We start from the raw sequence: 53,463 nt of genomic DNA, 5'->3' as shown, positions 1-53,463 counted from the left end.
AATAAAAATAACAATTATTTCTTCTGCTAGCAAATACTGGAAACAGCTCATCTGACCAGGGGAGTTTCGGCAAATCAGAATGATATTTTAGCAAACACAAAAATATAGGCAAGTGTAAAAGACAAAATATCTTGTATATCTCCAAACCTGAAAAGGTTTATTTTACATACTGTGCTCATCACAAAGTGTTTACAGTAGACAGAAAAGTAGGCATATGCAAGGCAGATATGCATATACAAAAGAATGGTTTAATGCCTATGATTTACATTTGTAATAGAATATTCATTTTATATATGACATGTACTTGAAATATTTATTTTGGTCTTTTCAGAAGTTGTTTTTTTAATTCCCTGGGCCTGAAGAGGGTGCTATAAGACATTTAATAAAGCCATTATTTGCTTCTCATAAATCATTGGACTAGTCAAATTCAGATTATTTTAAATACAGAGTAAAAGTTTTGATGACAGAGTAACTATACAGGATTTTTAATTAGATTTAAATTTCTAAAATGCAAGAGGGGCTATAGCTGCAATAAAAAACAATGCTGGTTGGTACTCTTCACTTTTTTTCAAATCAAATACCTCCCTCAGAGATTAGCTCCTCCCCTGGAGAATGGGCTTCCTCCAGTGTCCTTCTGTTGCCTGGTGTTGGTGGGTTCTTGATGATTTCCAACACTCCTCCGGCAACTTCGGCTTGAGCCTCTTGCTTACTTCTGCTGGCTCCACTTACCTGTGTAGATGACATGGTTAGGGATGGACACCAGAACAAAGCAGTTCAAGCTGATGATCAGCTTCTCCTTTGCCCTTAAAGGCTCTCTGACATCAGGTGCTTGATGTAAGGAATCTAAAACACAGTCTTGCCTATCTATTTATTAAATTATCTCTGCTCTGTTAAAAGAAAGGGGCATGGAATCTCCAATTAAAATGGATTAGTGAGCAAATAAAACTGTCAAAATAGATTCGTGTTTAGACTTTTATAATGCCAGTGAGAAAAAGTTACGCAGACTATTTCTATCTGTCTACCTAACAGAAAGAATACAATAGAGAAAGCCTCCTGTAATACAGATAACAGGGGTGATGGCATCAGAACAAGGGCTAGATTTTTACCTCTGAGGTTTATTATATGTTTGCTCATTTTTAAGCTTATTAACAATCCCTTTACAGTGTGTTTTTTCCAAGGCATTCCCTATTTAAGATTTAATAATAAAAGAAATCAGGCAAAATAGGAAGTTATTTACTTATCGTGGGATTTAGCACGATTTTTGTAAGATGTTCTTTATTTCATGCCTTGGGGTGTAGAAGAACAGTCTGTAGTGTTAATGAGTAAATACGACCTAAAGCCTTTTTAAGGCCATAATGTTAACCACACTGTTAATACAGCTAATTAAGACCATACCCAAGGCAAGACTCTCAGGAGCATGAAAGCACTTTGGAACTGACAGAGATTATGTAGAAGGAGGTCACTGTAATCAGCCACGACAGGACTTGTACTGTGCGTGATATTCTCCAGTACCAATGTTTATTAAGGAAAAACAAACAAATCCAAAACAAATGAACTTCAGGATCATTCCCATGCCATTAGTCAATGTGCAATTTATTAACACCAAGCTTACTCCCACAAGTTGCCTTCAGACAGTAATGATGTCTCCAGATGTCTTCTTAAACAGATTATTTCAGAGGAAACTACAATGGAACGGAATAATTACCACAGGGAACATCAACGGACCTGGTGAGGATGCATATTTGCAGTATTCTCAAGACATAATACAGCAAAACGGCAAACTAATTCTTGAATATTGTAATAACAACCACACAAAGAATAGTTCTGGACTGGCAGAGCTAAAAAATGTTATGATAGAATTTAAGATTTGGAATGTTTAGTGTATCTCATTATTAAACTGTAAACTAACCTCCATAGGTAAATTTACATGGCCTGCGCAGAAATTCTGAAGTGAATCGGGTTTATAAGCTAGACATATAACATCCTCTGGGAGTCTGTTACAACTATAAAAATAGGGTCTCACAAGAATTCGCACTAGAATACATGGAAAAATAAATGTCATAAACACAATGAAAATAAAACAAAGGTCACATAAGGAAAAGGAAGATAGACAAAAGACAAGAAATAATTTCAAAACTACCAGATTTATGGAAACATAATGACCATGTATTATGAAGGAAAGATTACCTGACCTGAACTCAGAGTAAAAACCTCTATCCACTACAACGTAAAAATCAATATTTGAAGGCAATTTGGTGTCCTAATCAGTGGAAAGAGGCCATCAAGGACTCAATGTGTAACTAGCCAGTTCTCAGGTAGTTTAAAGGTTTGATTTAATCTTGGCTATTTTGCCTGTGTTTGTATTTAGACTTTTTAGAAATAAATTGTCCGATTAAACCCGAGTATGACTCTGATACAATACTATTAGTCCTAGAGCTTTCTGATGGTACTGTTGCAGAGAATCTTTCCGAGATGATCCCAGATGAACTATAGTCACCCTTCTGCCCAGACACCAGCCTTTACAAAAGGTCAAAGGTTGAGACTTAAAATACTACAGAAGCCGATGGAAAGTCAGTTGTTTAAACACATTTTGCCAATGTGTGAAGATGTGTTAAACTAGAGTTCTTTTAGCAGATGGGAACAGTGAGTTACTGTCCTTGTAATCCCTGTAACCTACAGTTCAGGTATTAATGTACAATATTGAATGAATGGATAGTGTGTCTGTGCAACAGTTATGTAACTGTTCAGAAAGCAGCAAACCCCACAGGAAGGTGTTTTATTCTTAATTGGTCTAGACAGCCAAACAGCCTCCTCTCATTTCTAACCTGTCTTATGTTCTTAATTGCCCTTAGGTTTATAGATGAATTATTCTGCATATCACTGTTTAATTCATAAAGTATAAAAAAGGAGTTATATTTCATTGTGTAGAATGACAAATGCTTCCTCTGAGAGCTGGTTTGGGTTAAATTGCATTCTTTACTGCACCACATACAGTTCAATATCAAATGCCTTTTCCACATGCTTCATTTTCACTGAAAACTCTGGCAAAAATACTAAATACTATTTTTGTGTTGGCAATAAGATCCCTGTTTTTGGGATGTCTTGCTTGTCATGGCCTGCTTCAGATCACGCCACAGCATTTCAGTGGGACTGAGATCAGATCTCTGACTTGGGCATTCTAAAACACGGAATTTATTCTGTTCGAGCCCTTCTGTTGTTGATTTACTCCTGTTTTGGATCATTGTCATGTTGCATGAACAAACTTCTTTTGAGTTTTAGATCACAGACAGACGCCCTGACATTCTGCTTTAGAATTTCCTGATGCAACTTGGAATTCATTGGTCCCTCAATGGTTGCAAGCCGTGCAGGCCCTAAGGCAGGAAAGTAGCCCCACACCATTATACTCCCTCCACCATGCTTCATGGTTGGGATGAGATTTTGTTGTTGGTATGCAGTGTTTTTCTCCAAACATAATGCTGTGCACATTTACCAAAAAGTTCAACTTTTGTCTCATCTGTCCAACGAACATTGTTCCAGGAGTGCTGTGGAACATCCAGGAGTTCATTAGCAAACTTGAGACAGGAAGCAATGTTTTTTTTGGAGAGCAGTGGTTTCCTTCATGGTAACCTCCCATGACCACCACTCTTGTTCAGAGATCCTTAGCTGTCACCCTAGCGTTCTTTGTCACCTGTTTGAAGATTGTACGACGTGTCCTTGCACTGATCTTTGTAGGACACCCACTCCTAGGATAGAGAGATACTTTATTGATCCCATGAGGGAAATTGCATTGCAACAGCAGCTTAACACAGTTAACATAAAACAGTGTAATGAATGGTAGTAGTTCAGGTGGGTAGCTGCGTCAGCATGCGTAGGCTGCAAAGGAACAAGTTATAGGTTTATTCCATGCTGAAAAAAAGAAGAAAGAGAACACAACGTTTCGGCTGTGGAGCCTTCTTCAGGTGTGAGAGAGACAGGGCAGTAGGCAAAGGTAAAGTAGCGGGAGAACAAAGGTTGGGAGGGAGGAGGAGTGAGAGGCGGGAGCAGGGGACAGAAAGAGAGGGCAATCAAGAGGTGTGAAGTCAGAATGGGTGCAGAGAGGTGTGAAATGAAACTTCCAATGAATGGAGAAAATTTAAAAGAACAGTAGTCTGTCGTTAAGGGAAGGGAGAATGTGTGATCCTAGCTGCAGAATAATTTTAGTTTCGGTGGTCTTTCTGATGTATGAGTTCGGAAAACCGTCTTTGAGAACACAGACGGAGAGATTAGAGTGGTCGTGGCTGTCAGAGGTGAAATGAGAAACAATGGGCTTGGAGAGATCTTTAATCTTCACAGCCCTGACGTGTTCTCTGAAGCGGTCTCCGAGTCTCCTTCCTGTTTCTCCAATGTAGATGGCTGGGCATTTACTGCAAGAGATACAGTAAATAAGGTTGCTGGAGGTACAAGATGCTGTCTGGGTGATCCGGAATTGTCCTGAGGGGCCTTGAATGAGTGTGGTGGTGGCTGTGTACTTGCAGGTGATACAGCGAGCTGTGTTGCAAGGGAAAGTGCCTGGTGTGGATGGTTGTTGACGGCGGTCAAGGGAGCTGTGAACAAGGAGGTTACGCAGATTAGGTGGTCGGCGATATGAGATGATAGGGCGATCAGAAAAGAGGGCCCCAATGGAGGGATCATCCTGTAGGATGGAAAAGTTGTGGTTAATGGTCCTGGGGATAGGAAGTGTGTTAGGGTGGTAAGGAAGCACCAAAGGAATGCGGTTGTTACGGCGGGAGTTCCTGATCGGGTTGATGGTCCGGGGGGTGTTTTTGGCTCGGGCAAGGGCCCTGTCAATCACACTGCTGGGGTATCCTCTGTTGATGAAAAATGAGTACATTTCGAGGGCTTGGTTCTCGAAGTCAATGTCGTCGCTGCATAATCGTCGTAACCTAAGGAACTGTGAAAAAGGAAGAGAGTTTTTAGTGTGGTTGGGGTGAAATGAGCTGTACAGGAGGTAGCTGTGTGAATCCGTGGGTTTGTAATAAACTGAAGTGGACAGTCGGGGGTGGTTGATAGACAAGTGGATGTCTAGAAACGGAAGAGTGGTGGAAGATATGTTAACCATATATTTGAGGGACGGGTGGAAGTTGGTGAAATGGTGCAGGAAGAACTCAAGCTGATCGTTGGAGCATGTGGCGGCACCGACGCAGTCATCAATATATCGTTTGTAGAGGTCAGGAACATAGCCAGTGTAGGAAGCGAAGAAGCGTTCTTCTACCCAGCCGACAAAAATGTTGGCATAGCTGGGTCCCATTCTGGTGCCCATGGCAACTCAACTGACCTGTTGGTAAAAAAGATTATTGAAAGAGAATGCGTTCAGTGTGAGGACCAATTCTGCAAGGCGTACCAGGGTGTGGGTGGGTGGATCAAGCACTGTGCGTTTGTCCAGCGTGTGCTTGAGGGCTGTAAGGCCGTCATTATGGGGAATGACGGTGTACAGAGATGTGATGTCCATGGTAAAAATGTAGCATTCGGTACCCTGAAATTGGAAATCATTAAAAAGTTGGAGCGCGTGGTTGGTGTCTTTGATGTATGAGGGAAGATCTTCAACCAGCGGTCTCATGAGGCTGTCGAGAAAGGCTGAGATGTAAGTAGTTGGACAGTTACATGCTGATACGATGGGGCGTCGAGGGGTGTCTGGTTTGTGGATTTTGGGGAGGAGGTAAAATTGAGATACCTGTGGATGTTCCATGATGAGCCGGTTTGCCTCCTGGGGGAGCTCATTACTGCTGATAAGAAGAGAAATGGTGGATACCACTTCCTTTTGGTAGTCAGTGGTAGGGTCCTGTTGGAGAGGGAGGTAGGCAGAAGTGTCAGTTAGTTGTCTAGAGGCTTCAAAGATATATAGATCCTTACGCCACACCACAACAGCACCTCCTTTGTCCGCTGGTCCCTCAAATATACGGTTAACATATCTTCCACCACTCTTCCGTTTCTAGACATCCACTTGTCTATCAACCACCCACGACTGTCCACTTCAGTTTATTACAAACCCACGGATTCACACAGCTACCTCCTGTACAGCTCATTTCACCCCAACCACACTAAAAGCTCTCTTCCTTTTTCACAGTTCCTTAGGTTACGATGATTATGCAGCGACGACATTGACTTCGAGAACCAAGCCCTTGAAATGTACTCATTTTTCATCAACAGAGGATACCCCAGCAGTGTGATTGACAGGGCCCTTGCCCGAGCCAAAAACACCCCCCGGACCATCAACCCGATCAGGAACTCCCGCCGTAACAACCGCATTCCTTTGGTGCTTCCTTACCACCCTAACACACTTCCTATCCCCAGGACCATTAACCACAACTTTTCCATCCTACAGGATGATCCCTCCATTGGGGCCCTCTTTTCTGATCGCCCTATCATCTCATATCGGCGTAATCTGCGTAACCTCCTTGTTCACAGCTCCCTTGACCGCCGTCAACAACCATCCACACCAGGCACTTTCCCTTGCAACACAGCTCGCTGTATCACCTGCAAGTACACAGCCACCACCACACTCATTCAAGGCCCCTCAGGACAATTCCGGATCACCCAGACAGCATCTTGTACCTCCAGCAACCTTATTTACTGTATCTCTTGCAGTAAATGCCCAGCCATCTACATTGGAGAAACAGGAAGGAGACTCGGAGACCGCTTCAGAGAACACGTCAGGGCTGTGAAGATTAAAGATCTCTCCAAGCCCATTGTTTCTCATTTCACCTCTGACGGCCACGACCACTCTAATCTCTCCGTCTGTGTTCTCAAAGACGGTTTTCCGAACTCATACATCAGAAAGACCACCGAAACTAAAATTATTCTGCAGCTAGGATCACAGATTCTCCCTTCCCTTAACGACAGACTACTGTTCTTTTAAATTTTCTCCATTCATTGGAAGTTTCATTTCACACCTCTCTGCACCCATTCTGACTTCACACCTCTTGATTGCCCTCTCTTTCTGTCCCCTGCTCCCACCTCTCACTCCTCCTCCCTCCCAACCTTTGTTCTCCCGCTACTTTACCTTTGCCTACTGCCCTGTCTCTCTCACACCTGAAGAAGGCTCCACAGCCGAAACGTTGTGTTCTCTTTCTTCTTTTTTTCAGCATGGAATAAACCTATAACTTGTTCCTTTGCAGTGTAATGAATGATACAATAATAATAATACAATACAGTACATAACAGTACAGTGAGAAGTGCAGTAAGAAGAGTTACTCACAGTCCAGAACATACAAAGAACAAACCAGAACAGTACACAAAAAGTTGTATTGCACAATATAAGTATAAATATAAATGTATTGCACAAGTCCCTGGCATTTATTGCACAAAAACAGTTGTAAATGGAAAGCCAGATGTAGCACTTTACTGTTCAGTCCAAAAACAGGTCAATGTCAATGTTGCCCCTGCCCAGACACAAAGTGGATGCGTTGTACAGTCTTATGGCAGAAGGCAAGTAGGGAGAGTAGCAATGGTGCTGAATTTCTTACATTCGTAAACTATCTGCCTGACGGTGGACTGATGGAGGCCCAAGTCTTTAAAAATCCTTTTGTAAACCTTTCCAGTCTTATGAGCTTCAACAACCGTTCCTCTGAAGTCCTCTGAACTCTCTTTTGATCAGGCCATATAACACTTCAACAGAATTATGTTGTGAAGTGCGTGTAATCAATAGTGAGGCAGGTCAAACCCACACCTGAATTGATTGGAACACCTGACTCCAGTTACCCTATTTTCAAGATGTCATTATCCTAGGTTCACGTACTTTTTCAATTACCTTGATTGTTTAAACAATTTGTTCAATAAAGATATGACAATGTAAAATGTTGTGTGTTGTTTGTTAAATAAGACTGTCTTTATTTATTATTATAACTTAGATCACATTTTTGGAGCCATTCATGCAGAACCCCAGATAATTCCAAAGGGTTCACAAACTATTTTTCACAACTGTAGCTGCTGGCTATTTGACTATTTTGTCATCATAGATCTCAGATGGAATTAAAACCAAAAATAGTGATGTATAGGGGTCAGATTAAAGAATGCTGGCCCACGTTTATCTTCAAACAAATGTTATTTTTTAATTAAAACTTGAATCATATTCTATGCTGCTATAACATGCAATGAACAAACATTCATATCAAGAATGATCCCTAAAATAATTTTCCACTGATTAATATTACAAAAACATTTTCATACATTTTTTATCCCTTCAGTTTACTGAATTAGTTGTTTTACTAGTAGTCATTTAAACTTCTAATTTAATTATTAGATTTAAATTATTGTTTTAAAGGCTCCAAGTTTTCTCCAGTTACTTATGAAGATTGAAGAGCTGTGGTTGATACATAACTCATGTACTTGTTACTGTCCTTCTCTGGACCCTTTCCAAGGCATCAGTACCTCTCTGATGATCTGAGAACAGAACTGAACACTATTTAATTTGCTATCCAACTATGGTATTGTACCATCAGACGTACTTCAGATATAATTAATTTTGGGGATATATAGTGATGTCAAAAAGTACGCCCCCTAACGATCCTATGGTTTTACATATTAAGACATATCTGACTTTCATCTTGTTCTCATGACATCCTAAAGTAGATAAATCTAAGGTCTTGTGACAGATAATATGCTCACATCTTTCAACATTATTCATTCAACAAAAAAACAAACAGCCAACATTCAGTAGCCATGTGTGCACCCTTACTGTTTCCATATCAATTAAAAAGGTAATTAGAATCAGGCGCTGCTAAACAAGTGCACAGGATTAGGTTATCATCAGGAAGTGCTTCCACCTGTGTATAAAATCAGAAACTTCATCAGCATAGACTGGAGCATTCAGGTTTGTGGTAACACATCACACCTAGGTCAAAAGATATTTGTGACACTCCTGATATGTAAAACCACTATCTTAGAGGGTGTATTTTCTTTTTCACATCACTCACATGTGTATATATATATATTCCTTTTGCCTTTAGACACAAGAATGATAGAATAACATCAGATTGCTCAAGAAGAATCAGGATTAAATAATTAGTGAAGAACAACAGACAAGTCAGGTTTGGATAAACTTAATAGACCGAAGATTATTTCATCTGTGCTTCAGTTCCTGAGGCACTCATCACTCTGTTCTATGTGGTTCCGTAAGGTCACTGTAGATTTGTTATATTTCTGTGGTAGAAGGAGATGAGAGCTTCAAGCAGAATGATAGCAGCCATGTAAAATCATCAGCTCACTCTCAGAACATCTAAAATGAATCACCTTTACAGTAACTGATTCTCAATGTTCAGCTACATGCTTGTGTAGAACTGCGAACATGTTCACACAATCAGACTGAAATGTCACTGTGCCTGTTACTGGGTAAAAACAAAAGGAAAAAAAAACATTACAGACTCCTAGACCAAAATTAGTTAATTTAATTAAATCCCACAGAGGTGTTTGACTCTTGGGTTGATAAAGTGAGCTTTTTCTAAAGGTCATAGACTTAAGCTTTAACTGCAACCAATCACACATTAAGTATTGCTATAAAATAGACCAAACTGCAGTGCTTAAAAAGAAAGTTATGTTGTACATAAGGCTTAAATGATTAAAATCTCTTGTTTTGGTACATATTGAACAAAAGTCCTACAGTAACAGTGTATTTGTTTCTATAAAGCTAGAGCACCTTTGCTGTAAGAGATGGCTTATGGCAAAGATGTCTGCATTGCAGAGGGAGAATGAAGCCCTGCGACCATGTTCTGTTGACATGCCCACCTGTCCGATCCATCATCTTTTGCAAAACACTTGTGTCCAAAGGCAAAAGGAATATATATACATATGGCGGGCGGAGCAATGGCACTGTGGCTAAGGATCTGCGCCTGTGGCTGGAAGGTTGGCGATTCAAATCCCACGGCTGGCAGAGGAATCCGACTCCGTTGGGCCTCTGAGCAAGGCCCTTAACCCCAACTGCTCCAGGGGCGCTGTACAATGGCAGATCCTGCGCTCTGACCCCAAGCTTCCCTCCCTGTCTGTCTGTGTGTCTCATGGAGAGCAAGCTGGGGTATGTGAAAAGTATATTATAAATTCCTGAAAATTAATATTAGCAGGAGATATGCTTTTTATTTTGATGTTATGTATTTGTAAATTCTAATAAAGTAAATGCAGTGATGAGCATTTTTAAGAATGTCTCTTAAGAAAATGAAAAACATTTGAAAACCTGTCTGCACGGAGAGGCTTTTGCAATTCTGAGTACTTGCAAAAGAAAATACCACAGAATCCAAAATACCAGCATGTCAAGTCGAGACTGGATACAGGACGCAGTTTGACAAAGTACATGGAAAGACTGAATGCCTCTAAGTCAGAATCCTGCCTAAACGCAATGATACCCTTGCGCCACAGAACTCCGGTTGGGCTCGAATAGCCAGCTGCCTGGCAGGCAAGGAGCGCTGTTCGCGTTGAGGCTGGGATGCGGACAGACGAGCAGCCGTCCCTCTCCCATCGCCGCACGTTCGTGGGGAACTCGGTGCTAAATCATTCGCAGACGACCGAATTCTGGGTCAGGGTGTCATACTTAGCAGAGCAGCCACCTCGCTGTGATCTATTGAAAGTCAGCCCTCGATCCAAGCTTTTGTTTGGGTCCTACAGGTTTGCGGGAGAAACCATTTTGCTGTTGAGAAATCCAAACAGCTTATTTATTTGAAACACATGAGTTGATCCCCAATTTGGTTCATTTCACATCTAAAACAAAGGCAAACAGGTGTTTGGTTAGAGTTAATGTTTAATTTTGATAATACGGGAACAATCTTACTTTACTCTGTGTGTGCACCCACAGAGCAAGCAAAGCTATCCCCGGAATTCCAGACTAGTTTGTTTATGTTGGAAACCAGAGTTATCGCCTTTGTTTAGATAGTGAAATGTTTAGGTACTGTATGTGTTCAAGTGGATACCTCACGAGCGCCAGGTGATCTGGAAATTGAGTCTCCGGTCACAACGTACAACCTCTTTAGCATAAAGGCAGAAAAAAGATCTGCAGACAGGCTCCTCCAACATGTCCACCAGTCATGAGAAGGTCCATGGTGCCTTACAGGAGGTCTTAGTGCAGACTGGAGGAGTGCTGCTGCACCCAGTGATGTCACCAGAAATGGGCAGATGCTGACCAATCCCAGGAGTGGAATAAAGCTTACCCGACTTCAGCAGCCCAGAGAGTCCTGATCAGTGTCAGTGAGTGAATGGCCCATCTCACTAAATTGGCAAAATCTGGACCACAGACGTCATAGATGAATAATGCTTTATCACAGAGAAAGACTTAGCTCCAAAGAACCAACTGTCTTTTAAAAAAAACACCCCAGAGATAAGAAAAGGAATCAAGCCAAGGACTTTATTATGTGTAAAAAAAAAACTAAAGTCTATTTGACAATGCAACGGGTTTAACAATGCTCATACACTCTGTGTCTTTGCTTAACATTTAACAAAAAAGGCAGACTGCTGTAATCAGCAACACGATTACAATTAGAACAGCTCTGCAGCAGTCTTTAGAAAGATGCAGAAGAAAAAATAACATACAAGTGCAGCCTACTTGTATGAACTCCCCATGAATATACTAGAAGTTTAAGACTTCCAGTTTCCAATACCTCTATTCTTAAGAATAAGTCAGTTTATCATCCTTACTAGTGTTCCTAGTAAATGCTTTTTAAGGGTAAATATTATTAGAAATAATCATTTTTTCATTAATGGTGATTTCTGGAATGTGCACAAGTGTTTTGAATCTCACTTTTATCGTCAAAAACGTAAAGAATATGTCGAAAATATTTGAAGGGGAATACTGATCACAATTTGGATTCTTACAAAGGTTCAGTCAACTTTTTTGATGACATGTATAGTTAATATGATGGATCCAATTTTTTCAAATCAGAAATAGCACCTGCAGCGACTAATGACTTTCCTGCTTAAAATAATACAGATTAATCTGCATTGTCCTTTAATGGCATGTTACATTGAGTGTCTGAGAAGACTAAAACAGCAGAACAAGCAAAATTGCCAACAATGCTAAAACGGCTTGATTTACATTATTGTTCCACCTCCCTCCCTATTTAACTAATAAAACTGAAGAACCATTAACGCAAATCAAACACTGTGATTAATACATTTCAGACTTTGTATACTATTATCCTTTAAACTCTACTTGTCAAACACGTGATGAATGTTGCTTGTGCACTGTAATGTGCTGTGCACAGCTGAAAAGACAAAAAAAAAGTATAACAGATATCTGTGCTTCCAAAATAAATGCTTTCGGCATTCGGGGATGAGAGTTTGAAGCCAAAGCAAACTGACAGCGCTGGATGGAACTTCTGCCCATAAAGTAACATCCTCACCACAGAGAGCTCTGGTAGTTAAACTTGATCTTTAACAGGTACTTCAGATTCACCTGTGCCACATCATACACAATGTATCTGAAAAGCAAGATGTTAAGGAAAAAGAACAAATCATTGGTTTATATGGGAGAATAAAACAAGCTACCCAGCCATGCTTCTGAAGCCAATAACTGGATTCCTTTCAATGGCTGGATAAAATTTGTATCAACTAACTGCAAAGAACTAAACAGGCTAGGTGTGCTGAATAGCTTCCTCGTGTTTGTAGTCTTTCTTAGGCTCTTATCTTTGGGTATACATGCAATTGAGCACAATCCAACTTTATTTACTGCTTTGTTATTTTCTGTGGAATGGATTGTTCCCTCTCCCCTTATACCAACCATTTTGAAACATATAGCCAGTTATTATTAACTACAAAAAACCTACAGTACACATCAGCAGAGGTGACATGTCAAGCCAGCCCAAGTCCTTGCCTTACAAGCCAAGAACACAAACAGCAAAACATTCCGGTGTTTTGGGACAGAGATGCACAGCTTTGACTGATTAAACTACATTGAGATATACGACCCCCACTAAATGATAATTGACTCCTATCCAGGTTGCTAGCGACATGGGCTATTGATCTCCAGGAACATCCTTCTTGCCAGCTGAGCCATAATTAGAGCACTCTGAACATTTCTCCTCGCTCCCTGGAAACATTTCCAATGAGTGTCAATTCTTTTTTCTCAACGACTGCCGACATGGATGTGTTTGCTAAATTGCTTATGCACAGTTTCAGTTTTTTATGAAATCCCAGTCCCAGTCTGCTAGTAAAGTGACACGGGCTTGAACCCGCAACACCTGAACCAGAGCTGAACCTGCATTCGGAGAGATAGCACCTTTAACGCTTGAACCACTGGGGGGGGGGCTTTTTCACACCCCTTACTAGCTCATATTTGACGCTTTTACAATAAGTAATAAGCTTCCTCCATCGTAAAACATTTGTGTATATATATACTACAAACATTGCCAACAATAACGGCACTGTACACATCACTTTTCCACCTTGTCTGCAATCCTGTTAAGACATATGTCCCATGGCCACATTAATGTTTGCTGCATTAGGCATAATGCAACCAGAACTGCCTGCTCTGTTCGTGATCTGTTTCATATTGTATGTAAAAGAGGCACTGCTTTAAGGGATGGAAATCTCTGGGTGCCATGTTAGGGAGATGGAAAGGCTGGTCCAGCACCTGCCACCTGTGGCGCTTTAAACTCACCAGCGTAGCTGGCAGCGTGTGGTCTGGTATTATCATATGGCACAAATGCTCAGGTCGTTTTTAAATGGGCGGCCTCCTCCAACTGGACCAAGGTGAGAACAGTGCTCAGTGAGTGACCACTTTTATCCAAGCTCCAACAGGCTTAGGACAAAGCAGAACATGGTGTTACAGAATTTAAACGGTTTTACTTCCTATTCAAACCACAGGAGCAACAAATTTTAATTGTAGTCTTACTACCTTATTAAATAAATACCCTTGTAAAGTCTTGCTTCTGTCTGAAAAAGCTGAATTACCCAAGCAAAACTCAAGCATAGTATGCTCTGCTGTCAGAAAAGGATACTCATTGTACAGCAGGCTGGTGTCCTGAATATTAGTGTTGATGCCTTTCCCCAGTGGAACTTGCATGCCATCCAAAGTCACAGTGCTACTTGGATCTGGAGCAGTTTTACCCACACCTACAAAGAAATAAACATCAGTTAAAATGATTCAATAACCAATAATCGACACCTAGGTATACCAAGGATACCTTTACCACAATATTGGGTGACTTCCCAATATTTCCAAGTTTGGACAGATGGAATATTTCTGTTTTGCATCTTATTTTATACAACTTTTGCTTTAATGGGTATGGTTGGAAATTCATCCTCTGTGCCTAGATTAAGTTGATGTCACAGAAGGGCATTTGGTTAATCTATATGGGACTTGTAATGTGAATATGAAGTATTAAAAAATAAATGAAAATTCAGTTAAGAAGTTGCTGGATTTGAAGGATCTAAAATTGGAATCCTACTGAATTCCAAATCTGATCTTACTGCCATGGACGGTCATGAGTTTTTCAACAATATGTTCCTTTTGAAAACAACCTGGTGCACGTGTGATTGTATTCAGGGGTTGTGCTGGTACTTTTTAGGAACTCCAGTCTGAAATGCAATTATTCAGCACTTGGCAAAGTCCATAAATTTAATAACTTTCAGATTTAAGTGTGATTTAATTTATCAAATGCAAGTGCACATTATCTGGGATCACAAATGATCCATTTAGAACTTCTCTTTAATTTGTATCTATAAACTGTATTGAATACAGTATCATAATCAATCTTTGGCTGTTCAGGGCAAGTAAGTGGATCTTAATCATGGCCTCAGAGATGTAGCCTCAGAATCCTGAAATCTGAGGATTTGAATATGGGAGTTGTAAAGAACTTCTGGCCAAGCAGAACCGCCCACTAATACTTTAGCAACCCAACACACCAAAAAAAACAAACAAACAACTCGGCCTTGTTGCTGCATTTCTTTGGAAAAAAGAGCTGCCTGTTAAATCAATTATGCTCAGTACGTCTGTTCTGCCTGAATCTACATACAACCAAAACTGCTAGTTTGTACTGATGCGATCCCCAGTTTGTGAATGACGTGTCAGTTTAATTTGGCCCATTTGACAGTGGTCCTGCCATCATCATTACTGAACTGCGGCATTTGAATGTTGCCAGGGACACAAAGGATAGACCACTGTCAGTGTTCCTTTCTGTTCTGGTAATTTGCTTTAGAACATTTTTCTAATTTGTTTTACTCAATCCTCACTTCTGTGCAAGTGTGAGCAGAAGACTCCTAAGAAATCTGTGGCATGAAATCCATCATCTCATTATCTCCATCTACTTAATGGCATGTCAATGCAAGGATTGATACAAAAATAATCTAAATGTATTTTTGAAGAGTTGTAAAGAAATATTGTTCAATGTTTTTTAGTTTAAATCAAGTGATTGGTTCAGTGTGAATTATGTATTTAAGTAAAAAAATCAACTAGCCACACAACGATTACTGACAGAATTAAAAGTAAAATTTCCATTTTACTATTGTCTTCAATGATCAGTACATACATGATCAGGTCATCTATGAGCTTCTAGAACGACAATCTCTTGGAAAGAACAGTTCAGACATAAAATATTAACACCGAACCTTTCCTCTGGACAGATTGCTCCTCTGCTTCACTGGGACCATTAGAATTTTATCGTAATTAGTCAACAAGGGCAATTTTTTAAAGTTTTTTTTTCTCAATGACAAAGTGAAGAGTGAACTGCGCAAAAAAGTTTCTGAGACAAGGGTAATCTTTATGGAATATTTAAAGTGGAACAGACTTTGAAAAACATTTCCCATTCATCTTCTGTACTCTGAAACATATATGACAATATAACCTTGTTTATTAATTTTTGAGAATGGTCCAGCACAAACAACCTACTGTTCACTAAATCTCTAAAAGTATTTTAATCTGTTAGCTACTCAATGCTGAAAGTACAGAGCAGAATTTGAATTCAGAAGAAAATGAATAAATACAAAGCCTGCAAGCACACCACAGGAGAACAAAATTAATAAAAATGGAAAGTACAGAAGACATTTTCAGGAAAAACATGAGTTAAAATAGTGTAAAACAGTAAGACACACTTGTCTTTTTCCTGGTTAGTTAAAAGTTTCAAGAATCTTAAAAGAATATAATCACTAAATCAAAAACATTTCAGTATGGTCCTTACCTTTAACACTATGTTTACCCTTAGGTAATTTTGTAATATGCGAAGCCCTCTTCAATTCATGCCTGCACATAGGAAAAACACATCAAGTGTTGATTTTAAAGGAAGATCAAGCTACAAACCATTACATTTCCTAGTCCATGCAAGTCTAAAATAGTATGTCCTGTTTGTTACAAACAAGACACTTGCAGCTGTGTAAATAAATTCCCAGAGAACAGCTGGATCAAAGCTCCCCCAGGATAAAAAAGCTACGGCACTGCCAACTTCTTTACAGAAGTCTAATAGGCTTTTCTTTTCAGGACACTGTTACTTTACAGGCAGTCATCCTGGTTAAATAACCTTGCTCTGGTCTCTCATACCGATAAAAGCACATTATACTTGCGATTTTTCAGTCAGCCAGGACAAAACGCTTACAAACACTTAAGAATGCTTGTCCCCGATCTTTAAAAAGCTTACTCCCATCTTTGGTTTTCAGCCTTAAGGGCTGCTGCCCTTCAGTCCTTTGCTCAGAAAACAAGAAACATGGAGCTCATCCATGCTGTCAAACCAATTACAAAGCACAATGAAAATCTGGAGCAGTCACACAAGAGCCTTGTAGCCAGAAATACAGGAAGGACAATTCCAGTTGACATTCCCATGTTCGGCAGGTAACATACTAATTCATTTATTTAATGCTGTAATCCACAGAGACTGACATTTGCACTCATTTAACAGTGGGGTACCCCAACAGTGGGGTATTTTACTGGATCAACTTGAGTGATGTACCTTGTTCAAGGGTACAACACTTGGGTCTCACCTGGGGCTTGAACACACAACCTTCCGGTTCCAGTCCAGAACCCTAACCACTTTTCCACAATGCTGGCAGTGAAATTGGCCAGGTACCCAGCCAGTCGAAAAGTCTAGCTTTTAGGGTCAGGACCTCAATATTAAATCTTCATGATGTGGAGCTTGGCCAAGGGACATTGGCCACAGTTCCTGAACACAACTATGAAATTACCAATATGTGAACATCAGGTCACAAGACATAGGTAACACTGAGGCTTTTCACTTGTCAGTCATGCAGTACCTACTCTCCTGAACACTAGAATTACTTGTAACCCACAAGCTTGTCATTGGATCTGTTTCTGGACTGCTGTTGCTTTCCAGGTCCAGTACAGCATAGTGTTGGTTTTATACATTAAAAGCCTTCTTGTTGAGGCAAAATGCCCTTGCAGAGTGCTATTGAATCAGAAAAGATTTTAGAAAATAACTTGCCAAAAATCAGACAAAATGTTTTTTAAAGTTTCTAGACTTTTGAATGTTTTGTTGGCTTTACTGCAAGGGAGTCTGGAGTGTAAAATGAAAGACGTTTCCTCTCCATTAATGATATTTGGTATTTAAAACCATTGCAGAATAGCACTGGCTGAAGACTAAAGATGTCCGGAATATGATATGAAGTACTTTGTAACCTTATCCTGGATTCTGACAATGCAGTTCAAGACAAGGTAATTAACATTTTATGTTGACCTGTACTAAGTGAACGTAATTCTTGATTTTTTATTTAAAAAAATGTTAGGTACATTTTTCCTTTGCCAACAGTTGGGGATGCATTCTTAAAGAAAGCCCTGCAGTTGGTAATAGAGTGCTGAAATCACACATGCAAGCTAATGTGAAAAATACACAGCTGAAACACCTAGCTGGGTGGAGAGACTAAATGTCAGGGAGGAAAGACAACAGTCAGGAGAAGGTGGAGAGGCTGAGATCTTTTTAAAAGTCCCCATGGGCAGAACCGCATGTGAGAAAGGGTTTCCTGCATTTGAGAAGAGAGGTACTCAGTATGGAAAACATGTAGAAGTGAGTTCTGTGGTCAGTGAGGGATACATATCTACATATCTACATGTTTTCCAATTATATCTGATCAAGGGCTCTGAAATACAGTTTTATTCAGTCACTTGTTTCTTTAAAAAACATGTATAGACAGATTCAACTGCTTTTGAAAATCTTTAAGACAAAATAATAAAAGGCATGGAGAGACAGGTGTCAGGGAAAGGATTCTAAATTACTCTGGTCGTCTTCTCTGCAGTAACCATACCATGTATTCTCTAAAAAATGTTGACTTTTTTGTTTTTAATATGCTAAAAATCTTTCCTAAGTTTATTTTTATGTGTCACAGACACTCACATTTTGCTCCAACATTTCAGGATACTTTCTTGAAAGAGGAAAACAGCAAGCAGAACTAGGAAATCTTATTCGAATAGAGTCTCCCAGTCTTGGTCCCAGAGGTCTCACACATCTGCTAGTTTACATTCCAGCTGAGCTTAATTGTCCAACTGAAGCATTACTTGAACTAACAATTTGCATGCAAGAAATATCTGTTTTATTCTACTCTGAAGTTTCAGATTTCATTGTTCTTAAATGCATTAGGGGAAAAGAAACATCCAACACGTTTAGGACCTGTAAACAATCAAACTGTTCAAATTAATCCTATTATTAAGTCAATTAAGGCTTCAGTTGTGTAGCAGCTTGGCAGGTACAAAACCCAGCAGGTGTGCTGGCCTCCAAAATTGGGAACACCTTTTTTAGAATACAGAAAGTTTCCTGTGTGCCCCCCATTTACTGAGGAAATGACTTACATATTTCCTAAAGCAACCTCTGCCAGCAGAATCAGACCTACTGGATCAGTTGTTGAGGTGTGGCAGTAATTAGCACTCTTCGACACCATGTCAGCAAAGTAGATACCTTTACCAAACATGTAACCTGTCTAAGTTGGGGGAAAAAAAGAAAACAGGTAAAGCAAATGTCCAATAAAAACAGTGATCACACAGGGAATCAAGTAACAGGAGTTATGTTGGAATAATTTACAGAACTGAAAAGAATCTTCAATTAGCCATCATGACAATCTGAAACAACTATATACACTACAACTTTGCCTGAACTGAAATGTGACAGATGCTGTCAATGCAGCTTTTGTATCACTACAGTTCATTGGCATAATTGTTCAAATAAAACACATTGCATCAATCAAGGCTCCAATTAAGTAAATAAGAGCTTGCCTGTAATGAAAACCAGCAGGCACTGGGTCATTAGGACCAAAAGGGTGGAGTCCTGAATTAAGGTTATGGTTTTTCAAAGCCTCTCCAGCATTTCAAAAGTGGATCTCTAGCAGACAATAGACAACTTTACTGCTGCTCACTCAAAAGCTGTTCATTTCTTACCAGCATTTAGCCTTTTGACTGTTAGTACGATCACCTGTTACTAACCTAGCATGCAGTACCTTACAGTACCACCATCTATTTTGGCAATATTTTCCAAATGTGTCTTGTTTTTCTCCATTTTGCCATTTCCAACACTACAAAATGCTGCAATTTCCTAAAATTTCCTTGAAACTGTTAGCTTATACCATATGCAATTGAATCACTGTATGAAATACTCAACACTCCAAACAAAACTGCCAACACTCATCGATTTACAGTTTCCAGCACGTAAAGTTGCCATTGAGCCTGTGGGCTAAAATTAAGATTTTCAAATTCTTTGAAAAAAGCGCTGTGTGTGGAATAACTTACCACAGGGGCCTCAGGAGGCGCAATGCGCAGGCCCTGAGACAGGATACCAGCGTAGTTTGTGGCACGAGAGCCATGCCACAGCAGCTGACGGTTGGGCAAGTCTTTGAAGGGCTTGTAGCGCTGGTACTCGCCCTCCCGGGCTATCTTGAAAACCTGATGCCACAGAAATTATTCAGGTTAATGATCCATCAAATCACTACACCATTCCCTGTGTTATGTACAGGTTCCATTCCGCAAGTCTTTATGTAACCTGAATGTTTCCAAACTGGAAGCAGCCTTATCTTAGCCTTTGTGTGAACACTTTCAATTACCATTCACAATACTGCAGAGATTCTCCCTTATTTTCCATATCTGTGTGAGGGACAAAGGAAAGAGGGACAGGAGAGCAGAACTGCAAGAGTCACCAGGGTTTACTGTCCATTAATGGTTAAAGGGTGTGTGTGCTGATCACAGAGGGGGTTAGAGAGCAAGAGAGAGAGAACATGGCAGCATTTAGCTATATGAGGAAATATATGAAATAATGAATAAAAAACATTTTAAAACTCTAGAATTAGAATAATTAAACACCAGATTTAACACACACTTAAAACCGTAGATGTGGGGAGAGGTACCATCAACACCGTGTCGCACAAGTGGAACAGTTTGGAGGTGGAGGCACAGAATGCAACGCAGTAAGGTTGGACAGCAATTTTTGCACATTAGCATATATAAGATAAGATCAAATTATTAGCCATATACAATTTCTTGCATTAAGAATTTGTCTTTTTGCATAACCAAGCTTGGTCTCAATGAGACACTCAGACACACAGATAGAATGACCATTGCACACCGCCCCTGGTGCAGTTGAGGTTATGGGCCTTGCTCAGGGGCCCAATGGAGTAGGATTCTTCTGGTGGCCGCTGGATTTTAACCGGCAACCTTCCAGCCACAGGTGCAGATCCTTAGCCACAGTGCCACTGCTCCGCCCATATCGATGGCTCCCTGATTGCACGATGCCATAGAAACAACACTCTCACTCTCGTCGCACGTATTGCTCCTTAGCTCGAAATTATGCTCTCACTTTTATTCGCCCATGTTTTTGCATTCGGCAGACTACAAGACCTCTGGGATGCACTGGATTAGCGATGCTGTCACCACCTCACCCCTGGCCAATCAGAAACACGACCGCAAGTTTAAAAACAGAAGTGTTCTCAACCATGTGTGCAGATTGTCTCCTCAAGAGGAACATAACATAACTCCATTGGAATTACACTGCCTTTGTTTTGGTAAGGTGTTTGAACAGTTGCTTGTCATAAGTTGTCAGAAACAGTTAGTTGCTGTCCTATTTTTTAAATTTTTATTTCATTCCTGTTAAGCAAAACTTGGCAATAAACTCACCGGTTACATTTTAATGCCTCTCAGTATACTAGATCATGATTACAGCGGTGGAAGGTCTCTTACCTCCTCCACCTCAAGCGTGTAGGTATTATGTGTAGCAGCATGAGTGTTCTTGACGTACTCCAGAATGACCTCAGCTTCCTTTGATGTCAGATCAACAACCTGTGATGCAAAAACAACTAGTTGTGCTATCCAGAACACTGTCCTGCACATATCCAGAAATCTGACCTTTTGTTATTCCTAAAAATATAGTATATGAATTATTTATACATATATTTTATTATTTATGAGTATTTAACCACAGTTTAGGCCAAGGAAAAAAATGGTCAGAACATTACTACTGGCCAGAAAGGACATCATTATTTTTTTAAGTGAATAATTACCCATACATTGGAGAAACAGATCTAAGTACATATTTATTTGGGAAAACCAATCATTTCAAAATCAAACAACAGCTGAAGAATTATTAGCTCCCAAATGCTATGTTTATTAAAAATGTTTGCCTGCAGTGACAAAATACAAATTTAATTGACAAATTATCAAGGGGACCTTGTTATTGTTCTTTAGTGGTAGCTCAAGGTAATCTGAAACTTCAATAAATCAGGTGAAACTGACTAACCCACAGCTGAATGAGAGAGACTATTGTGCTGCTTAAACATTCCACTTCATTTTACACACATTGCTAATGCATTAGCCTTGGAACTGTGTTATATTTCTTTTCAACCCATTTCAGTTGGGTTAATGAAATGGCACTGAAGGCTGTGGTAACATTTTACGAGAACAGCTCAGGGACCTTTTCCCTAAATAACGTTTTACTCCAACACGGTCTACATGCCTTCAAAGTCATTACCTGAATCTCAGTTTTGAGTTTCTCATAGTTGATGTCAATGGGATCTTTTTTATCATCTTCTGTTCCACCACAGAGAAGGCTGTATGCCACCTCAATATCCAGAAGATTATCCAACATCTGGACTTTGGCCTGGAAACATTTACAAATGGAAAGAACCAGAAGCTTTCAGAGTTTGCCACATTAACTTGTACTTGTTTTACTAACACAACATACTTAGCTTTAAGACTTCCAGAATTTAGGAATTAATTAATATATAGCACACGTGTGTGAACAATAAAGACAATAGAAAAACTAAAAATCACACTGTTATGGAATAAACACATGGTTCTTCAAATATGTCTATCATGCAGTGTTACAGTACAAAGAAAGATGGCCATATCATTCACGAAAAAGAAAACGTCCATCTAGGGATAAGATAGTTTCAAATGACTTATTAAACCTAAAATATTTAGGAAAAAATAGGTCTACATCTATTGTACTTTTTAAACATATCTTTGAAACCATTCTGCACTAGAATGTTATCATACAGGAGTTGTGTCTAAGAATTAAAGCAAAACAATAGAATTTATTCAATAATTTCACTGTTTTAAAAACTCTTTGTTAAAAGGCCAGTTAGTTCAAACCATACCTGAACATAATCCAGATTATTCAAGAGGGGTGGTTTCTTCATCCCAAAGTCATGCGGTATAAGTGTATAAAACCGATTGGACAGATCCAATATATGTGAATCAGAGGCATTGTCAGACACAGCCTGGAGAAGACAAGCAGGGCGACATTTTCATACTGAGAAGACCAAGAGCTGATTCTGAGTTGGAATTCTATATACTACATACAAATTTTTCTAACACAGTCCTTTACAAAAAGTATGAAAATGATATCCAACACTTTATTTTGTCATTCTTTTTCAACCTTAGATATCTCTTTCTACAGCTTTTGAATGATTATATGAAAGAATTATTCTTTTTGTAGTCTTGCAATAGTCTCCAGTATACTGCATTTCTTTAATCTGTGCAATGCTACTGAAGACAAGAAAGCCATGCATACTAAAATAGTGCCAACTTATCAGGTGGAAATACCAGTATAGATACTTTATTTACAGTAGCTTGAACCAGAAAAGGAACACAATAAGATGTTTAAAACTTTTGGAACTCAAGCAGAAGATTCTGGTTTCCGTTTGAAGCTGAATTGGAACAGGGAATACAAATCGGTTTGATCTAAGGTAAAAATAATTTATAGTTGTTTTGTTTTGGAGAGGTCACCAGTGTGTTTATCTTAAAAAGAATACATATCTTAACTCATATTAACACAGTAATCCTGCTCTTCAGATTTGTATTTTCTAATGACACCTTGGCAGAATTAAAAAGTCCAAACTTAAAGAGTATAGCATATCGTATACAACCTGCACAACATTAACAACAGTGATGAGACCACTTAACCCACATTCAACTGGTAGACATAGATTTTTACATCTAACCAAAGTGAAACACGCAGATTATGTGGTTTAGCCAGAAAAAAATGTATTTTTGTTGCAGCTGGTGGAACTGTTCATTACTTTCTTTTTCTTTTGGAAATTTTATGTACAGCACCAATTTTATCATGAAAATTTCAATTTTATTTATCCACTCTAGAAGAAACGTAGGCACTTCTGGAATGAAGTGACGGGCAACAGTGTGAAAGAATAGGCCTTGCAGTTTGAGGCCCAGACTCACCTGCTGCACCTCGCTGAGGATGGAGTACGCGCTCTGAATCTGCCTCTTGCTCAGCTTGCCCAGGGGCATCTTCTGCAGGTCAATCTGTTGGGAAAGACATTCTGAGATTTCTGTGCTTCAGCCAAAACACATCAGAAACTTGATGACATCTTAAAAATTTCATTAAAATTTAAAAAATGTTTTTTAAGCATGTTTTATAAGGATTTGTAAGTCCCCAGATGCTCTAGAAAGATTCACAGCCAGGAAAACCCCCTAATTTCTGTGTGTAATGTAAGATTCCCCCTGGATAGATGCCAGTGCAGCAATGCTGGCTCCTAGTTTATACAGCTGTGTAAACAGCTAGTTGGCTGTGTCAGAGTAAAAGAACCTGGTTCAAGGATACAGGAGCTGTGCCCTCTCTTGGAACCTGAAACCATGACCTTCAGGTAGTGGGTTCAGAATTCCAGCCATTAGGACATGATTCTCAGCATCCTGACTTTGTTCATGGGTACTCAGTATAATCCCTCCCCCATCCCAATTCTAGATTGCACAGCTTACGAGCTCACCTAAAACTTCACCAAGTGAGCACCTGACAAGAGTCTGTGTCTAGAGAAAGACATAAACATTTGTTTATTCCATGCTGAAAAGAAAATTCCATCTCTTTTCAGCATGGAATAAACCTATTACTTGTTCCTTTGCAGCCTACGCATGCTGAAGCAGCTACCCATCTGAACTACATTTCTTGTTTACATTTATTCTGTTACTGATTTTAAAAAATACTCAAACCTTTATGGGCTAAGACAGTCTTATGGCCTTTCAAACTGCAGTTTATTTTCATCATCTCATTCCTCCCGTCTGTACCTCAAACTCCACCATGGCCTTCTTCATGCTCTCCACATCAAAGATCATCCTAATGAGCTCCTGAACAGGTTTCTCCAGCTTGGACTTAGTGCCTGCACTGGCTGTCAGCTTCTTCACTGCTTCTTCATCCTGTCATGAACACATCAAAGCGTTTGCTGGACAAATGTTCCATACATTTGTTAAATTCAAATTTATAAGTCCACAAATCTTAACATTTGAAAACTGGGTTGGCAATGACATTGAAGAGAAAATGTTATTGGCAGTATTTTCTATTTGAAAGCTTAAGGTAAAAAAACAGACCAATAAGAACAAACTTCACTTGATATCAGAATAAGTGCACCTCTCTCTGTAAAGTCCCTCAGTCAGATAGTGAATTTCAAGGAAAATTCAATCATGAAGAACAAAGAGCTTTCAAAACAACTCAGAAATAAAGTTGTATAAAGGCACAAATTAGGAAAAAGAAATAAAGACATTTCAAAGACCCTTAATATCTTTGATCATGGTAAAGAATTACTAATAAGTGAAAGAACCTATTCACTGCTTTAAACAGGCTGTTCCTCCAAACTGGTTAATGTTGCCACCATGAGGACAGCGGCAACTTTCAAAGTTCAGTGACTGAAATGGAAGAAAATGTTCATGGATGAAAAATATCCCAGGCACTCCACAAAAGGGGGAAACAAAACCTGGCTGAAAATAGTTACATTCATTTTTTTCTCAGACTGAACAGGTCATATGACACCCATCTGACAATGCACTATTAAAGCAACAGCACAAAAATGCACAAAATAATATGAACTTTATCACAAATCGTGCTGTAAAAGAATCAGGACAAGAGGCTTTCAAACACAGAATACTGAGACAGCTGATCGGTTTAGAAGTATTTTACCTGTCCATAGTCGATCTCCAGGGGGTAAAATTTGTTTGGGTATTTTGTGAAGTTGGTGGAGTGCCAGGAATTTCCAGTTTTTTCTTCATAAAGACTTAGGAAATTTTCAATAGCGGAGTTCTTGTCAGAAAATTTATCCAATTTATTGCCACCAATAGTTGTGCCCACACGGCCCCAAGACCTGAACACCCAGTACCTGGCCAACAGAAGAAACAGTAGAAGAGCACCGAGTTATTTTCTGAAACTGAAAACGTGTAGATGATCTCGGGGACAACCACTTAATCCGAGGTATCTACACCTAGTTTAAGACATGATAAATGGATTTAGTACATCTTGATCTTGTACTGAACAAAGATATTACATATTTGATTCTCTAATCTCGCCTTTGAACACAACTGTTTCTAAAGGTCCCCATATAAAGTTGTATTAGTCAGCCAATGCATTCCCATCAATATTTCCTGGTACGTTACAGACATTAACTCACCGCTTTTTGACATCGTCTTCCAGCAGCTGCAGCTTGTAGTACGAATTTGTTCCTCTGACAATATCGACCAGACCAAGTGTGGCACTGAAGATTTTACCATTTTGATCAAGAACATGTGCACGGTCCTCCAGACCTAAATGTTCAAAACCAAGGCATAATTTCAAAGTCATTTAAACGAATACATGCAAAGCGAACTTAATCTAGTTATAAAAACTCTCAAGACAGCACACTTCTCCTTACTGCAAAAAGGAAATTTTATAAAGCCACTGCTTTAAGTGGCTGGGCTCTGAAAAACAGCATTGTGACAAAAGTTTGTTACAAGAGCTCACTATTCATACCCTGCCAAGGTTTTAAACGTGAGAAGTTAGACTTAGCTGGCTGTTAAATGAAATGCCAGCTTGCATTAGCGTAGAGACAGATCACAGAGGCTGCCATCATGATGTCACAGGTTTGGGAAAAGCTGTTTTCTATGAGCTTTAATGAAATTGAAGTACACGGAGCTGGTAGCAGAGGTGAGTGACAACAGGTGCACTTAAACCTAGTCAGTGTGGTAGAAAAGTATACACTCACCAGGATCAGAACAGAAAGGAAAAATAAAAGACACAATACTAGTTAGAACACCAGGTAACTTATCACACTATCGTGGCATTCCCAAAGAATACATTGGTCTTAATTAAAAGAATAAGATTTTTAATTTTTGGGTACATATAAATATAACATAAAAGATAACTCTGTCACCACTTCAGTTTTTAACGCAGTTGGTGAAGCAGAAGAGCTGCTTAAAACAACAAATTAAGTATTCTATTTCTTTACATGATCATTTTAAGTTATTTCAATGATGTTACTAGCTAACAATATTTGAAAATAATTTTAAATTGGTGATAACTGTTTTCATAAGGGGCAGTGGCAGAATTAAAATAAGTATAAAATGTGTAAATAGGTTAAAGTCCAAAAGCTCACAGATCACTATCTCCAGGTTTCAGTGCTCATATTTAACTCCAAGATGAGGATATCTTGTGGTTATACAAGTGAACACTGTGCATGTTCCAGTTTCAAATACAAGCTTATATTCCGGTCACCTGAGTCTGGATCCACTGCAGCTCCTCCTTTTACTGTTAATTTCATCTTCTTGGATTTACTGGAACCTTGAAAAAAAGAAACAGATTTCAATTGAAACTCGCTACAGATGGCACAAGAACAGTTTAGTACAAAGATTTTATACAAGATCTAAAGCCTCCTCTCTAAATATGCTTCCCAGCACACACACCATTGTCTCAAGTGCCTAATTATTCTTAGATTTAGAAATGCAAAGCACCCATTCACAAATGCTGGCACAGTGATTTAACTTTGTTCATATGTGGCTCGTAATGGGGACACTGGAAGACGATGAAGAAATGCAATCAGCATACAAGCATTCTAGCGCTCTATACCGTAAAAGGCTGGTTCAGTGACGTGTTGGTATGTTGGTATTCTGCTATAAAGTCTCAGCAGTCAAAAGCTACCTTCTTCTTCTTTCACTTTCCCCGAGCTCTTGCTGGCAGGAGCACCGCTGGACTTGGCAGCCGGAGCAGGATTCTCCTGCTTGATCTCCGCGCCCCACGGCGAAAGGCCGTGAAGGGACACCAGCTCCTGGAAGGCCTTGTCCGAAGACTTGATATCGGACAGGAAGTTCTCTGCCACCACCCGGACACCTGCCTCCTTCACTTCCTCCATCTTCTTGCTTAGCTTCTCTACCTCCTCTGAAAACACAATGCACAGATCACACGAGTCACACAAACAGGAAAACATCAGGTCTTAGACATAACTACAAATTAGCTTGAGGATTAATATAAGTGTCTGGAAAAACAGCCTTCCTTCTTTGCCATTGTATCCCACCATCTCTGTACTAATTAATCTGCTACTGTCTAGCTGGATGTAGCTGGATAAGGTGTTTAGAACATTTATTTATTTGCCAAAACAAAGCAATGCCAAAAAAAGGTTCTTAACAGTGCGACACAGAAACCTGGAAATTAACAGGAAAGCACTGGCATCTGAAAAATCTGCAGCCTGCATCTGAAAAGGAGAATGAAATACCTTTTGTACTTTGTAAAATCTGCACAAGCACTCAAATAAAATGCAGGTGTGCTTGATATAATAGTAAACCTCTTGGTTGCTTACATGTACACTAAGCTTATAAGTCAAACTATAATTTGAACATGAATTACAGTTAGCTTATTCCACATGTTTCAATTAGCAATTTTCCAAAAATCATAATTCTAATATAAAAAACTGTTAAGCTGATTTGTACATTATTGCAACAATACTTTATTTTCTTTAGACAATGGCTTCAAATTGTCCAATATTCTTGGGGAAATCCTGAACTCTGACAGTGCTAGATTGGATCCACCTACTCTTTGTGCTGATACACAGATTGGCTTTGTTGGCCGTCCCAGTGATCTTCCCTCCCAGTTCCTCCACAGTAACTTTGAGCTCGTCCTTGTTCTTCACCAGCTTCCCGATGCACAGGATCTTCATGCCTGTCAGGGGTTTATCTGGAAAAAAACAGACACTGTGCTTATGTTTGCTGTGCAACACAATTTCCTCTCTAATCATGACCATTTCCTCCTGGATGCTGGTCAGAAACCTGATCACATAAAATAGTGGAACATGCTACTGCTGTAGATCATACCCGATACTAAAACACCCCATTAAACGCCAGGTAGGTATAAAACAAAAAGTATCTGCTAAATGAGTTAGCTTTTTGTAAAAATAGCCTCTTTGTTAAGATATATAACCTATGTAAAACTTAATACATAGATTTTAGTGCAGGTGGGTAGCTGCGTCAGCATGTGTAGGCTGCAAAAGAACAAGTTAAAGGTTTATTCCATGCTGAAAAGAAAAGAAAGAAAACACAACGTTTCGGCTGTGGAGCCTTCTTCGGTTGTGATGGTTTTTTAGTTGATAAGAAAACTGAAATAAATATGACATAATCATAATATGACGGTGACAGACAGAATTTACATGAGGATGCAGGCTGTTTACACAAGAGGCTCTGGGAATTATCGGAAAAACGTGTGGGTGTGTAACCGTATACAATGTATAGTGTACGATCAGCCTTTTTTGAAAGTGCAAGGAAAACAATTTACATACATTCAGTTCAAAAGGAGTTTCAGAGCCCTATAAAGGTGAAGGCTTTCTTACCCTGTTAATATATACATTGTCTCACCTGCTGGAACTGGAGCAGACTCTGTCACACCAGCTGCACTGGTACTGGTGGAACTGGGCGCAGATGTGGCCTCTATTCGGGGGAACACTCTGTCCTGGCGTTTGAACTTGAACTTCTTCAGGTAGGGGATCTCATGGAATTCCTGCAGGACATATAGGGAAATGGATGGGATTTTGGAGCTACTCTTGCAGTTCAATATTCAGAAACAGTGTCTTCACTGTCATGCCTGAAGTCACAGGAGAATTTCTCATCTCCCATATCGAAGATGCCCGTGCGTATTTGATATAACTGTAATAGGGACCTCTGTATATTAAGTATCATCATTCATACAAGTACACTAAACTTACAAGTCTTACTAATCTGGAAATGCATTACAGTTACACAGCTTTTTCCACCAATATTCTGATGTTAACATGCTTTTCCCTCTATTTATGTCTGTTTCCGCCTGGCTGCTGGTGAGGATTTTAACAATTACGCACCTTAGGAGTGACCCAGTCCTTCCGGTTGGGTGTCTGCGTTTTGGAGACACACTTGGTCCAGGCCGAGATGTTTCCGGTACAGTAATAAGCATCACTCTTGAAGACCAGCTGGCCTTGGCATTCTTCACAGGGTTTCAGGGCACCAAACGCCATGCAGTCAGAGAGGCTGTCCAGGATCTGACAGAAGAAAAGTGATACAGCAAAACAAGAAACATCAAACAAATGCTGATATATTTGCCTCTAAAATACAAGTTAAGGAAATGGGAATTATGTTTTGACTGTCGCACGTTATTTTACCTACAATACATCATTTACTGCACTGTACATTTCTAAGAGCACTAAAAGTATGCTATCATGAGGAGACATTATTCTAATTACAGGGTTTTAAAATGTTTTTTTTTTCATTAAGGAAAAGTTTTTTATTTATATCCATTATGAATAGTAATTCTGTGTTCACTCAACAGCTAAGAAAGGGTCACTTCTGACTTTAAGACAATTCGGGATGTGTAAAGACTTATGGCATTAAACCCTTATGTTAAGTTTGGGAATGGGTGCACAATCAACTGAAAACAATGCAGCATAGGCAAAAGACACAAATATTGGTGATGAGCAAATGTGTATACATGTAAAATACCTGAAAAAGTGATTTTCTCATGCCCTTCCAAAAAAACTGCTTTGTTTCAGTGATACCTAAATTGGAATGAAGGCTATTACTAGATTACAAAGGAACAAGTAATAGGTTTATTCCATGCTGAAAAAAAGAAGAAAGAGAACACAACGTTTCGGCCGTGGAGCCTTCTTCAGGTGTGAGAGAGACAGGGCAAAGGTAAAGTAGCAGGAGAACAAAGGTTGGGAGGAAGAGTGAGAGGCGGGGGCAGGGGACAGAAAGAGGCCAATCAAGAGGTGTGAAGTCAGAATGGGTGCTGATTATGCAGCGACGACATCGACTTCGAGAACCAAGCCCTCGAAATGTACTCCTTTTTCATCAACAGAGGATACCCCAGCAGTGTGATTGACAGGGCCCTTGCCCGAGCCAAAAACACCCCCCGGACCATCAACCCAGGATCAGGAACTCCCGCCGTAACAACCGCATTCCTTTGGTGCTTCCTTACCACCCTAACACACTTCCTATCCCCAGGACCATTAACCACAACTTTTCCATCCTACAGGATGATCCCTCTATTGGGGCCCTCTTTTCTGATCGCCCTATCATCTCATATCGCCGACCACCTAATCTGTGTAACCATCTTGTTCACAGCTCCCTTGACCGCCCTCAACAAACATCCACACCAGGCACTTCCCCTTGCAACAGAGCTCGCTGTATCACCCGCAAGTACACATCCACCACCACACTCATTCAAGGCCCCTCAGGACAATTCCGGATCACCCAGACAGCATCTTGTACCTCCAGCAACCTTATTTACTGTATCTCTTGCAGTAAATGCCCAGCAATCTACATTGGAGAAACAGGAAGGAGACTCAGAGACCACTTCAGAGAACACGTCAGGGTTGTGAAGATTAAAGATCTCTCCAAGCCCATTGTTTCTCATTTCACCTCTGACGGCCACGACCACTCTAATCTCTCTGTCTGTGTTCTCAAAGACGGTTTTCCGAACTCATACATCAGAAAGACCACCGAAACCAAAATTATTCTGCAGCTAGGATCATACATTCTCCCTTCTCTTAATGACAGACTACTGTTCTTTTAAATTTTCTCCATTCATTGGAAGTTTCATTTCACACCTCTCTGCACCCATTCTGACTTCACACCTCTTGATTGGCCTCTCTTTCTGTGCCCTGCCCCCGCCTCTCACTCCTCCTCCCTCCCAACCTTTGTTCTCCCGCTACTTTACCTTTGCCTACTGCCCTGTCTCTCTCACACCTGAAGAAGGCTCCACGGCCGAAACGTTGTGTTCTCTTTCTTCTTTTTTTCAGCATGGAATAAACCTATTACTTGTTCCTTTGCAGCCTACGCATGCTGACGCAGCTACCCACCTAAACTATTACTAGATTAGCTATGAACATAAATGTAAACTACTATCGAAACATCTAAAATGAAGAAAACAAGCCATTAATTATCTTCAATTCATCTGTTACCGGCAAACTCCACACATTACTGTAACAGGTAACTCTGACCTTTTTAAAATTCCTTTGTTTAAAATTCCTGTCGAAAAAAATTGTGAGCAATTTGTTGATCTAATGAAGAGGGCTGTCTACCCAAAGGGGCAATCAAGGGCTTTAACGTTTTAAAAGGAACAATATTTAAAAAAGATGCCAAACAAGCCTAAGCAATATATGCTAGGCCTCCTGCATATTGCGCCCTTTTTTGAAACCATGGTCCTTTAGTATATAGGAGTACAAAAGGATGTGTTGGTAGAACCTACGTTGGATTCTCCTGAAGGCACTTCCTGACCATTTGCAATGAGAAGCTCCTTCATGTCATTGGTGGAGCAGGACTTCTTCAACTCATCTTTGATGTTCCAGATGAGCTGGTTTTGTTCCTGCAGAGACAGGAGATGACGCCACATTGTAAGGGCTGCTGAATCTTAGGCAGTTTCACTGTACAGCTGGCAAAAACAAACGGGCCCCACGAACCTTAAGCTGCTTCTCACGCTGCTTCTCTTCCTTTTCTTCTTTCTTCTGCTTCTTTTTGGCCGTGGCATCTCCATCTACTTCATCTCCCTTCCTTTTTCTGAAAAGGATATCGGTTAAAGTTTGAATGCACAACCAATTAACCTAATCTCTACTCTCTCTCTTTTGGGCATTTTATTTTTGAAGACAGGGATCGAATCATGAACTCTTATATCAAAAAAAGAAGACAAAAGTATTCCTTTCTGATTGCGTGTCTTAATATGCAATATTGATCCCATCCATCTATCTATGAGTTGCAATATTAATGCACACCATATAATCATTAACCTTCTTTTATATCCCACCACATCTTCCAGTAAATTAGCTGTGTGCTCTCCTGGAACTATCAAGACAGAACCTATTAGAGATCTGGTTTTGTTACAACAAAATAAAAAAATTCTTACCACAACACTATATACATATATTCATTAGGTTTCTGCGATTAAAGCACTGAATATGTTGAACGTATCTCTACGATACGAAGATAAAAATGAATTTATTGGAAAGTCAACATTGCATTTTTTTAAATACAGATCATATAATCCTATTAAGTTATTTTAACAGATACGGCTCAAAATATGATACTGTACAATTATTGCTTTATTTAGAAATTGTATGCTCCAGGAGAAATCCACAGACCTGGAACACAGGGGGTTCTGGGGGGCTCACAGAAAACACACACATCACCTTCCATAAACAATAATACACATCAATTATTTAAATATGGAGTTCCATTCTGAAAGCAGTCAACTAAGACTCCATAATCTAAATTAATGATAACACCGTATAAAGATTCCTAGACCACACCAGTGCACTGTAACTGACAGGGTAAAAAATTTCACCTGTTATATACAATACAATAAAGCACCATAATGCATATAACTGCTTTATATCACAATGGTGTATTCTAAATAAACGTTCATAGATCACTGCAAAATAGATAATCAGTGCTGTATACAGAGTATTACAAATTATAATCACCCACTGCATCTGCAATGTTGAGTATGTTGTCCACATGAAATCCCCCCGAACTGCAGCCTAATATTTTATCACATCATAAACAGATTACTCATCTTTTTTTTTTTTACAATTATTTGGTGGAGTATGCTGATCCACTTTGAAAAGGAACCTAAATCAAGAGGATAAAGATCCCAAACATTCCACAAAATAATCAAATTATTACTTATTTTGAAATTATTACTTATTCGGTAAAAATACTACCTGTAATAGGTCGTCTCATTATTAAGCTCTACACAAAAAGTAAATGTCTAATTTTGAGGGGTTGTACTATGTTTGCACACTGATACTGTTTTATATGCACATAAAACAGGGTAAATGTGTATTTCTACACACCAAAAATCATTTACTCACCAACACAGAGAAAAACAATGACCTCCCAGAGAAGAAACCTACTGCAAACCCATCTTAAGTCCTAAGTAATGTTTGTCCATTTCATTACACCACCCTTTAAATCTAAACCATGGAACAAGTTCACAACATCTAGAGAAAAAAAGTCTTACACTCCTTACAAAGTGCGAAATTAATAATTTCAAACAAACCAATAAAAGCAGCACCTTTATTATGGTCATATGCTCGTCCAAACGGGTGTGTGAACTTTATCAGCGTGCTGCAAATATTCCTACTTTTTTATTCCTACGTATTTATCGAAGGGATTCATTAGCAACCAATTACCTATTCCACACAAGACACGACTAGCACGTCTACCTCAGTCTTAATTAAGGAGTTCCCTAATGACTCTAATTTAAAAGGGGCCCCATCTCGTCTCTGAAGACCTTCTGACACTGCCTGTCCACCTACTGTCCCCAGACACATCATTAATGGCCTGTGGACAGAGCCACAGTCCAAACAAATGAAGGAAAAAAAAACTATATAAACTCCCTCAATCACTGGACTGAACATAAAGCACCTAAGTAGAGAAAAGTGAATGCACTGAACAGACATTTCACACAGTCCGAATGAAAGACAAAGCTTAAAACAAAAATGTATGGTTTTTTTCAGTGCTCCCGTCAAGCTCGTAGTGTTCTTATCAGTTTCTGGTGATTCAGACACAGGAGCTTTTGTATTCCTCCAGCACCGTTCCCACAGCTGCTGTGTTTTCGGTAAGTGGAATTTATTATAGAAAAAAGAAAACAATATCTAAACTGTGTAGATTTTTAGAGATTCTAAACACTTTTAGATATCTAATGTTTTCACATTTATAATCAGATATGAAGAAAATGAGAGCAATTTCATGGCTGAAAAATAAAGAAAAAACATACGTCTAACAAGCAAGAATTAAAGCATATCAAAGAAAAAAAATAAAAATGTAACTCTTTTACAAAAATATCTATGGGATATAACAGTAAAAAGCCACAAAAAATCAGTTTCTTTCATTTTAGGCAAAACCAAGCAACTGAAACTATTTTGGCAAATGCCTTATAAAAGCATGATGAAAGCATGACAGTTTTTCATTCATGTTCTGTGTATTTGAAGTTATTATGTTTTACCAGCTGTGGACAACCAGCTTATCAAACTGCAGGGCTAACAAAAGACCATTTTACATTGCTATAGCAAAGAAACAATTTAAATCTTGTTTCAAAGATTATTGCTTTCATTACAAGCTTTTCTTGCAATGAAAACCTCATCTTGTCCGGGAGGACCATGATCATGCAGGTCTTACAGACCACATTTTTCAATTAGACTTAGCATCAGTTGGTCAATTCAGCAAATCGGTTGATTCGCTTACGAGGAATGGCCAACTGTGGCACTTGAGAGCTATAGTGTTGGTATATTTATTTCATATAATCTCTATAAACATTTCAATTTGAGCCCACTTAAGTGATTAAAAAAGTTAAAAAGCGGTCAATTATTTGGGCAACCTATAAAACCTACCAGAGTGCAGGTGAACAGAAGTAGGATTTGTCAGTCTTGATCTATGTCTTTCTTCCATGTTTTATCCTTTAGATTAGTTTTAGCCTACTGATGATGTATTATTGCAATAGCAAACATACTCAGTACAATAGGAACTGCAGGTCCAGACATTGGGAAGCAGTGTTTGGCTGACGATCATTTGTGGGATTATGACTGAAAGCCTCTGAAACAAAATTCTCACCAAAGGGATCGCCTCGGTTTTCAGGTTAATTGACATGTTTCAGTTGCATTGCCACATCTACTTCAATAATAAATAATACATTTAAAAAAACAAAAACAACAGTAAAAAAATATTTACAAAATATAAAAATCTAAATATTACAATTAAAATAAAAACAAAAGTCTTTCATATCAATCAATATTTGCTTATCTTGTCCTGTGATGTCCTGGTACATACAGTCCAGTGTGTAGTCCTGCTTTATGCCCTGTACCTCTGTGATAGTCTCCTGTTCGCCAAAACTCTTACCTGAAACACTCAACTTTCTGACAAAGGATGGATACTTGAATTTCCTTATCTCTGTAGTTGGACCCTTCCCAGGCAGTTTTTTTTTATTTCAACACTTCGCAATTTAATACTGGTATTTGTAAAAGTGTTGAAACAACAGACATTCTAACAAATTCTAATTTTCTGCATTGTTTAAGATTTCTTAATTTATAAATTTACAAAACAAAATTTCACTACCTTGTATCATTGACTTTGACACAGTTTTTCTTTTGTCCTCAAAAAACATTTTACTTTTGCAGATAAAGAACAACCAAGCACCACAAAAGCACATCATGCAGTTTATTAGACATATGAGAATACACATATTTGAGAAATTCACAATAAAAAACAGAAAATTATTTTTCCAGTACTTTAAGGAATCACACATTTCACTACCATGATTCTCAGAAGCAGTTTTTAAAATGCCTATAAAAAAAGCACAGTATGATACTATTCTACATGTTTGCAGACAATAAAATATTAAGCTTTAATAAGCTTACTACCCTAATGAGTCGCTTAGCAATACCAACACATCTTTATTTCATTCTTGAATGTCTTTTTAAATGTGTAGTACTATGCATTTAAATGTGGGTCAAGCAAAACTAGAGTAAATATTGAAATGTCCAAAATTCTTAAACTATCACTTCTAATATCCAAATTTCTTTCAGGTTCTGGATGGTCCATCTGTTTACCCCCAAAAATGAAGATTTGCTTCTTTCCTTTCAGAAAAAAATAATTTAATACCTTGTTAAAAGCAGACAAATTGTTCCTTCAACAACTCTTTGGATCTGGAGACCATGAATGCTTCAGAACGATTCACAACTGTATCTTCGCAGGAGAACCTCCTGCCTAATCAGACAACAGAGGTCTTCATCTCTCTCAACATCCCGTACACAGTGGCAGAGCTTGTCATTGCTGCCTTCTCCACTGTGGGGAACGTGCTTGTCTGCATCGCGGTGGGGAAAAACAGGAGGCTACGCACGGTCACCAATTACTTCCTGGTGTCACTGGCCTTTGCAGACATTTGTGTGGGAGCCCTGGCCATTCCGTGTGCCATAATGACTGATGTGGGTATCCCCAGGCACAACCTGTACCTCTGCCTGCTTATGCTCTCCGTGCTTATCATGTTGACCCAGAGCTCCATCTTTAGCTTGCTGGCTGTAGCCATAGAACGCTATATCGCCATTTTTCTCCCTTTCCAGTACCACAGCATCATGACGTCTCGCAATGCAATCCTCATCATCATCATTACCTGGATCTTGGCTTTCCTCATTGGACTGGTGCCCCTCATGGGCTGGTACAAGACGCCCCCCGAGTCGGGCTATTGCTTCTTTGTCTTTGTGGTAGATATGACCTACATGGTGTACTTCAACTTCTTTGGCTGTGTGCTGACCCCCCTGGTCATCATGTTCCTCATTTATGCCCAGATCTTCACCACAGTGAAGCGGCAGATCCGGCGCATGGCTGCGGACAAGGTCACGGGGGGTGGGTCGCAGGATAAACGGGCCGCCAGCATCCGCAAGGAGATGAAGACCGCCACCTCCCTCTTCCTGGTGCTCTTCCTCTTCACGGTCTGCTGGATCCCCCTGCACATCATCAACTGCTTCATCCTGCTCTGCCCACACTGCTCCATCCCGGTGCCGCTGCTGCTCGCCGCCATCATCCTCTCCCACGCCAACTCCGCTGTCAATCCCATCCTCTACGCCTACAAGATGAAGGCCTTCCGCAGGACGTTCAAGGCCATCTTTCTGTGCTCCAGCAATGTGATCGAGCCAGAAGACGGCCAAGACAGGCCAGCCACCACTGGCAACAGGACCTGACCGACTCTTCCTGGGAAAAGCAGGCTGAGACACTGGATTTTAAACAAAGCTTCTGTTTTTCTACATTTATTTAAACATATATTTGCATGTTTTTTGTGAAACCCTTCAAATCTGTGTTTTTGGTGCTTTTGCTTTGAATATACAAGATTTAATTTGGGGGGGGGGGGGCGTTTTCCCCAAAAGGTTTCTTTCCCACTCCCAAATTTTGTCTTTTAAGTCATAATGTGGGTCACAAAAACACCAGTATGAAAACTTTGCTTTCTTAATTTAGTATTTAGAAATACAGTAAATCCTTGCTATACGCAAATTAACCGCATGTGAGTTTGAGTATCCGAGCGGACATTTCTGTATTTTCGTATTATTTCACCAAACCTCCAGTTTGAGCTTCAGAACCTCAAGACACGTCCACAATTTTTCTCCTATTCTTAAAGTGCTCTGCACATGTCACATTATGACATTGAGCTTTGTTGATTATTAATATTTGATTGTGCAAAGAAGTGTTAGAAATAGTGGTTTCCTAAAAAGAAGTGATAATCATTAGTTATACATAAATTAATTAAAAAATTAAAACGGCGCCTAAGTGTACGAGAAATGAGTCTAGTGCCCTGTCTAGATACAGGACAAGATTAGAAGAAAAAATTAAGTGCTTGATAAGTAGTGTGAAGGACTAATAGGACTAAGTTGGTTGGTTGTTTGGTGTAAGTGGAAGAGTGACGTCACTTTTAAGGTCTCATACATTTCACGTGGCCCAACCTAAATGGGGATCATTATAGAAATAAAGGTAAAAATTGTCTGAAACTCTTTTGAAAATGTTCTAGACTAAAATATTATTTCCAAAACACACTGTTTTTCATTACTTTTATGTTATTTTTATTTTACTTTATTATAGGTGAAAAAAATGTTTGAGGGAATTTAATAAGTTGAATTTCCCTTTTTTCCCCATAAACTCAAGGGTGACAAGCTATCTTTCGTGCCTTCCATCATACACTTTTTCAACATGTCTCAAAAAAAGCCAATACATTTCTATAATACTACAATACTATAAAGCACTCAAAAGAATACCATTACAATTATATACTTTACATTTTCTTTCAGAAGAATATTCTAGTGCATTCATAAGTACAATGTTCACAAATATGAACTGAATTACAATCACTTCCATGTTTTTTTTTAAGATTTCCAGGCAATAGCCTGTAGGCAAATATAGAATTTTGGAAGATTACCTTCTCAGAACAATGTTTATGATAATCTGACACACAAGAGTATTCCAGACTTTGTGTTCCAAAACTAACCGTTATCCCTGGCATACTCTTCCCCAATTAGTGTTTTAAACTGTACAGGACTGTTCTAAGGACCTTAATGCAATGTTTTGATTCAGGCAAGTCTAATCAGAGATGTTGGGTGAAGGAGTATTTATACAATAGTTATAATTGCTTACACTTATATAGAACTTTTCTGGACACTCCACTCAAAGCGCTTTATAGGTAATGGGGACTCCCCTCCACCACCACCAATGTGCAGCATCCACCTGGATGATGCGACGGCAGCCATAGTGCGCCAGAACGCTCACCACACATCAGCTATCAGTGGGGAGGAGAGCAGAGTAATGAAGGCAATTCATTTCTATAGATTACTTCAATTCTATAGATACAATATGTACTGTTAAGAGCAATAACATTTTAATTAAGGACAAACATGCTTTAAAAGTATATTAATGTCTGATAAATGCTGTAAGATCACTGCCTAAAACCTTAAAACACTTAAGTGTCTGGGGTTTTGGAATTGATTTTTTTCAAGTGCACAAATAAATTCAAGGTGATGTGCATTAAAAAGCTGATTCAAACATATGAGATAACATACATTATCTCTGTAGACCTTCAATGCATTTACTCAAATCATCTAGCGTGCACAGATTAAGTTTGAATTTAAAAAAAGCTGTAGACCATATACTTTAGCTATAGGTAGAACTATCAATGTTGTATTAAAAGTAAAGCAGTAAAAATTCAGGAGTGTGTTTCTTGTATTGGCTTCTGACAAAAAATGTTTCTCTTGAAACAAAAAAGTGGCATGAACCGTCACATTCTAATTTAAATTTCCACAAATCTGACATTCCCATGATTGCCTTAATTTTAATATTTAATATAAAACGTGCCCCTCAATAAGGGTGTTTGATGATGGAAAAAAAGACAAATATGCCAGCAAGCAGTGACTATAGGTAGCCAATGGGCAAGTCCTTTACATGGGCATGTTTCAGACTTATGGCTACCTATATGTATTACAGTATATAACCATAATTATACGATAATTCTGTAAAGTGCTAAAAGAAGTTGACTTTTACGAAAGGTCATGGGAAAAGGATTTTTTTTAACACGAAGCTCCAGAAGCACAAATCATAACAGGTCAAATATCTTAAGTAAACCTTGTAATATATAATAATACGTTTTTCACATCTATGTATTAAGACCACTGCTTTCCCTAATTTATACTGAAAAAATCTACATAATTAGATTTGCAGACAGTACCAAACTAAAAGGATAAGCAAAGACTCTGGACAACAACAAAAAATTTAAAAGGGCACAGATCAAATACAGGACTGGCCCAATACCTGACAGAACACATTTAATTTATACAAGTACAGGGTGCTACAGGCTGGAAGCAAAATCAACTACAAATACAAACTGAGGAAGACTGAACTTGAAGAAGCTACGTAGGAGAAAGACCTTCTGTGTAGACATTTGAATTGCTGAACAGTGTGGGGAAGCAATAAAAAGGAAAGCACAGTGTTATAATATATACTACAAAGCAAAGAACTGAAATTAAGGAATATAATGTTAAAATTGCACTGCTAAGACATCCTTTAAAATGCCTACTACAATACTAGTGACCAAGATGCAATAAAACACATTGCACTGCTCCAGAATCAATCTAGAGAAAAACAACCATTCCCAAACTCAAAGAATGTTCTACACTGATGGGCTAGAAGAACTTAAACTTTTCGTTTTTAAAAGAATACTACCATGACACATCACAGTATATTAAAAAACCTCCAAGTCACTGAAGAAGTCAGTCCTATTGATACTTTCAGACTTGAAAGTGAAATGAAAAAATGAGATGACACACGTGGTATCAATAAGAGACACTATTGAAAATTTAGAACAGAAGGCATTTTGTTTTAACAGAAAGAGTTGTGGGAATATGGAACAAGCTGTCCAGCCATGAAGTCGAAGCTCATACTCAGACATACCTTGGATCAATTCCTACTGTAACAACAAACAAGCTACAAACGAGCAAAATGGTCCCCTGTTATTAACCCTGTACCACAATAGATCTGTGCTGAGAAAATATCACAATATCACACTGAACAAATTGCAAATCATGGAAATCAGGGAAAAGACAGCAAAATAAAGAAAGCAGACAGGCACGTGTAGAAACATACCCTTCAGTCTTGACAACTGGCAGCCTTTTCTTCAGCTCTTCTTTATCCTCTGCTCTTAAAGCGGCGAATCCTTTAAGCTGCGAGGCGCAGTAGGCAGGTTTGAAATCCAGTTCCTCCCTTCTGCTTACAAAGCAGCCTGTGTGGTACCAGCGGTCAATTAAGCCCAACTGAGGCTTCTCTGGGTCAATTGTCTTCTTAGACACCCTGATTTGATCCTGAAAAACAACCAGACATCGACTAAGAAAACCTTCACTCCTAGCAGTGTCTAACACTGCAAGTTACTAAAACCACAACTGACATCATTAGAACATAAGTGTGTTAAAAGAGGTACAGAAGTAAAGGATGCATAAATTGTAAGATTTTTTTATCACGGAACTTATACCATGCAAGCCCAAGACAGCTATGAAGAATAAATGAACTTATTTCTTCTTGAACTAGGACAGTAAAAAAAAACAGTGCTTTCCTCTAGAGATGTGCAGTTTAATTAAAAAAACTGAAACCAAACTGAAACATACTCAGGTTTTGGGCTTGTAATGGGCAATTTTTTGTGTGCAATATCTGTAATGATTTTTGGTGTCTGGCAGCAATAACATTTCTGTAGTTAGATATCATCGGCAACTTTTATTGCACAGGAACTCCCACTGGTCATTTTAATCGGTCTGTCTTTGATGGCATTTAGGTATTGTATTCTCTGTACCTGTTCGGGAAAGGAAACCAAGAACTCACACAGGCACACAGGCTACTTTGATCAGAAAATCTGTGCAGGATATTGCTTTATTGAATTATTGAGTTTTGCCAGCTTTTGACAAGTTTCCAATTTTCCAATAAATAAACCTTGACATGATTAAATATCTTGACATACACAATTTAAAAAGCAGTCCACCAGCCTTTTTTCTACAGCAATTAATCATGCTTTTTAATTTTTTTTTAAGTAATCTCTAACTGTGCAAAAAAAAGTTTTTCTCCCATAACTAAACATTGACCAAAAGTCTAAGTGGACATTTAGACACCTTGCTTTACAGCACTGATAAAAGGTTGATCGACAGTGATCAATAAGCAGTATTGTGTCTCTAAATTGTGTAAAAAGAAAGTCACTGCGAATTACATAAATTACGTACAAATGTCTGCAGATGTAAATTAAAATTTATGCCAATTAGAGGTGCACATAAAAATGAATATAGCCAGTAAATTGCAAAAAATAAATATGATACTACAATTGAACACAATCTCTATAACTGAAAAGTCCTCTTTATCCTTATAACCAAAATGTGCACAGTTCATTTTGAATTAACCATTTGAAATTTATGTAGTACAAAACCGTCGTTGTGGCAAGAAATAACCTGGTCAATAGAACACAGCGTTTTTGACTAAAACAATCCATGATGATTCTGTTAGCAAGTATACTCATTAATATATTTTAAATAATACAATTTCCCCCATATGTTTTTACCTTTTTTAAGAAACCTGCAAAACAAACCAGTTTGGAGAACAGGTCATCTGTCTCACTAACAATCTCTGTGACTTTCACTAATTCTAGTGTTTCAGCAAAACGATTTTTAGATGTAATGTAGCTGCCTCTGCATACATGTTTTTTTTCCAAAGAATGTAAAATACCTGACTTATTGATTACTTTCAGAGCACCTGTGTGCATCTTTTGCAATTTAATATTGTAAGTGCATATTATTTTCAATTATGAAGTCAGCATGTAGCATTAGTAGGTCAGAATTATTATACCCAGGTTTGAACAAGGTTTTTTTTAGAAATACTTCCTTTCTTTGCAGCATGCTATGGTCTTCAAAAACAATGTTAACAGCATTGCTATACTTATCACTTAAAAAACGAAAAACAGATTTTTTTGTATAAAACCGACCGGTAACTGAACTGACCTAAAATATCCAAAACTGCACATCCCTATGTTCCTTTCGCTCTTTGAAATTTAAATTGATCTCTATGATGCTATCCATGATTTATAGATTTATAGAGCTTAATTACAACACAGAGACGTAGGAATGTGTCATTAAGGTAACAGTTCTCAGTGCATTGCATTTCATTTCAATTCCATCTCGACAGGAATAAGATGAGACAGCAAGAAAAAAGTTTGGCATTTGCTCAATCCATGTGAATATTTCTGACCCAGTAAACAACACTGGTTCATAGTTAACATTAAAGAAATGAGGTGTTAAAACACTTTGTTGTATGAACTGCTTCTTCATTCACTGTTAAGTTAATATTTCTTTAAGTAGGCACTTTCAGACATGCGTTTTCTTATAATTTGGAGTGACATATTCCTTGTAACTTTACTGTACTTTTTTAAAACTAGGCTAGATACAAGGGCTTTTTCAAACTACATTAAGTAAGATTTTAATACAAATTTGAGGTAACTGGGGTAAAAGGGGTAACTGACGATGTATGAAGTCTTGTTTACAAATGAAAGCTTCTACAGCATTTTCAGGATTCTAAAGCAATAATTCACCAAAGTGAAGAAATGTCCAAAAATGAATCAATGACAAATTCGAGTTTATCAGTGAGAAGAAACACCAGTGAAAGTAATCAATCATGTCACAGGAACTATCATAAAAACAAGAATGAAAATGACTAGAATTACAAAGGCTGTGGAACAGCCACTCAGCCTATTCATTCATAACACTTTACCTTCTCTATTTTCTCATTGCATCCCTTGCAGGTGCTCCTGTTGGACTTTGCATATTCCACTGCAAAATCATTCAGTGTCTTCTCTCCTTTGGCACCACCCTTTGCGTCACCCTTTCCTGAAACACAGAAAAAAAAAATATCAAGTCTCCTTTCAACAACCTCTCAGTGCAAGAAAGTCAGCAAATCCCACTCTGCCTGTATCGGCCAATAAAGGCTACAGATCCCGTAGTCGCCAAAGATTGGGGGTACAGTTCAGGAAGCCTGCGCACATTTCCTCAGGCTTCGCCCCCCCAACGTGAATATTTCTACAAGAACAAAAGAGCTTTTCAGTTTTGGCTTTCTGGTTTCCTCTTTCCTTTACACTCTTGGAGTTTATACAGCCCACATGCAACCAGCTTCACAACATTTCACGTCACTTTTACAACCCCCTAAGAGGAAAAGAACATTGTTGCACAAAGTAACAGGAGAGTCAAAAGGTAAACACATTTTTACAGGCTTCTTTCAAGAGCTATCTGAAACAATAGGCAACACAAAAACTGTAATATACGACTATTCTCCCAGTGATTTGGCGTTTCGTACAGGTAGTATGCCCTCTGCACCGTTTCTGTCCATTAATCAAGTTAATCTAAGCTTTATGTTGTGAAACTACAATAAATAGTAGCAACACAAGGATAAACAACACTTCAAATTCCTGCAGGGTACAGGAGAATGTTAGTGGCATTTAAACACTGTAGCCCAGCTTTCCACAAAATTTACTGCTTAATTGCATGAAATATACGGATTATTTAGAATGAGAATAAGTATACTCTACATATATAAATAACATGAAATACATCACTATCGAACTACTCAATGGCTTTCCATTTCTTTTAATTCTCTCTCTAGTCTAGTAAGTAGATGTTCTGCTGAGTAAAAGAAAAACAAAATATTTCAGAATGCCTCTTGCCCTTTTCAGTATTGCACTAGCCGTTATTGTTTTTTTTTTATAGAAATGTATCCTAGTGAAAACATAAGGCAAAGAATACTTCTCAAGTCAAGTATTTTACATTTTAACATTCAAGTGTTTAAGCTGAAAAGGGAGCTAAGGACTTATAACCAGTCAGTTATCCATATCCAATGTTGAATAAATTGTGTCGCAAGTTGGAAGTGAAAACTACAAAACATTATCATCGCCCTCTACTTGAGTAAAAGTCTTCTTAAACCATTTGCCACTGAGCATGGTGGAGATATCTTGTCATTTGCATACATCTTACTAAGCTTGAAAACTACATGTAAAAGAGGAACTTTATACATAAGAATATAAGAACGGTTACAAAGCAGACTCCTCATGTGTGACATGTCACACTCAGAGCGAAAAGGCAGGGGGATTTTCAGTCAGGGCTCACATCTACAGTTTTTAAAAATTCACTCCATTGCTGATTTTGCACGGGAAAATTTGTTCTGCAAGTTTCCGCTGTGGTTTCAAAGTAATTTATTTTATTCGATGAACAGAACAAATGATTCCTGTATAGTCAAAGACAATTACCACACATCTTACTGTTCTAACTGTAAGATGATCAACATGCACAGATTGACACATTCAGGAAGTTTTACCTCATTCTAAGAACTAGATTGAAGAAGAATGGTAATGACATTAAATATTCTGGTATTTAAGGTTTACAGTTGTTCCCATTTAAATAACTCTTGTGACAGTTTCTAATCCATCTACTGACTACGGCTGAACCAAAGCAGCAGCTCATCTATTATTTTTTGTTGCTGTTACTGCCTTTCCAGCAATGCATCTGATGATCAAAGTAGCACGGCTGAAGTATTATTTGTTGTGCATTAATAACAAAAAAGACCTCAAACAACTGATTAAAATGTGCACTTTCCAGCGTCCAGGAGCTGTCCACCTTGCAACCGGCTATTGCCCTTCAACATAGAATCACCCTTTGCTTTTATAGATCCTGACCCGGGCTCATTCCTGATCTGGCCAGAGTACATTTTACATTTAAAGCCACCTGTTCTATGTGACATTTCCGCAATTACCGAAAGGCTTCAAAACCCCCATTCATGGTAATAACGGGGACTAACCACAGTTGAACTTGAACTACAACAATTCCTGAAAAACCTCCGGCCCTTTTTGTAACAAACTACAACTCATTTCAAACCACTGCTGAGCTTCGCTGTGACTTCATGCATCCTCCACACTTTTGAAATGTAAAGCATAGTAAGAACTGTTTACACTTCAGTACAACTGATTGTTTTAAAATAAGCCAGTAACAATCTTTATTAGATGCCTCTGCATACATTCACAATTCACAATACTTTCACAATCCCATCATAAGCACTGTAGTAGAGATGCACTGAAGGAAGCCTTTTCCAAAATATTCTAAAGCAGACAAATTATTTGCAATGTACAGACAGACATATATACATATCACTGCTTTTGAAAAATGTCTTGCGTTGATTGCAAATGATAAAGATTTTGTAGCACTGAACTTGTTTTAGGATGTGGACTTTGCACTGACCAGATAGACCCTCTGCATCCTTGTGACTTGTCTGTTTTTATGAAGTTGAAATTTCAGGTTCTGGTCAAAGTAATAAGTCTCTTGTTCAAAACAAACAGGAAAAGTGCGGGGGTAGTCTAAGCAAAAATGTTTTAAGCACAGGTTTCTAGAAAGAGCTTTTACCTCCAGAACTTGCACCTCCTGTCTCAATGGCTTTCTTCACCTTCTCCTGGTCTTCCCATCTGAGGTCTGTGAACCCCGAAATATCCCCTGGGGACTGGACTGATACTCTTTGCCAGAAGCAGGAGAAGTGATGCCAATGGGGGACTTTGCCATCAAACATGGGAGACTGAAAAAAATAATAAACACATTTTCTGAGAAGGTAAAAAAAAGAGTGAAGGTTTAAATCACATTAAAACCAACAAATCCTGCTTGCAACACACACAGTCACCCACCTATCCAGCCAAAAAGTCACATATTTCTGATACGGGCTGGTGTTGCTACAACCCACAACTCTTCCTGGAAGCACAGGGCATGAGGCAGGACTATGCACACAAAAGCACAATTTAGAGACACCAATTATCCTAGCCTTTGGAAGTTGGGAGAAAAACAGAACCTCTGGAGGTAACTCAGAGGTAACACAGATGACAAAGGAAACATACAAACGCCATACTAGGATGCCTAGTCTGGAATCAAACGGCTGGGCCCAGAGCTAGAGACCTAACCACCACACCACAGTTTGCACTAGTTTCAGAAAAAATACCAGAAAAGAAAACTTATTTCAATATTTTATAAATTGTGGCCTTGTCCTCTTTCTTCTAGTTGAAGAAATGTGTGCCAAGTTAATTGTGTAAGATTGTTATTTTTAAATCCGTCCCATGCATTTTAATACTTAAAACAGATGGTGAAAAACAAAACTCTGCTCTGTGGTAAAATTACTTCTAATAACAAACGATCTAGCTATAATCTGATGAAAGCAAAACAAAAAACTTTGGCCTAACTCACGTTAAGTATGTAAATTTAGAATCAAGCAAAAGAAAAGACACCAAATTCACAAAATGGAGGTACATTGATGTGAAAGTGAAAGTAAACCCTCTTAAGTCTCTATAGTTTTTACCTAGACCTCACCAAGCCCTCACAGTATTAATGTAACCTCATGTGACAGCTAACACACACAAGTTTTACTCTGTCATTTATTTATTTAAAAAAAAAATCAGAATCTGTATATAAAATCAGAAACTGTCAGATTGGACTGGTGCATTCACGTTAGAGTTAACATCATGCCCAGGTCAAAAGATATCTGTTATGGTCTCAGAGAAATAATCATTGCTGCTCATCACTCTGGTAAGGGTGATACAAATCCATTTCCTAACAATGTGGGGTCCATTATTCCACAGTGAGAAATAATTACAAATGGAGAAAGTTCAAGACAGTTGCCAGTATACCCAGGAGTGATCATCCCAGAAATTCACCCCAAAGATCAGACCGTATGATGCTCCTTGAGACCGTGAATCCCACAGCTATATCCAAGGATCTACAGGCTTCTGTCATACAGTAAACGTTAGTTCATGATTCGGCCATTAGGGTGTGACTGAACAAGACCAGTTTTTCGTGGAAGGGTATCCATAAAAAAAACCTTCTCTCCAAAAAGAACATTGTTGAATGGCTAAAGTTTGTAAAACAGCACAAGACTAACAGAACAATGTCCTCTGGACAGATGAGGCCAAAGTGGAGATGAATGGCTGTAATGGAAAATGACATGTTTGGTGAAAACTAAACACTGCACATCACCACAAGTACCTCACATCACCCATCAGCATGATGTTGGGGGGTATTGGTTTGGATCTGCTTTGCAGCTTCAGGACCTGGAAGCCTCACAATCATTGAGTCAACCATGAATTCCTCTCTTATGGAAGCCCGTTTCCGCCAGGGAGTAAAAAAAAAAAACGTGCTATGGTATCTCAGAATTGCGACTTAGCAACTCAGAATTGCGACTTCAAAATAGCCCATATTTCATTGTCTGTCCTTTTGTTATTGTAACGGATTCGGGTTCTAGGGCATGTGCCCTCGCCACTCCCACCCTAGTTCGTGCCTCGCTGCACTGGCCCGAACCCAGGTCTTGCCAGCTGAGCTAAAGACCTTCTTTTTTAAGTAAAAAAGGACATACAATGGAAATACGTAAAAAGTATGTTTCAGCTTTTATAATTGTGAATTCCTCTGGATGTGAAGTGCCTATTTCTGTATCTTATTTCATATTCTGTCTCCGTAAATAAAAACTATTTTTAAAAAGCCCACCGTGCACTATTCCATCCGGGTACTATGGAAGCCTCACTGGCGGAAATGGGATTCTATAAAAATTAGTGAAATTAATTTGATTTTTATCAGGGCACTGTACAAGACAAGTCTTCAGGCTTATAGATCCTATGATCCTGTACGATTCATGAAAATAGTGTAACGGAACGGCCGACATACAGGTTGTACGAACTGGTTGCAGTGTGGTGACGACACCACCCTCCCCTGCGCATAACAAGGATGCTGGCCGCCGGGGTTAAAGAAAGTGTTCTTTAGCTCAGCTGGCAAGACCTGGGTTCGAACCAATGCAGTGAGGCACGAACTAGGGTGGGAGCGGCGAGGGCAGATTCCCTAGAACCCGAATCCGTTACAATAACAAAAGGACAGACAATGAAATATGGCTATTTCAAAGTCGCAAATGTGAGATATAAAGTCGGAATTCTGAGTTACTAAGTCGGAATTCTGAGTTGCTAAGTCGGAATTCTGAGTTGCTAAGTCGGAATTCTGAGATACCATAGCCCGTTTTTTTTTTACTCCCTGGCGGAAACGGGCTTCCATACTCTCTATATCATCGCATTCTAAAGGAAAATGTGAGACTATGTGTCCAACAGCTAAAGCTTAGTTGAAAGTGGATAATGCAATAGGACAGCGAAAATATTCAGGATTCTGGTTTAGCAAGATACTGTGGTGGGACATAAATTAATGCCCTCAAACATCACCGAGCTGATGCAATTTTGTAAGGAGCAGTGGGCCAGAATTCCTCCTAGGTAATGTGAAAGACTGATAAACTCTTACAAAATGTTTTACTTCAAGCTACTGCTGCTAAAGGGGGTTCCACATATTACTGAATCACAGAGTGCACTTACATTTTCACACAAAGTTACTGAATATTGGTGACAAAGTAAAATTGTTACATATAATCTATCACATGAGGTTAGATTTATCTTCTGTTCTTGGTGAGAACTCTATGAAGCTCAGATATGTCTTAATATGTAAAACCACAGAATTGTAAGGATATGTACTTTCTGTTTCAGATCAATGCACATTGATCCTAATTTGACATTAGACCATTAACTGTTAGTACACAAAGGAGAGGATGTGATTTAAGTATTCCTTAAACTATACTTACAAAACCCTTCAAACTGACAACCACAATCTTAGCAATGAAATGAGGATTCAAGGTGATTAGGAGACACATTTAGCACTGAGATTTAGGCCAACCCAGTTTTATATATTCCTTTCTAAAGGAAACTTTTATTTTATGATAGACAGTCTTTGAACATAGTCAAACTTATTCACATAAGGACTGTACCAAATACAAATTACGAGTTAACCAAAACAATCCAGTTTTCTAATTTAACGAAACTAGTAGGCCAAACAGCTAGTAATTGCTGTTACTCAAAAAAAAATTTCCAGCGATCAACTCAACAGTCACTGATGAAGATTATGATTTATGACCAATGACCAAACTAACAGCTTCAGAACTGTTAATGACAAATCAAACATCACATAACATGGTTTCTGAAACTGGCTATAGACGATCTAGAGGCAATTTATTTAATGGCGCAATCACAAGCAATTAAATTCTCAAAACAAATTCCAATATAATTACTTAATATAATAACTTATTACAGGTACCACTCTACCCTTTATATCCATGTACTACATAGTTTGTACAAGAGGACAGTGAATCTTTCTCACACTGTCATCTACAGGTTAAACCACAATGGAACAAGATACAGCGCGCGCTAATACTTGAGTGGACACAAGAGCTACTATGTAATTCTATACCATTGTATAGGAATGCGTGCTATGAACCTAAGTGACCAATTGTATTAAAAGAAGTTATCTTTAGCAAACAGGGAGTTAGGAGAATGTGCGTGGTTTTGGAACAATGCCAATCTTGTAAGCAAAGGAAAGCGTGATGGATAACAGAAAAATATTTAAGTACTGTTTTTCTCATTTGAGAAAAATACCCCGAGCATCTCTGTGTTTCGCTCCCATGTGCATGAAATCAAAACTTTTTAACTTCTGAGACGGCCTTCTGACTTTTAAGAGAAACGGGGAAAAAAAATATCCAACAGCACCACATTCGCCAACAGAACAACTGATAGAAAATAAATACCTTGCAAAAATCAAGTGTTATGTCATGGCTGAAAGGAATAGACACCAAGAGTACTGATCTTTCTGTTCTGTAAGCCGCTACCAATAAGAACTACAGGAGAGCACATATTTCAGCTTCTGAATGAACGGTGCTAGAGCGACGACAAGACGGCACAGTGGTGTAGTTTCACGAATTAGAGAGGTTGATCCAGATATGAAGAGGACGCACTGCAGCATCCACCGCGAGGCCTTGGCAGTCAAGAAAATGCCTGAGGGGTGTAAAATCGGTCTTAATCGCTGATGTAAAACTTGTGAATTGTAACAAGGCTTGACCAATTAATTAACGTCCATTAAGTGTGATTTGTAATGAAATGGGCAGCTACATATTCTATTTATCACCATCAGTCATTTAGGACAACATTGGATCATTCAGAGATCCTCGCTGAACTTCTGGAGTGAGTTTGCTGCACTGAAAGTAAAGGGGCCGAATAATTTTGCACGCCCCACTTTTCATTTTTTTATTAGTTAAAAAAGTTTCAAAAATCCAATAGATTTCGTTCCACTTCACAATTGTGTCCCACTTGTTGGCGATTCTTCACATAAAATAAAAAATTTATATCTTTATGTTTGAAGCCTGAAATGTGGCAAAAGGTTGAAAAGTTCAAGGGGGCCGAATACTTTCGCAAGGCACTGTACCTTTGTGAGAAAGGCTTCTCCGCTCTCACTGCAATCAAGGCAAAGTACCGCAAAAAAATGGATGCTGAGCCAGATCTGCGTTCGAAGCTCACTGCCCTCGTCCCTGACATTGCAAGGCTTTGCTTGATTAAACAGGCTCACCCCTCTCACTTAAATGGTAAGTGCTTAGGGCTATTTGTGTGTGCACGCACTCATGTTGGTCATTGAGGTTTTCTGTGGTTCCTATGAGAAGATGACTTGTAGGTGGTACTTTGCTTTTGCTTTGCTTTCATCAGGAGTGGTACTTGGTCCAAAAGGTTTGAGAACCACTGTGATAGAGGACTGCAGCTCTGCACAACACTGTAGGTTTACGTGTGCCTCGTAAGCCACAGGGGTCACCCTCCAGTCAAAAACTGCTGAAACCTGACATTTTGGAAACATTATGGTCCTGCAGAAAGGCATGTATCATTTGTCGTTACCCCTAAATCACTTAAAAGGGTGGTGCAGGGCAATCAAGAGACCAACATAGAAGCTATATTAAGGTTTCTTGGGGGTGGGGGGGTGGTTCAAGTGTTTCAATACTCCATTTTATTTTCCATATTATGGAGAACAGATTGCTTTTGATAGCATCACATCAATATCGTCAGTATTGTTGTAATGTTTCTTAACATACCCTAAATAAGGGTATGAAACAAAGAAATGTCTATTTTAACGCTGATATCACATTAATAAGTTAGAAGATCGCTGTAATGTCAGCGAATTTACAGAAAGAGCCTGCTTTGTGTCCTTCAGGACTCCCTCTTTAACAAAACTCAGACATCACAAATTTAAAAAACGATTTAAACGTGTCGGATTCGTAATCACATTTATAAAACTACTCATTTACGATAACATTTACTACAAAGAAGTTGCACTGCAATGTTTGGGACGTAGATGAAACAACCGGAAAAGCTACAGATGAAGATGTTTTTCGTTAACTAAGAGTTTGAAGGTGCAATTTTTCTTGTACTTCCTGTACTCGAATCCAAAACACTAAATATCCAGTAGTTAAATCACAAGCTTTGGTCTGCAGCCATAAGAGTAACATTACCGCTACAGAAAAATGAAGATGTTCATCAGACTCCATAGCAAGGGCTATTACATCCCGTTACATCACCGATCATTTACTCCGATTATCAATACCTTGCGCTTGAGTCAAAACAAATCAGTGGGCCTCATTTAAGATATTTTGATTCTTCTTGCTGTACAACCTCAGCACACAACGGTCTGGAAAACGAAATTACATACTGCATCGATTCTGTGGATTCTGTACAACATGTGAATTAAGTATTTTCCTTGGCTGTAACACAACATTTGCAAAAGCAATACAATCACTCATGTCTGAGTTTAAAGGAACATTAATTAAGTGAAAATGATTACTGATAATGTACTGTATGAGCTGGTACTGCATCATTAATGAAATCAAAACAGTTGTTTATCTTGTTACTTCGTTTACGGATTCAAAATAAAGTTACTAAAAAGTACAAATTAATACTATTGATAATGGTTGCTAAATGTAAGGGAAACTATTCACGAAAACACTGCTTACTTACTATGGTCATTATCTCATGCATGCTTGAAACCGAATTACATGCCCTATTTTTACAATCAATGCTTTTTAAACATTACAATAGTTCAATTTCAATTTCGAGCCGTTTGAAGACAGACTATAAAACCTTATGCTTTATGCACCAATCGTGCACCAAGAGGGAATGTTTCAAGAAACATGGTTGGTCTCAAACGCAGACACCGTTTACTCCATCACTTGAGTTGCAATGTAAATAAATCCCAATTACGGCCTATCAGTTAATGATGCATACTCCATCGAATTATCACAGGATCGAATGTATTTTTTCATTCTGATGGTTCTTTGCTGCGTTAATATATGCATGAACTACATATAAACAAACTTCTTTCTTCCTCGTATCAAAGAATGCAAATTACGTGCTTTACCTGCACCATTATAGCCATCCGGAGAGAATCTTTTGCGATATTGTCTTTGCATTTCTTGCAAGAAGCTCGACCACTTTTAGCGTATTCGGCTTTGTACAGCTTCTCCTCTTGTGAATCCGCCATATCGCCCGCTTATTAAATTTTGCAGCTGTATTTTTACTGAGCTGTAACAATCACAGATCACAATGTATGACCCGCGTGGAGCCAAACCGCCTTAGCGCTCAAGCGCAGACTCAACGAATCAAATGATGAGCCTAAGAAAAGTTACATGGATAAGGCAGAAAACATCGAGCACAATGCAATGATTGAGCAATGTAACGTTTTAACGTTGGAATCGGCAGTCCCCTAATAGATTTACCATTTTGAATAACAGATATATATATATAAATTAAAAATAAAACCTTGATCATTGAAAATTGGGTCAAAAATTGTATAATTTGGGTTAAACAATTAATCAAT

At 38.8% G+C, this 53,463-nt stretch overlaps 2 protein-coding genes across 2 annotated transcripts; one reads left to right on the top strand and one right to left on the bottom strand.

The window, feature by feature from the left end:
- Positions 1-11,341: 11,341 nt before the first annotated feature.
- Positions 11,342-53,248, bottom strand: parp1 (poly (ADP-ribose) polymerase 1). The gene is made up of 23 exons (XM_088624990.1): positions 53,005-53,248; positions 46,126-46,291; positions 43,454-43,569; positions 40,802-41,016; positions 32,095-32,191; positions 31,884-32,000; positions 29,500-29,676; positions 29,021-29,162; positions 28,206-28,346; positions 27,318-27,554; positions 26,895-26,960; positions 25,816-25,948; positions 25,332-25,527; positions 24,446-24,574; positions 23,606-23,689; positions 22,525-22,647; positions 21,897-22,025; positions 21,110-21,208; positions 19,670-19,822; positions 18,740-18,867; positions 16,131-16,192; positions 13,953-14,067; positions 11,342-12,434 (listed from the first exon to the last, which is right to left on the bottom strand). The coding sequence occupies exons 1-23, from the start codon at positions 53,125-53,127 to the stop codon at positions 12,353-12,355; spliced, it is 3,030 nt and encodes a 1,009-aa protein (XP_088481116.1). The 5' UTR covers positions 53,128-53,248; the 3' UTR covers positions 11,342-12,352.
- On the top strand, positions 36,309-37,663 carry adorb1a (adenosine receptor B1a). Its single transcript, XM_088624989.1, has one exon. The coding sequence runs from the start codon at positions 36,343-36,345 to the stop codon at positions 37,363-37,365; it is 1,023 nt and encodes a 340-aa protein (XP_088481115.1). The 5' UTR covers positions 36,309-36,342; the 3' UTR covers positions 37,366-37,663.
- Positions 53,249-53,463: the final 215 nt, after the last annotated feature.

The sequence above is a fragment of the Lepisosteus platostomus genome, chromosome 3, assembly GCF_059453375.1.
Source record: "Lepisosteus platostomus isolate fLepPlt1 chromosome 3, fLepPlt1.hap1, whole genome shotgun sequence".
Taxonomy (NCBI): Eukaryota; Metazoa; Chordata; class Actinopteri; order Semionotiformes; family Lepisosteidae; genus Lepisosteus; species Lepisosteus platostomus.
This window is presented reverse-complemented; position numbering and strand designations above follow the sequence as displayed.

Excerpts from the sequence above, each read along its gene's own strand:
- parp1 (XM_088624990.1), bottom strand. The coding sequence starts at position 53,127 with ATGGCGGATTCACAAGAGGAGAAGCTGTACAAAGCCGAATACGCTAAA. Across the intron at positions 25,949-26,894 it reads TGCAGTGGATCCAGACTCAG|GTCTGGAGGACCGTGCACAT; the intron begins GTGACCGGAATA and ends TTGAACATTTAG. Across the intron at positions 22,026-22,524 it reads ATAATCTGGATTATGTTCAG|GCCAAAGTCCAGATGTTGGA; the intron begins GTATGGTTTGAA and ends AAATGTTTCCAG.
- adorb1a (XM_088624989.1), top strand. The coding sequence starts at position 36,343 with ATGAATGCTTCAGAACGATTCACAACTGTATCTTCGCAGGAGAACCTC.